Source organism: Nicotiana sylvestris, chromosome 9 (genome assembly GCF_000393655.2).
Source record: "Nicotiana sylvestris chromosome 9, ASM39365v2, whole genome shotgun sequence".
In the NCBI taxonomy this organism is placed as follows: domain Eukaryota; kingdom Viridiplantae; phylum Streptophyta; class Magnoliopsida; order Solanales; family Solanaceae; genus Nicotiana; species Nicotiana sylvestris.
The window spans coordinates 161,133,836-161,205,924 of record NC_091065.1 but is presented as its reverse complement, the minus strand read 5'-3'; the positions used below and the strand labels follow the sequence as shown (position 1 = coordinate 161,205,924).

The 72,089-nt window shown below is 39.5% G+C and overlaps 1 protein-coding gene and 1 long non-coding RNA gene across 2 annotated transcripts; one reads left to right on the top strand and one right to left on the bottom strand.

Moving 5' to 3' along the window:
- The first annotated feature begins 55,867 nt into the window (after nucleotides 1-55,867).
- LOC138878516 (secreted RxLR effector protein 161-like) lies at nucleotides 55,868-56,501 on the top strand. Its single transcript, XM_070158201.1, has 3 exons — nucleotides 55,868-55,915; nucleotides 56,035-56,291; nucleotides 56,348-56,501. Exons 1-3 carry the CDS (start codon nucleotides 55,868-55,870, stop codon nucleotides 56,499-56,501), a joined length of 459 nt encoding a protein of 152 aa, XP_070014302.1.
- Nucleotides 56,502-61,111: 4,610 nt separating this feature from the next.
- Nucleotides 61,112-62,468, bottom strand: LOC138877015 (uncharacterized). The gene is made up of 2 exons (XR_011402329.1): nucleotides 62,036-62,468; nucleotides 61,112-61,285 (listed from the first exon to the last, which is right to left on the bottom strand). It is a non-coding gene; the product is annotated as an uncharacterized lncRNA (long non-coding RNA).
- Nucleotides 62,469-72,089: the final 9,621 nt, after the last annotated feature.

Genomic DNA, 72,089 nt, shown 5'->3' with positions numbered 1-72,089 from the left:
GTAATGTAAAGCCTAAAAACATGATTTCTACCCAGCATTACCCCCACAGTACCATATAGCTACCTTCTTGTTTCACTAGTTAACCCAATATCTATTTACAAATAATTATTACTGACTAGAATTGAATAAATTACATAGATGCAATAGAAATTAAGCTATAGGGAGCCTGATGCAGGCCCAAAGCAAACCTGGGGTTACCAGGCCTTCAGTAGTCTCAAATGCCCAAGATTTCATTACCATATTTGTGTCCAGGTGTGTCACAGTTCCCTAAGGACCTCAAGGATCCCGGGCAGTACTCACACCAAGACTTTCTCAAATAAAGACTGATTATGTGCAGTGTGGAAAAGCCAGTCCAGATATGCCAGAGTTTAGAGAGATCTCAAGGATCTCTAAGTAGTACACATACCAGAGGGGCAGGACTTAATAACCTAAGAGTAAGTGAGAGTGCTTGATATAATTTTGAAAAGGTTTTGGTAAGCAGTATAAAGAGGACTCTTAGGAATGAAAGATTTTCTGAAAACCAGAACTAGTTTGGTGGTAAAACAACTTGAGAAAAGTATGAAAACACTTTGAAATCAGAACACAAATCACAGAACAACCAGATTTAGAAATACTTGGCAAACAGATTCCACATAGGGAGAGAGGGGTTGGGGACACATAGAATACACCTTAGTGTATAGTGGAGCACATAAGCAACCAGATGCATAGAATTCTCAAGAGTTTGTAGAATAAATAAGTTAGTTACAAGGGTAGGTGATTGAGACATGGAGCAGAGATTACAACAAAGACATGTTGAGAACAGATAAACCTTGGACAAGACCAAACACACAACTAGAGTTGCCTTGAGAGACTAGATGACTTAGCATTATCTCATTAGTAAAGAAGAGTAGGAAAGAACCTAAATGAATAGGCTAGGCAAATATCACACAAGTATTCATAGTGTAGACATTCTAATCACATACTAAACAAAACAAGATTTAGACATGCTAGATAAAGCAGTAGACAAGCAAGTATAGTTTAGACATGCTAATCATATATTGAACAAGACAGTGTTAGGCATGCTAAGCAAGACAGTAAACAAGAACAAGAATGGAACTCATAACTGATGAACTAAGGCAGTAGTGAAACACATAGGGTTTAGGTTCTAAAATTTAATTAGAGACATACCAGTTAGGGAAAGAGAACACAAGATGTAAAACAGATGTTGTGCAATATCTAGTCTTAGCTTACAATCAGCAAGAATAATGAATATCATAAGTAGCAGAGAAGAACATAGAGCTTTTTAGAGTGAAAGTGCGTTTTTGAACCAATGTCCGTGTCCAGAAGTGAGAATAGAGGAGAACATATATAGTGGTTAAGAATTGAACAGAATAAGGTAAAAAAATCAATTGTTCAGCAATTAGGGAAATTTACAGAATCAATCATGCATAAAATTAGTAAGGTCTCCCCCAATTAAGAGGTAATCAACCAACGATAAAGGGCAAGATAGTATTTAAGGAAAGAAGAATCGAGTAAAACTTAACCACATAATGGGCAATTAGGGGTAAATAACATGGGTTTAATTAAGGAACCATTTTGAGAAATCTGTAAGTATCATAGTTGATTCTAATAAGGTAAGAAAATAATTAGAAGGTGTAAAAATAGGGAAATAATCAAAACCAACACATAGGTCTTAATAGAGAAAACTAGTGAATCAAAATTCAAACAAATAATACTGATTTAAGGGAGAATAATATAGGTTTCCATGAATAACAAGTAGGCCAAGTATAAACACATAGAAATAGTCGAGAATCGAATCATAAACCCTAATAGAGACATACTAGGGTAGAAATCACAAGATATCGAATTAAGCTAAAGGAAAATCATAAAAATCAAAGCATAGAACGAAAACAGTGCACAAGTAATACGGTCAAACTCAGAATCAAAGGAAAAAATGTCAGAAAATGGGTTTTTAGCATAAACTAGTTAAGGTTGAGGCAAACTCAACATAATCGGTCAAAAGCACATAAGAATAGAGGATCAAACATCCAAAGTCAGAAAAGGTTTTTGGAGAAAAGGATTATTAGGAAACCCTAGTTTGAGAAAATGGAAAGCTACTCGTAAAACCAGAGGATTTTCATAAAAAACAAGTGAAATAAGTTCAATCCATTTTAGATCTGTATAGATCTGAGAAGTTCAAAGGACGAAATTAGGGTTTTAAAAAATAGTACAGAGATGAAGACATGGGCTTAGAACTCCATAGGTTCAAGATGAAAATAAGAAATTCTTACTTGAAATCGAACCGGAATGGCCTGAAATAGGCGAGAAAGAACCAAAGGCATAATCGGACTAATCCCGGTCCCTTGGGGACCTTAGAGATGAAAGTACCCAGCATAAGAGAGGCCATTAGAAGCCCGGGGTGGTGAGAAACCACCATGGATGGCAATGGATGAGTGACGGCGAGGGTGATTTAGGGTTAAGATTAGAGAGAATTTGAGAGGAGGAGAGGTGAGTGACGGCGGGTGAGAGGAGAGAATGAGAGGTTTGGGGGTCGGGGGGTCGGTAGGATTTAATTATGGTAAGGGAAATATAGACCGTTGATCAAAATGATCAACGGCTACGATTGGCTAGGGTATTGGGTCAGGTGAATGCAGATTGGTCCTTGGTTTAATATTAAGGGGGTTTTGGGTTGGTATTAAAAGGGTTAAGTCTGAAATAATAAGGGTTATTTGTTAAATACCCAAATAATTGGTAAAAATATTTTATAAAAATAATTAACAGATTATAAAAATTAATTTTCATGCATAGAAATGCTTTAAAATAATTATTTAATATTTTAAAATGCAACAAGTTATTTTCTAGTAAAATAATATAATAATGCATGCATGGGCAATAATTGCAAAGTTATTGCAATTATAACCAAAAATGTAGATATGGCTACTTATGAAATAATTTAAGCTTAATATGGATAAAATTAAACCATGAAATTGTTATAAAGTCCTTTGTGATGCAATTTGTAATCATTTATATAAATAAAATACTGGGATAAAAAAATTAAAAATCCCTAAAAATGTAGAAATTATGAAAAAATATCAATTGATGCTAATGCATTGTTTTAAAGTTGTATATGTATTTGAAAAATATTATAGGGAAAAATTGGGTATCAACAGATGAGAGGGAGGCCAAGAGGCCTCAAGAATCTGGTAGTTATGGTGGTGCTCCTTCGAAGGGTCAGTTTCAGCACGATAGAGGCCACCCATTCAGACATGCTTAGTCAGCTCGCCCATGTTATCGTGGGGCGTCATCGGGTCATGGTTCTCACAGTTCTCATCAGGGACATTCATCACTTAGTGCCCTTCCAACCCAGAGTTCATCTCGTGCTCTATTAGTTCAGGGTTCTTCTATGCCAGGTGCATCTGCTAGTCATTCCGGTGCTAGGGTTCCCTTCAGTCCCCGTCTCTCGTACCCGGGAGTTGTTATGAATGTGGAGAGTTAGGTCATATGTGGAGGCAGTGTCCTCGTCGTCTTGGGGGTTCGTCTCAGCAGAAGAGTCTGCCATCGGCTTCAGCGCCAATTACTTCACCACCACTCACCCAGCCAGCTAGGGGTGGAGGTCAGTCAGCTAGGGGTCGCCCTAGAGGGGAAGGTCGATCAGGTTGTGGTCAGGACCATTTCTACAAACTTCCAGCTAGACCCGATGTTATTGCTTCAGATGCTGTGATCATAGGTATTGTCTCAGTCTGCCGCAAATATGTCTTTGAGTTATTTGATCCCGATTCCACTTTTTCATATGTGTCATCATATTTTGCTTGTTATTTGGATACGCCCTGTGAGTCTCTTGTTTCATCTATTTGTGTATCTACTTCGGTAGACGACACTAGTATTGTGGACCGTGTGTACCAGTTGTGTGTGGTGACTATTGGGGGTCTGGAGACCCGAGTGGACCTGTTATTGCTTTGTATGGTGGACTTTGATGTGATATTGGGCATGGATTGGCTATCTCCATGTCATGCTATTTTGAACTATTGCTAAGACAATGACATTGGCTATGTCGGATGTGGCACGAATTGAGTGGCGAGGTTAGACTGATTATGTTCCTATTAGGGTAATTTCATTCTTGAAGGCCCAACGTATGGTTGGTAAGGGTTGTCTTTCTTACATAGCCTTTGTGAGGGATGTCGGTGCAGAGGCTCCTAGTATTGATTTTGTTCCTGTTGTGAGGGATTTTTCCGATGTGTTTCTTGCAGACCTATCGGGCATGCCGTCGGACAAGGATATTGATTTTGGTATTGACATGGTGGCAGGCACTTAGCCCATTTCTATTCAACTGTATCGTATGGCACCAGTGGAGTTGAATGAGTTAAAGGAGCAGCTTCAAGGAATTCCTTGATAAAGGAGTTTATTCGGCCTAGTGTGTCGCCTTGGGGTGCGCTTGTTCTATTTGTAAAGAAGAAGGATGGCACGATGAGGATGTGCATTGATTACAGGCAGTTGAACAAAGTAACAATCAAGAACAAGTATTCTTTGCCTCGTATCGATGATTTATTTGACTAGCTTCAGGGGGTGAGAGTGTTCTCCAAGATTTATCTCTATTCAGGTTATCACCAATTGAAGATCATGGACTCTGATATTCTTAAGACAGCTTTCAAGACCCGATATGGTTATTATAAGTTCCTGGTGATGTCTTTAGGGCTGACCAATGCCCCAACAACGTTCATGCATTTGATGAACAACGTGTTTCGGCCTTATCTCGACTCATTTGTCATAGTTTTCATTGATGATATTCTGGTGTACTTGCGCAGTCAGAAGGAGCACCCGGAGCATTTGAGAGTTGTGTTGCAGAGATTGAGGGAGGAGAAACGTTATGCAAAGTTCTCCAAGTGCGAGTTTTGGCTGAGTTCAGTGGCTTTCTTGGGGCACGTCGTGTCCAGTGAGGGTATTCAGGTTGATCCGAAGAAGATAGAGGCGGCTCAGAGTTGGCCCAAACCATCCTCAGCCATAGAGATTCTCAACTTTCTTGGTTTGGTGGGTTATTACCGTCGGTTTGTTCAAGGATTTTCATCTATCGCATCGCCCTTGACCAAGTTGACTCAAAAGGGTGCTCCATTCAGGTGGTCAGATGAGTGTGAGGAGAGCTTTCAGAAGCTCAAGACTGCTTTGACCATAGCTCCAGTGTTAGTTTTGCCATCAGCTTCAAGTTCATATACCATGTATTGTGATGCTTCGAGAGTTGGCATTGGGTGTGTGTTGATGTAGGAGGGTAGAGTTATTATGTGTACTTCTCGTTAGTTGAAGCCCCATGGGAAGAACTACCTTGTGCATGATTTGGAGTTGGCTCCGATTTTTCATGCGTTGAAGATTTGGAGGAATTATTTGTATGGTGTGTCTTGTGAGGTGTTTACTGATCATTGTAGCCTCCAGCACTTGTTCAAATAGAAGGATCTCAATTTGAGGCAGCGGAGATTGTTGGAGCTGCTAAAGGACTATGATATCACTATTTTGTACCATCCGGGGAAGGCCAATATGGTGGTCGATGCCTCGAGTAGGAAGGCGGTGAGTATGGGGAGTTTGGCATATATTCCAGTTAGGGAGAGACCTCTTGCAGTTGATGTTCAAGCCTTGGCCAATCGGTTCGTGAGGTTAGATATTTTGGAGCCCAGTCGGGTATTGGCTTGTGTGATTTCTCGGTCTTCCTTATTTGATCGCATCAAAGAGCGCCAGTATGATGATCCTCATTTGCTTGTCCTTAAGCATATGGTTCAGCACGACGATGCCAGAGATGTGACTATTGGTGATGATGGGGTGTTGAGGATGCAGGGCCGGATATGTGTGACCAATGTAGATGGACTTTGGGAGTTGATTCTAGAAGAAGCCCATAGATCGCGGTATTCCATTCATCCGGGTGCCGCAAAGATGTATCAGGATCTGTGACATCATTATTGGTGGAGGAGAATGAAGAAGGACAATGTGGGATTTGTAGCTCGGTGTCTTAATTGTCAGTAGGTAAAATATGAGCATCAAAGACTGGGTGGCTTGCTTCAGCAGATGGATATTCTAGAGTGGAAGTGGGAGCGTATCACCATGGACTTTGTAGTCGGGCTCCCACGCACTTTGAAGAAGTTCGATGCTATTTGGGTGATTGTGGATTGGCTGACCAAGTCCGTGCACTTTATTCCTGTGTGTACTACCTATTCGTCTAAGCGGTTGGCAGAGATCTATATCTGGGAGATTGTTCGTTTGTATGGTGTCCCAGTTTCCATCATTTCGGATAGGGGAACTCAATTTACTTTGCAGTTTTAGAGGTCTATACAGCGAGAGTTGGGTACCCAGGTTGAGTTGAGCATAGCTTTTCACCCTTAGACGGACGGGCAGTCCGAGCACACTATTCAGATATTAGAGGACATGTTGCGCGCTTGTGTCATTGATTTTGGAGGGTCATGGGATCAGTTTCTACCGCTCGCAGAGTTTGCTTATAACAACAGTTACCAATCGAGTATTCAGATAGCTCCATATGAGGCTTGGTATGAGAGGCAGTGCAGATCCCCAGTTGGTTAGTTTGAGCCGGGTGACGCTAGGCTATTGGGTACAGACTTGGTGCAGGATGATTTAGACAAGGTGAAGGTGATTCAGGAGAGGCTTCATACAGTGCAGTGGAGACAAAAGAGTTGTGATGACAGGAAGGTTCGGGATGTAGCCTACATGGTTGGTGAGAAGGTTTCACCCATGAAGGGTGTTATGAGATTTGGGAAGAAGGGTAAATTGAGTCCTCGGTTCATTGGGCCTTTTGAAGTATTTCGGAGGATTGGGAAGGTGGCATATGAGCTTGCTTTGCCACCCAGCTTGTCGAGTGTGCATCCTGTATTTCATGTTTCTATGCTTCATAAGTACATTGGCGATCCGTCTCATGTTTTGGATCTCAGCACAGTTTAGTTAGGTGATGATTTGACTTATGATGTGGAGCCAGTAGCTATTTTGGAGCGTCAGGTTCGAAAGTTGAGGTCAAAGGATATAGCTTCAGGGAAAATGCAGTGGAGAGGTCGGCTCGTGGAGGAGGCTACCTGGGAGACTGAGCGGAAGATGTAGAGTAGATATCCTCATTTGTTTGAGGCTTCAGGTATGTTTCTTAACTCGTTTGAGGATGAACGTTTGTTTAAGATGGGGAGGATGTAACGATCCGGTCAGTCGTTTCATGAGTTACCACTCTGTTTCCCCCATTTTTACTTCTTATTTTCTTGTTCAGCTGTATTATGTGTTATCGGGTTGGTTGGCTCGGGTTCAGAAAGGTTTTGGTAAGGTTTGAGACACTTAATCTCTTTTGAGTGAGCTTAAGTTGGAAAAGTCAAACGGATATTGACTTATGTGAAAAAGGGCTCGGATGTGAATTCTGATGGTTCGGATAGTTTTGGGAGGTAATTTAGAACTTAGGAGTGTGATCGGAACGTGTTTTGGAGGTTCGTAGTAGATTTAGGCTTGAATTGGCGAAATTAGAATTTTGGCATTTTCCGGTTGATAGGTGAGATTTTGATATAAGGGTTGGAATGGAATTTCGAAAGTTTTTTAGGACCGTTGTATCATTTGGGATGTGTGTGCAAAATTTCAGGTCATTCAGACATGGTTTGATAGACTTTTTGATCAAAAGCAGAATTCGGAAGATTTTTGAAACCTTAGGCTTGAATCTGATGTTATTTGGTTGATTCGATGTTGTTTGAGGTGTTTTAAAGATTGGTATAAGTTTGGATAGTGGTATATGACTTGTTCGTGCTTTTGGTTGAGGTCCAGGGGCCTCAGGGTGATTTCGGGTGGTTAACGGGTGATTTTGAGCTGGGTTTGGCAGTTGAAGATTTCTATTACTGTCATAACCGCACCTGTGGCTTGGGGACCATAGGTGCAGGCTCGTAGAAGCGCCCAGTGGGTCGCATGTGCGGGCTCGCAGAAGCGCCCAGTGGGTCGCAGATGCGGAAATGGCCATGGGGAGCTGGAACCGCAAAAGCAGCTATTTGAGCGCACCTACGGTATCGCAGGTGCGAGTGTTCGATCACAGGAGCGGAATTGGGATTTTAAGTGAAAACCGCAGATGCGGTGCTTTGGACGTAGATTCTGTATCACGGGTGCGGTATTCCTGGGTCAGAAAGTATATAAACCCTCCTTCGTGATTTTTAGCCTTTCTTCACCATTTTAAATCGATTTTGGAGCTTTTTGGGGGATTTTGAAGAGGGAATCAGATGGAACCTCATTGAGGTAAGATTTTTGAACATAAAACTCGTTCATATGGTGTTATTTCATTGATTAGGCCTGAAATTTATGAAAATTTGTGAGCAAATACTGAAGAGACTAGGGCTTGAGATTGAACACCTTTGATTAAGGATTTGAGGGGTCATTTGTGGTCGGATTTTGGTACTTTTGATATGGATGAACTCGTGGGAGGATAAAGAGTTTATTGATATAATTTTTATCGGATTCCGAGACGTGGGCCCGGGGGTTGGGTTTGGTTAATTTCAGGATTTATGTTGTAATTTGATTATTTTTGCATGGGCTTCATTCCTTTATCATATTTTGATGTCATGACTTTTATTTTGGATAGATTCGATGCGAGTTGAGGCCGAGACGAGAGGCAAAGACATCGTGGGCTAGAGTTTGGATCGGATAGAGGTAAGTAATGATTGTAAATGGTGTCCTGAGGGTATGAAACCCCGAATTTCACATCGTTGTGCTACTTCGAGGTGACGCACACGCTAGATGACGAGCGTGGGGCCGTGCACCGTTGGGGATTGTGACCTAGTCCGTTCCGTATAACTATTAAACTGCGTATTTGATTGAAACTGTTTGTTATCATCATGTTTTGAGCTGAATGCTATATTTGGGCCTCGTCCCAACTATTTTGGACCCTTAGGGGATTTTTACTACTATTCCTCACTGTTTAAGTTCATATTTGTACTCAGTCTTGTTGTATTCTACTGTTTTCATAATTCGGCCATATTTACTCTGTTTTGACATCTTAAATGATATTTTGGGCTGAGAATCATATTTTACTGTGCCCAAGTGGCTTTGAGAGATTTCTGACTGAGTAAGGCTGAGGGCCTTTATTGTGAGGTTATTATGGGATCGGGCTGCGCGCCGCAGCGGTATTGTATAGATTCATGATTATGAGGCCGAGGGCCTGATTTGTTACGCCACGAGGTGGCTTGTTATAAGGCTGAGCGCCTATTTGATTATGCCACGAGATGGCTTGTTACGCGCTTGGGCCATAAGGGGCCCCTCCCGGAGTCTGTACTCTCACGGTGAGCGTGAGTACCCAGTGTCAGATATGATATAGCCCAAGGGGCTGCTGTTGTTCCATGTTATTGCCCGAGGGGCTGATACGAGTGATTATGAGATAAACCGAGAGGCTAGTTCTGTTGGTATTTTGCCCGAGGGGCTGATTTATGTTTTCTATCTTTTCTCCCTGATTTCATTTACTCGTTTTAATCTACTAAAAGAGGTTTTAAAGAGGTTTTACCGAACTAAGATATTTCTACGAGCTTTTACTATTTTATTTCATTGTTCTGGTTTTATACAACCTCTTTGTAGCATTTTGATGTGTTTTACGTGTTTTCTTATCGCTCAGCTGCCTTTACTTTTATTACTTACTAAGTTGGCGTACTCACATTACTCCCTGCACCCTATGTGCAGATTCAGGAGCCTTGGGTCACGCTAGTGAGGGCTGATTGCTTCCGGCATGCTGTTCGGAGTTCACTAGGTAGCTGCTCGGCGTTCGCAGCACAGTGCTTCCCCTTCCTATCTTTATTTTCCTTGTACTAACTTTGTACTAGACTGTGTAGCCTTTTCATACTCTTAGACGGATGTTTAGATGCTTATGATTGGTGACACCCCTATGTCGGGCTGTGTTGTTTCCGCGATTGTTCTATTTCACTCTTTATTTTGGAATTTATAGTTTATTTATGACTTAACTATGAATTATTATAACTATTTAATTGATATTGGGAGTTTGTGTCGGCTGGCCTTGTTTCATGATAGATGTCATCACGATCGGGTCCGGTTTAGGATTATGACAATCTCAAGCTAATTCTACTCTTTAAAATTTGCTTTTTAACTCCAAATCCGCCAAACCAGTCCCATCCAGCCCAAAGAATCAGTACTAAAAATTTAACCTACAGCGCTACCAATTTTAGATAACACTTAAAATGTGTTGCCAAAAATATCTATATGAACGTTTTCAAGGAGTGCCCTTTGGTAAGGGTCTACGGCCACGAGATTTAAGGCAACACTTGTAAGCATGCCCTTTAAATGTAAAGATAATATTTTTTAAGTGTTAAGATCAATTAAATATATTAGTTAATTTACCCACGCGTTTCTCGCGATTAGATATATACTTTTGTGACTATTATAGATACAAAAGGGATTAAGAATAAACATATAATGCATGATATACAAAAAAAAATATTAAATGTAAGGATATACTAAAACAATTATTCATGTGAATAACTTTTTTTCGTTTGCCTTTTTACCGTCCAAATAAAAACTATCATAAAATGGGTATATCTAAGTAATACTTTTTGATCCTGCCCTCAACTAACTTCTTTAGATTCTGAATTTTCCTTCTGCTTCGCTGAAATGCCCAAGTATTTGACCTTTCATTTATTTTCAGAAAATTATATATATGATAATTCTTACAGTTTTTTTACAAGTACATGATTGTATCTTGTGTCCGAAATACTTACCAACTGAATGAAAATTTAGTTTTTTCAAGTAACTTATCAGAGTTAACTCTATATTCGCCGTCTCACTGAAAGTTGAAGAAATACTTCATATTGCCTGCAAAATATTAAGGACACAAAAGGTACCCTAAATTATAATGTGAATATTCTTATTGAATATAAATATATCAAATCCTAATAGAGAAATCACCAAAATCCAGATTGTTCTTTTTTTTTTCCAAGCATAACGCATAAAACACTAATATTATGTTCTTTCTCACGAGACATAAAATTCATGATAAAAAGTCACCAAGCTTTAAATAATATTTAAAAATAAATATCATATTTCTTATGATCTCAACAATATTTGTAAATATTAATGTAAGTCTAACTCATGTCTAACATCTTCACAATATATAATATTCAACATATTTATATGTGTATAATTAACCAAGTTCTATATAGGCCAATCAATGAAATTTCATTTGACAACAGAGATAACAACTATAACCACTAACCATATGGCATTACTATTTACTACTCATATATGAAGTTTAAACTATGCAATAGATATCACCACTTTATAAATACCTTTACCCTATTTCTCAAAAAAGTTAAGTCACAATGGGGTAAGATGGGAAAACTTTAACTCTAAATTAGTTGATCAAGGGGATAAAACCTAACATTGATGCCACTAAACTGTTTCAATATCTTCAAGAAATAGTTGATCAACCGCTGCATCACCTGGGGGTTAATTCAATTCATCACCTGATATTGATGCCATCAAACCGTTTTTAATATTTGCCAATTGATCTAATTCGTTTCTTTCATTGTATAAAAACACAAAGCCCATTGGCATTTAGTATAAAATGAGTCTTAAACCAATATAGGGGAAATCTTACCAACCTATAGCCATTAATCATAAACTTACTAAAGCTAGCCAAGCACATATAAAAATTAAAAATTAAATAAATAAGCTTCTTTCTCTCCAAGAATCACACATAAATATCTCATTTCCTATTTTTAAACATGATCAATAACATTAGATGCAAGACGGAAAAGAAATTTCATGGATGAGGTAGCAAATTAAATAAGATGATGAAATACAAGAAAATATATATACAAGATTCCAAAAGTCTTAAGGGAAAAAGGATATTTTTCAATGGATATAGTTGAAATTCATTGAAAACATATATATGAGCCATATACAAATTTCGAGAAAGATTGGAGGTGATTTGGACTGACTTGGTATCAAAATTCGTAGTTAAAATCGAATTCAAAAAATTCTTCTGCGATGCATGTATCAAACATGTATCACATTGTATCATACACAGACGTATACATGGATATACATATGATACAAATATGATACATAAATGATACACAATGTGATACACATTTTTTTTTCTACTTCGAATTTTCAATTCAAACCACTTCAAAACTCCACTAAATCATCTCAAAACTGAGATTCAAACTCTTTAATATGTGCCGAATCTATTCTCATAACCCTCACTCAAAAGAAAACAAAAATTTAAACTTTTGTTTTTGCTACGAATAGCTAATTAGCTAATATTGGTAATATTTGGCTAATATTAATAATATTTAATGAATTGACCAATTTTTATAATAAGCTACTTATAAATGAATATAGCTGGTAATTTCCTAAAATTAATAACTTCCTTCAACACGCATGGATTGGTAAACAAGCGAAAGATGGTAACTATTTTTATTTGCGGCCGACGTAGGAGTGGCAAACGGGCGGGTCGGGTCGGATATGGTTAGGGTTGAAAACGGGTAATGAAAAAACGGATCAATTATCCAACCCGACCCATATTTAATACGGATAGAAAACCGATTAACCGGCGGATAATATGAGTTACCCATATTATCCATGACCTCTTGTATATGATCACTTTTGGGAGAATTTTTAGTCTCTCTAACTTGAGGAACCCCCAATTTGAGGCTTTACAAATGTAAAAATTAGACCCATTGATTATACATTGGTTACTCATTGGTTATCCATTTTCTAAATGGATAATATGGTTCTTATTCATATTTGACCCGTTTTTAAAAAGTTCATTATCCAACGCATTTGTTAGTGGATAATATGGGTGGTTAACTGTTTTCTTTGAACCATTTTGTCACCCCTAGGCCGACGGAACTCCACTGGTTGTATAAAACTAGTGGTTGTGGGTCCGTGCTGAGCTCGGGCCCGAGCTCATTTTTATGACATCTCTAAATGAAAAAATCTTACTAAACACACGGAGAAACATTTAAAAATACATTCATGCCCACTTCGACTTTATTTGATAAAAATGATACTACCATATGAAGAACCAATTCCATACCTAGCAGTATGTTTATCGCGAAAATGATAATAACAATTAAATTTGTTAATGGGCCTCTAAAGATACATGATCTATTTTTATGCTAGTTCTTAAAGCAGTTGATGCTAGATAAGTGAAGATAAAAGATGAAATGCGAGCTAAAATAGAGTTATAATCAAACCAATGGATTAGCTGTCCGGGCCTCGGACTAACCGATGAGGGGCCTCGAGGTCGATGCATGGGCTGGGGCTCGAGCTATTGGGGATAACCGAGAAGGGGCTAACAGTTAGGATATAATTAAAAGAGGCTCTATATGGTCAATAACAAGCAATAAATGAAGAACAAGTACGAAGCCAACAGATAAGAGCAATAATATCGAGAGAATGAATTAGAGATAAAAGAGAGTGTTCTTCTATATTTCTTGCAAAGAAGATGGAACAACAGAGTTTATAAAGTGCCAAGGACCCCCCCTTATATAGGAGGGAAAATCCCAGTATAATACAAAATATATTAATCATAAAGGTAGAGGGATGGGACAACTGCGTGCCTTGGGAACTCCCCTCTCCCTTATTATAACCATTAGTATTCACTGCCCCCCAGGCCGAAACCCGATGGCTCCCAAGGGTGGGTCTCGATCTCGGCTTCAAACCTCGAGAAGCATGTCCGTGAGGCGACCTAATGACGGGAAAATCGGGCCCTTGGTTTTACCGCATACAGATAGTCTCCGCTTTTCTTAGAGTTAAAGTGATAAGAAGCGATAAGAAATGACCTTGAATCTCTTCCTCCTTCGATATTCTTGTAATCGGTAACGGCCACAAGGTGCCAAGATACGACATGCACGCTGCTCCTGCAGGTTCCCGCATTCACTATGCCAGTTGGCTGCCTCTTGGCCTCCTTTAATGCACACATGGTGCTTTTATAAATACTCCCCTTCTTCTTTTCTATAACCCATTGAGTGCCTAAATCCCTGAAAAAGTTTGCTCTTCCTTTGCTTTCGTTCTCTCTTAGGGCAACTCTTTTTCTTCCTCCAGAATCTTTTAAGGATGGCAAAAACTTCCACCTCTGCTTCCTATGAGGTTGCGGGCTCATCCTCTTTGCTTCTTTCTCAAGGTGAAATAGCCACACCTCCTCATACCAAGGAATACGTCCTAGGATCTTTTGCGATGACATCCGATTTCAAGGTCGAGAGACCTTTCTCGAAGCCAGAGCGTTGTGAGCTCGTGACTCTGTATATTAGCTCGGTAACAGACGTCGAGAGAGTGAGGGCTGACTGCCGCTGGGGGATACCATTCTTGTGGAGATTCCTGCTCGGGAATAAGATATTACGGCTCATAAAGTCGGCTTTCTGCGTGTGTACACCTGTCCATTCACCTTGGGGCCGGTGAGGCAATCTTCGCCCCCGATCAACCCCGTGATTCTCGACTTCTGTCGACGTTATCAGGTAACCTTTGGTCAAATTCATCCTTTGTTCTGGCGCGTTGTTTATATGGTCAAGCATTATACAAATATAATAGAGGAGATGCCCTTCACCCTTAACCATCTGATTAGGATGTATAGTCCCCGTCTCCTCCGCGGGGGCCTAATCAAACTCCGTTGTCGAGCCCCGAGTTCCCTTGTTGCCTGTACCAAGGAGCTTGGGAACGAGGGATGGGTAAGCCGATTCTTTCGAGTGAGGACTTCTGACCTGATCCCGACGGAAAAGATGTCGTTCCCCGAGAGGTGGAACGCTGGGCATAAGTAAACGTATTGTCGGTTCTTCCTTCACTTCTCTTTGACGATATTTCTCTAAGAATTTAATTCTGTTTCTCTTGCTTTTTTAGCCGTAGCAACCTACTCCGGTGCGATTTTGGACCTCCAGGATTAGGTCGGATGCTTATACTTGATTTTCCCATATGCCAAATGAGTGTGGCGAGATTTATCCCGAGCCCCGTGGGAAGCCAATGATCATGGTAAGCTCCGAACCTTGCTGCATCTGCACACTTTGATGCAAATCACTATTAGTAGAATTATTCATTCTTTGTGTTTAACTTCTGCATTTGTGTAGGTCTGGGGGAAGTCCCTTTGATGAAGGAGGTACCACCAATTGACGGGGAAGCCCTAGTGCCTGGCGAGAAGAAGAGAAGGCAGGGGAGTCTGTTGTTCGGGTCGCCAAAGTTCAAGAGGGTTAAGGTGGAAGGATCCAAGGTTGACCCGGCAGCTCTGACCTTGGAGACGGTGGGAAACCCTCGAGTTGAAGGTGAGGGGGAAAGCAGCTTTCCAACGGCCCCCGAGGAGTGTATAGGCTCGGCTGATCCTCAGACCGTGGGGACTAAGGCTTCCGAGCCGGAGCCTGATGCCGCTGTGGACCATCTTTGTGGTGGGGAGGAAACAGATGGAGTATCGAGTACTACCCCCGAGTTGGCTAGCGGCCATAATTCCCCCCGAGTTGAGGTGCCTTTGGTAGGCAGTTCGGAGGGGCCCATCTCTAGGGTCCAGGGTGAACAAGGGATGGAGACTTTGATTGATCCTGCCAACTCTGTGATCGTTATTGATTCTCCTCAGGGAGTGGTCCTACCGCCTCATGGATTGCAAGATGCTCCGCGCGAAGTGCCCTCTGATGCAGGAGTACTAGTCAAAGGCGGAGATGCGCTCGAGAGACAGTCAATCGCTCTCGAGGGAATTCCCGAGGTTGACACTTCACTCGTTTTTGGCAAAATGGGCAGACTTTGCAAGCGAGTAATTTTTGCTAACCCTGTCTGCCACTCTAGGTTGCTCCAATCTTTGTTTTTCTAACTTGTCCTTTTTCGTGGCTTCAGTCCAAAGCGTTGTACAACCAGGCTTTCAGTCAATACCAGGATGAGGTAAACTGTCGCGAGCGTGAGAAAGCCTATCTTACCAAGCAGGTTATTTATCCCCCATTTAATATTATCTGAATCTTTGTTAGATTCCAGTGCTTTTAATACCTCGGACATGATCTGTGCAGTTTGAGAAGGAAAACGCCCTGCTAAGAGAGGAGCTCCGGGCCAGAAATGCTAAAATTTTTGAACTCGGCCGGTATTGTAATGACCTGGCTGGTCGTCTTAAGAATTAATGCCTTGATCCCCTATTAACTGCCTTCCCTGTGTATATTTCTGCTATTTTGATTTTCCGGAATATTCGGTTTTGAGTTTCGGAGAGTTTTGGGATACTTAATCCCAAAATGAGAAGTTAAGTTTGGGAAATTTGACCGTAGTCGAAATAGTGTGAAGACAGCCTCGGAATGAAATTCCAATGGTTTCGTTAGCTCCGTTGGGTGATTTTGAACTTAGGAGCGTGATCGGATTATGTTTTGGAGGTCCGTAGCTAATTTAGGCTTGAAATGCCGAAAGGTCGAATTTTGAAGTTTCCGGTTCAATAGTGAGATTTTGATCTGAGGATAAGAATGGAATTCCGGAAGTTGTAGTAGCTTCGTAGTGTTGAATGTGACGTGTGTGCAAAATTTCAGGTCATTCGGACGAGGTTTGATAGACTTTTTGATCAAAAGTGTATTTTTAGAGTTTTGGAATTTTTTGGCTTGAATCTGTGGTTGATTTGTCGTTTCGATGTTGTTTTAGGTGCTTTAAGGATTGGTATAAGTTTCAATAGTGGTATTAGACTTTTTGGTGCCTTTGGTTGATATCCCGGGGGCCTTGGGATGATTTTGAATGCTTGACGGAAGGATTTTGGAGTTTGGAGTTGCAGCTTCAGCTGCTGGTTTTCTGTCATAAATGCATCTGCGAGTGTCGGACCGCAGGTGCGACACCACAGAAGCGGCTATGAGGCCACAGAAGTGACATTGACCCAGGGCTCCAAGATCCGCAGGTGCAGCTAGGTTTTCGCAAATGCGGTGTCGCAGATGCTGCCAAGCAACCGCAGATGCGGACCCAGCCCGTTAAGTGACTTTTCGCACCTGTGATGCATTCTTCCACATGTGCGGGACCACTGGTGCACTCTATTGACCGCAGATGCGGTAATCGCTTGGCAGAAACATATAAATACTTACCTTCGCAAAATTTAGCTATTTTTCACCTCTTTTCAAACGGGAAGGAGCTTGGGAAGCATTTTCCAAGAGGGATTTTCAGAGGAGTTCATTGGGGTAAGGTCTTTGGTCCCTAAGCTCGTTATTGGAGTAATATTTATCATTATAAGCATGACAAATTAAGGAAAAATCAGTGATAATTTGGGGGTTAGGGCTTGATTACTTAGAGACCTTTGAATGATGATTTGAGGGACCATTTGAGGTCCGATTTCGGTACTTTTAGTATGACTGAACTCGTGAGAGTGTGAAGATTTTGAAAATGTAAATTTTACTTGATTTCGAGATGTGGGCCCTAGGGGCATTTTGGTTATTTTACCTAATTTTGCGTACTAGCTTAGAATTTCTTTGTAGAATCAGTTACTTGAAGTGTTACTTACATTATGAAATTGAATTGAATAGATTTGGGACATTTAGAGTCGAGTACTCATGGAAAAAACGTGGTCTCAGGTTGATTTTTGGGCTGGTTCGAGGTAAGTGGCTTGCCTATCCTTGTGTGAGGGACTTTCCCCTTAGGATTTGGTATTATTGTTAATTGAAATGCCTTGTATGTGAGGTGACAAGTGCGTACTTGTGCTAATTGTTGAAAATACGGTTTTCATTAAGTAATTACTAGTATGTTTCTTTCTCTGTTTATATTACTTGCACTTTAAGCCTGTTGTTAGCGTAGGAAAGCATGTCTAAGTGATTTAATTATTTTATTTGCTCAAACTACTTTACCTGAATTCTGTGCAGCATGCTAGACTAGAATTACTTGTTTGCCTTAATATGAAATTGACATTTGCTGAATATTTTCCTGTTACTCTTGTGTATTTACATTGGGACTATGGATGTGAGATTCCGGTAGATCCCCCTTGTCTGATTATTTGGGACTACGAATGTGGGATTCTGGTAGATCCCCTTGTATGTTTAATTGGGACTACGGATGTGGGATTCCGGTAGATCCCCCTGCACAGTTATATGGAACTATGGGAGTGCACTCGGTAGATTCCCCTAGTACTGGGTATTTATATTTGGGACTACCGATCGGGATTCCGGTAGATCCCCGCGCACTAATAGTTGGACTATGGGACGGGATCCTAGGAGATCCTTCGAATATATGTGATGGACTACGGAACGGTATCCCGGGAGATACACTAGATATATGTAATTGGGACTACAGGATGGTATCCTGGAAGGCACCCCAGTTGTTATCTCTGTGTTGAGTTGTATTTTCTTTCCGTGATTATTTTGTCTCAGTTCTAGTTGCTCTTGTTCTTTCTATTCTATGTTATTTATTACTGTTACACTTAATTATATTGTCTTATTCTACACTGTTATACCTTATATTTTATTTAACCTCAATAGGGCCCTGACCTTCCTCGTCACTACCCGACTGAGGTTAGGCTTGGCACTTACTGAGTACCGCTGTGGTGTACTCATGCCCTTTCTGCGCATATTTTTCATGTGCAGATCCAGGTACTTCGACTCAGTCCTATAACCCTTGAGGCGAGGCGACTATTCTAGAGACTTCGTGGTATATCTGCCGTGGCCGCAGACCGAGGAGTCCTTTTCCATTCTATCTTGTAGTGATAGTCCTTCTATTTTCTTCTGTTGATGTAGACATGCCGAAATTAGAGCATTTTATAATATTCATAGCTTGTGATTCATGGGTTTCCATATTTTGGGAAAAATGTATTGGTTTTTAAGAGTTAATATTGCATTTGCCGAGAGGCACTTTTAAACGTTGTTTTATTACTTTATTCTCTTTTTAAATTGTTTTCTTCCGCAAATTTGGTTTATCTTCTGCATTTTAGGCTTACCTAGTCGTGGAGACTAGGTGTCGCCATGATGGTTTATGGAGGGAGAACCGGGGTCGTGACAAGTTGGTATCAGAGCTCTAGGTTCATAGGAGTCATGAATCACAAGCTGGTTTATTAGAGTCTCGCTGATCGATACGGAGACGTCTGTACTTATCTACGAGAGGCTATGTAACCGTTAGGAAAATTTCAACTTCATTTGATTTCCTTATCGTGTGAGATTTTATGTCACAATTCTAAACTTGCATCTTCTATTATCTCACAGATGGTGAGGACACACACTACCCGATATGATCAGGCACCCGCGCCCCTACTACAACCATCAGAGGTCGGGGTAGAGGCCGAGCATGTGCACGTGGTGCAGCCAGAGCACCTATGTGAGCTGCCACCAAGGTACCACCAGTAGTTCCAGCCGGAGTCCAGGCACCTGATACGGCTGCTGCTACTACTACTCCAGCACTTTAGGAGACTCTGGTATAGCTCATGAGCATGCACAGCTCATGAGCATGTACACCACTTCTAGCTTTGGGATTTCTAGATTAGTGTTACCATATTCTCTGTACCATAGGTATATTAGGATCGAGCGGGGTTTCCTTCACTACTATCCAGCTTTGAGGAGACGCCTATGAGTGGTGGTGCACCTATGAGTGGTGGTGCACCTATGAGTTAGACAGTCCGGATGAGGCTGCTTCACTGACTTGGAATCAATTTTCAGATCTGTTCTTGAGATAGTATGTTCCTTAGAGCCTCAGGGATGCATCGAGCGCAGAGTTTGAGCACTTGCACCAGGGTGCCATGACTGTCTCAGAGTATGCTATCCGTTACACTAGCTTACCTAGACATGCCCCAGTCTTGGTTTCTACTGTTCGTGAGAGGGTTCGCCGGTTTATTGAGGGCCTTATTCCCAACATCAGGTCTAGCATGGCTCGTGAGTTGGAGATGGATATTTCTTATCAGAAGGTGGTGAGCATTGCTAGGAGGATTGACGGTATGCATGCTAGGGAGATAGAGGAGAGGGAGGCCAAGAGGTCTCGAGAGTCGGGCCATTATTCTGGTGCCCATGCCCTAGCTGCAGGCCATCATGGTAGGGGTTACATGAGTCGCCCTGTTAATTCAACTCTTCCAGCAGCCAGTGGTATTCCAGCTCCTCCTAGACCTCAGGAGCCTTATTATGCACCTCCGGTATCTAGCGCGCCTCCTGCATGGGGTGCTTTCAGAGGTTAGTCCAACAAACTTGGCCCGAGTCAGTCACAACTACCACATCCTCGCAGAGTTTGTTTTGAGTGTGGTGACACATGCCATGGGGTAAGGGATTGCCCTAGACTTGGGAGGAGTGCGCCTTCATAGACTTCTCAGCCACAACGCGCCCCGCAGAGTTCTCAGGCTATGGTTGCAGCTCCAGTTGCTACCCCACCTACTCAGCCAGCCAGAGGTGGAGGTCGGGGAGGTAGAGGTCGCCCTAGAGGGGGAGGCCAGGCCCGATACTATGCCCTTCCTGCCCATACAGAGGCTGTTGCCTCCGATTCTGTCATCATAGGTATTATACTAGTTTGTCACAGAGATGCATCGGCTCCATTACATCCAAGCTCCACTTGCTCTTATGTGTCTTCTTATTTTGATTCGTATTTGGGTGTACCTCGGGATTCTTTGAGTTCCCCTGTTTATGTTTCTACTCCTGTGGGATATTCTCTAGTTGTAGACCGCATTTATCGGTCGTGTTTGGTTTCTCTTAGTGGTTTTGAGACCAAAGCCGATTTTTGTTGCTCATCATGGTAGATTTTGATATTATCTTAGGCATGGACTGGTTGTCGCCCCATTTTGTTATTCTTGATTGTCACGCCAAAACTGTGATGCTGGCTATGCCACATGTATCGTGTGTTGAGTGGAGGGATACTTTATATCACACTCCTAGTAAAGTTAGTTTTTATCTTAAAGCTCACCATATGGTTGAGAAGGGGTGTGACGCGTATTTAGCTTATGTGAGAGATGTCAGTATTGATACCTTTTCAGTTGATTCAGTCCCACTAGTACGGGATTTTTCCGATGTGTTTCCAACTGATCTTCTGGGCATGCCGCCTGATAGAGATATTGATTTTGACATTGATCTATTGCCGGTAACTCAACCCATTTCTATTCCTCCGTATCGTATGGCTCCTCCTGAGTTGAAGGAATTGAAGGATCAGTTACAGGAATTGCTTGATAAGGGTTTTATTTGGCCCAGTGTATCACCTTGGGGTGCTCCTGTCTTGTTTGTGAAGAAAAATGATGGTTCTATGTGTATGTGTATTGATTATCGTCAGTTGAACAAGGTTACAATGAAGAACTGTTATCTTTGCCTCGTATTGATGATCTGTTTGACCAGCTTCAGGGCGTACAGGTGTTTTCTAAGATTGACTTGCGCACAAGTTACTATCAGTTGAAGATTCGAGATCCAGATATCCTGAAGACTGCTTTCAGGACTCGGTATGGTCATTACAAGTTCCTTGTCATGTCATTTCGGCTAACCAATGCCCCAGCAACCTTTATGCATTTGATGCACAACGTGTTCTGGCTGTATCTTGACTCGTTTATCATTGTCTTTATTGATGATATTCTTGTGTATTCCCGGAGTCGGGAAGATCATGGGCAACACCTAAGGACTGTGCTTCAGACTCTGAGAGAGAAGAATTTATATGCTAAGTTCTCGAAATGTGAGTTTTGGTTGGATTCCGTGGCATTCCTAAGCCACGTGGTATCGAATGAGGGTATTCAGGTGGATCTGAAGAAAATAGAGGTCGTGCAAAGTTGGCCCAGACCATCCTCAGCTACAGAGAACCGTAGTTTCCTTGGCTTGGCGGGTTACTACCATCATTTTGTGGAGGGGTTTTTATCGATTGCAGCCTCTATGACCAGGTTGACCCAGAAGGGTGCTCCGTTCCAATGGATGGAGGAGTGTGAGGAGAGCTTTCAGAAGCTTAAGACAGCTTTGACTACAACCCCAATTTTGATACTGCCTACAGGTTCGGGGTCTTATACGGTCTATTAGATGCCTCACAGATGGCCTAGGAGCGGTGCTGATGCAGGATGGTAGGGTGATTGCCTCTGCGTCCAGACAGTTGAAGTTACATTAGAAGAATTATCTAGTCCATGACCTTGAGTTAGCTGCCATTATTCACGCCTTGAAGATCTGGCGTCAGTATTTGTATGGTGTTCCTTATGAGATTTATACTGACCATCGGAGCTTGCAGCACCTGTTCAAGCAAAAGGATCTGCATTTGTGACAGAGGAGGTGGTTAGAGTTGCTGAAGGACTATGATATCACTATTTTATATCACCAGGGCAAGGCCAATGTGGTGGCCGATGCCTTGAGTCGTCGGGCAAAGAGTCTGGGGAGTTTGGCTTATTTACCAGCATCGGAGAGACCTATGGCGATGGATGTTCAGGCCTTGGCCAGCCAGTTTATGAGATTGGATCTTTCGGAGCCCAGTCGGGTTCTAGCTTGCGTGGTTTCTCGGTCTTCCTTATTTGATCGTATCAGGGAGCGTCAATATGATGACCCTAATTTGCTTGTTCTCAAGGACAAGGTTCAGCACGGTGATGCTAGAGATGTGACTATTGGTGACGATGGGGTATTGAGGATGTAGGGTCGGATGTTTGTACCCAATGTTGATGGGCTTCGGGAGTTTTTTTTGGAGGAGTCCCACAGTTTACAGTATTCCATTCATTCGGGTGCCGCGAAGATGTATCAGGATTTGAGGCAGCACTACTAGTGGAGGCAGATGAAGAAAGATATAGTTAGATTTGTAGCTCGGTGCCTTAACTGTCAGTAGGTGAAGTATGAGCACCAGAGACCGGGTAGGTTGCTTCAGCAGATAGAGATTCCATAGTGGAAGTGGGAGCGGATCACCATGGACTTTGTAGTTGGGCTCCCATGGACTTTGAGAAAGTTCGATGCTAACTGGATGATTGTGGATCGACTGACCAAGTTCGCTCACTTCATTCCTGTGTATATCACTTATTCTTTGGAGGGGTTGGCGGAGATCTATATCCGAGAGATTATTCGTCTGCATGGTATTCCAGTTTCCATCATTTCAGATAGAGGTACTCAGTCACATCACGATTCTAGAGAGTCATTCAGGATGAGTTGGGTACTCAGGTGGAGTTGAGTACAACAATTTACCCTCAGATGGACGGACAGTTTGAGTGCATTATTCAAATTCTTGAGGATATACTTTGTGCGTGTGTGATTGAGTTTGGAGGATCTTGGGATCAGTTCTTTCCATTGGCGGAGTTTGCATACAACAACAACTATCAGTCCAGCATTTAGATGGCACTGTATGAGGCTTTATATGGGAGGCGGTGTAGATCCCCGGTGGGTTGGTTTGAGTCGGGTGAGGCTAGATTGTTGGGCACAGACTTGGTTCAGGATGCTTTGGAGAAGGTTAAGGTGATTGAGGATAGACTCCGTACAGCCCAGTCCAGACAAAAGAGTTACGTGGACTGGAAAGTTCGTGATGTTTCCTACATGGTTGGAGAGCAGGTTCTGCTTCGGGTTTCGCCTATGAAGGGCGTTATGAGATTCGGGAAGAAAGAAAAGTTGAGTTCGAGGTTTATTGTTCCTTTTGAGATACTGCGGCATGTTGTGGAGGTTGCTTATGAGCTTGCCCTACCTCCCAGCTTGGCAGGAGTTCATCCGGTATTTCATGTTTCAATGCTTCGGAGGTATCGCGGTGATCTGTTGCACGTGTTAGATTTCAGTTCAGTCTAGTTGGACAAGGATCTATCTTATGTTGAGGAGCCAGTGGCAACATTGGACAGACAGGTTAGAAAGGTGAGGTCGAAGAACATTGCATAAGTAAAGGTTCAGTAGCGGGGTCAACCGGTCGAGAAGGCGACCTGGGAGACCGAGCAGGATATACGCAGCCATTACCCTCATCTTTTCACTACTTCAGGTATGTCTCTATGCTCGTTTGAGGATGAACGAATGTTTAAGTGTAAGAGGATGTGACGACCCGGCCGATCGTCTTAAGAATTAATGCCTCGATCCCCTATTAACTGCCTTCCCCGTGTTTATTTATGCTATTTTGATTGGCCGGGATGTACGGTTTTGAGTTTCGTAGAGTTTTGGGAAACTTAGTCCCTAAATAAGAGCTTAAGTTTGGAAAATTTGACCGTAGTCGAAACAGTGTGAAGACGGCCTCGGAATGGAATTCTAATGGTTCCGTTAGCTCCATTGGGTAATTTTGGGCTAATTTTTAGAGGAGTTCATTGGGGTAAGGTCTTTGGTCCCTAAACTCATTATTGGAGTAATTTTTATCATTATAAGCATGAAAAATTAAGGAAAATCAATGGTAATTTGGGGGTTAGGGCTTGATTAATTAGAGACATTTGAATGATGATTTGAGGGACCATTTGAGATCCGATTTTGGTAATTTTGGTATGACTGAACTCGTGGGAGTATGAAGATTCTGGAAATGTAAATTTTACTTGATTTCGAGAAGTGGGCCCGAGGGGCGTTTTGGCCATTTTACCTAATTTCTCGTACTAGCTTAGAATTCTTTTGTAGAATCAGTTACTTGAAGTGTTATTTATATTATGAAATTGAATTGAATAGATTTGCGCCATTTGGAGTCGAGTACTCGTGGCAAGAATGTGGTCTCGGGTTGATTTTTGAGTCAGTTCGAGGTAACTGGCTTGCCTAACCTTGTGTGGGGGACCTTCCCCTTAGGATTTGGTATTATTGTTATTTGAAATGCCTTGTACGTGAGGTGACGAGTGCGTACTTGTGCTAATTTTTGCAAATCCGATTTTCATTAAGTAATTACTAGTATGTTTCCTTCCCTGTTTATATTACTTGCACTTTAAGCCTGCTGTTAGCGTAGGAAAGTATGTCTAAGTGATTTAATTGCTTTATTTGCTCAAACTGCTTTACCTGAATTCAGTGCAATATGCTAGACTAGAATTACTTGTTTGCCTTAATATGAAATTGACATTTGCTGAATATTTTACTGTTGCTGTTTATTTGGGACTATGGATGTGGGATTCCAGTAGATCCCCCTTGTTTGATTATTTGGGACTACAGATGTGGGATTCCTGTAGATCCTCGGGCACTGATAGTTGGACTATGGGACGGGATCCCAGGAGATCCTTGGGATATATATGATGGACTACGGGACGGTATCCTGTGAGATCCACTGGATAGATGTAATTGGGACTACAGGACGGTATCCTGGAAGGCACCCCGGTTGTTATCTCTGTGTTGAGTTGTATTTTCTTTCCGTGATTATTTTATCTCTGTTCTAGTTGTTGTTGTTCTTTCTATTCTATGTTATTTATTACTGTTACACTTAATTATATTGTCTTATTCTACACTATTATACCTTATATTTTATTTAACCTTAGTAGGGCCCTAACCTTCCTCGTCACTACCCGACCGCGGTTAGGCTTGGCACTTACTGAGTACCGCTGTGCTGTACTCATGCCCTTTCTACGCATGTTTTTCATGTGCAGATCCAGGTACTTCGACCCAATCCTATCACCCTTGAGGCGAAGAGACTGTTCCAAAGAATTCGAGGTATATCTGTCGCGTCCGCAGACCGAAGAGTCCCTTTCCATTCTATCTTGTAGTGATAGCCCTTCTATTTTCTTCTGTTGATGTAGACATTCCGGAGTTAGAGCACTTTAGTATATTCATAGCTTGTGATTCATGGGTTTCCGGGTTTTGAGAAAAATGTATTGGTTTTTAAGAGTTAATATTGTGTATGCCGAGCGGCACTTTTAAACGTTGTTTTATTAATTTATTCTTGTTTTAAATTGTTTTCTTCCGCAAATTTGGTTTATCTTCCGTATTTTAGGCTTACCTAGTCATAGAGACTAGGTGCCGTCATGATGGTTCACGGAGGGCGAATCGGGGTCATGACAGGTATATAAGGGAAACAATTTCTGAGAGGAACACCCTCCAGGAGAAGGTAACCTCAGTCGAGCGTCAACTCCAAGATGCGAGGAGGACAGTGACAAGTACAGAGGTTTCCATTCTAAGCTGGTAGTTGCACTATCTAGTATCAAAATCAAAGCCGAGGCGCTTGTATCCTAGCATGGGGAGGAAGCTATTCTCACAAGTGCTCACGTTGAGAGGGCGTCTGAGGAGGCTAGCCCGAATTTACCTCGAGCTGCAGATCATGCTTGGTCGAATTCTCAAAAGCAGGTTGTTGGAGGTGTACCGGGTGACAGTTCGGGCGATACTAAAAACAAGGGTGGATCCTCAGGAAGGGAAGATGTTGTTGAGAAGGGGTTGTTGGGGGACTCATAGCTGTCGGGGTGCAACCCTCGGGGGAGCCTTTGAGAATGTAGGCACGTCAATGGATTAGGATCTTGTCGATTTTCCTGTTTGTATATAGTGCTTTCATACTGGCATATGTAAAAAGTAAACCCTGTGGCTTTGCTTCTTCCACTCAAATTTTTGTCCAGAATTCAGCCGGGTGAACCCGTTTTAAAGTTGGAAAGAATCCTTAGATTCGTGATACGGCCCTAGGGCTCATTAGGCAGACTCGGAGTATCTTACGCGCCTAGTCGATGCGACCTTTGGTATAAACTGGCGTTAGGGCTCTTATGCTTTTTCCCGACTGTTTTGGTTTTAGTCTTCGAGTCAAGCTTCGACTCGAGCTCATTTGACCCTCAAGCTTTCACGTCTGCATGGGTTGGCGACAATGGTCTTTACACCTCCGATCGAAGCGATCCCTTATATGCACAGCCTTGAGGCTCGTTAAGTTGGCGACAATGGCTCTTACGCTTTGCCCTGAGGCATTTGTATTTTAACTATTTTTGGTTCAATCTCCAAGTCGGGTTTTGACTCGAGCTCAATCGACCCTCAAGTTTTGCATTTGTGTGGGCTGGCGACAATGGCTCTTACGCCTTCGGCCAAAGCGACAATGTAAGCTGGCAATAATGGCTCTTACGTTTTACCCTTAGGCATATATAGTTAACTATTTTGGGTCCGGTCTCCGAATCGGGTTATGACTTGAGCTTATTTTGACCCTCAAGTTTTCAAATTTTCAGTCGGCGACGATGGCTCTTACGCTTTCAATCGATGCATCATTTTAGTGTGTGGCCCTGAGGCTCGTTAGGCTGGAGACAATGGCTCTTACGCTTTGACCTTAGGCATATGTAGTCTTTGTTTTTCTCTCGTTAAGGACTTTTTGAAATGATTTTGCCTAACCCATCATCGGTTCAGGAAGAACCTCGATTTCAAGTCGTTTGCGGCGATGTTCGAGCACCTTGGAAGGTTTGTCTCGTAGGCTGAGTAGCTCGAAGACTTGTGATTTTGAGCTGACATGGTTGAAGCTCTTTTGCCTGTCGAGGGTATCCTGTTTAACCGGTTCTTTTTGAAGTATATTTGAGGCAATGGCCTATGATTTTGTAGTGATGGTCGGGCGTCCCCGAGTCGCGTTAATTCGGCTGGTACAGCCGTATGACCGTAGTCATTTGTGTTTGGCCGGAGCCATGTTTGATCCCGAGTGTAGTAGTTTAGGCGTCCATATCGAGGGTATGCCCTTTCGGGAGTTTTACAAATGCGACATACAGCCTAAACTTCGGGATTGAATTTATGCATGTAGTAAGGTCTTACAAAATTTTCATGTGGAAGGAAAAGGTGTTGCCATATAGGTGTTGTATTCCCCTTAGATACCATATAGGTGTTGCCTCGTTAAAAACCTTGCCATTAAAACCCTCCTTGGGACAAAACACGGTTGAAGGAAAAGAGTGCAACGCTTGCTCGAGGGTATTTACGATATTTTTCGATCGGATGCCCTAGCAGTAATACCGTTTTAGCATCGATATATTCCAGTTGTTAGGAAGCGGTTTGCCCTCCACGGTGCCGAGCTTATAATATCCCTTGTCGACTACTCCGAGGACACGATACGGTCCTTCCCAGTTTTGGCCCAGCTTCCCTTCATTAGGGTTTCGGGTGTTGAGAGTGACCTTCCTTAGACTAAGTCCCCGATCCCGAAATACCGGAGATTTGTTCTCCTATTATAATATCTTTCGATTCTCTACTTCTAGGCGGCCATCCGGATCAGCGAGGCTTCTCGGTTTTCGTCCAGTAGTTCGAGGGTCGTTGTTATGGCCTCGTTGTTCGAGCCCTCATTAGTGTGTTGGAATATTTCGCTCGGCTCCCCGACTTCCACTGGTATCAAAGCCTCGGCGCCGTATACTAGAGAGAAAGGTGTTTCCCCGGTGCTTGATTTTAGTGTTGTTCGATATGCCCAAAGCACTTTGGGTAGCGTTTCTCTCCATTTTCCCTTGGCGCTCTCTAGCTTCTTTTTTAAGTTCTGAATGATGGTTTTATTTGTGGACTCGGCCTGGCCGTTTGCACATGGATGGTAAGGCGTCGACAGGATTCTCTTGATTTTGTGATCTTCAAGGAACTCTGTTACCTTGCTCCCAATGAACTGCCTCCCATTATCGCACGTTATTTTGGATGAGATTCCGAATCGGCATATGATGCGATCCCATATGAAATTGATGACTTCCTTTTCTCTTATTTTTTTGAAGGCCTACTCTTCCACCTATTTTGAAAAGTAGTCAGTCCTAAATAAAATGAATCTAGCTTTACCTGGTGCCGTCGGCAAAAGGGCCGACGATGTCCATTCCCCATTTCATGAATGGCCATGCTGATAAAATGGAATGTAGTTGCTCGCCGGGTTGGTGAATCATAGGAGCAAATCTCTGTCATTTGTCGCACTTTCGGACGAATTATTTGGTGTCGTTTTCCATGTTGTCCCAATAGTAGCATGCTCTAATCACCTTCCAAACTAAGGAGTCGGCACCAAAATGATTTCCACAAGTACCCTTGTGAATTTCTTATAGTACATAATCTGTGTCACCTGGCCCTAGGCATACCGCCAGGGCCATTGAATGTTCTCCTGTACAGAGTCTTATTTTCGTCGAGCGAGAACCGGGCTACTTTGGTTCGCAGGGCCCTCGATTCTTTTGGATCCGCGGGAAACTTCCCGTCTTTTAAATAATCAATATACTTATTTCTCCAATCCCATGTTAGGCTGGTGGAATTAATCTTTGTGTGACCTTCCTCGACCACTGATTTAAACAATTGGACAATAGACCCGAGGAGTAGGTCCTCTTCTTCAACAGAAGATCCTAGATTCGCGAGGGCATCAGCCTCGCTATTCTACTCTCCAGGTACATGGACTAAGGTCCATTCTTTGAAGCGACGCAGTGCGATTTGGATTTTGTCCAAGTACCTCTGCATCCTGTCTTCTCGAGCTTCGTAGCTCCCATTCATCTGGCTTACTACGAGGAGCGAATCGCATTCGCCTCGATGGTCTCGGCTCCCAAGCTTTTGGCCAGTTCTAAACCTGCAATCATAGCCTCGTACTCGACTTCATTGTCAGTCAATTTTGTGGTTTTTATGGATTGTCTGATTACGCCGCCAACGGGTGGCTTTAGGACTATACCGATCCCGAACCCTCTTATGTTTGTGGTGCCATCTGAGAATAGGGTCCATACCCCGAGAGATATGCTTGATTTTAATAAAAGCTCCCTCTCTACCTCAGGTACGAGGGAGGGCGAGAAATCGGCCACGAAGTCCGCCAAAATTTGGGACTTGATGGTCGTTCGAGGTTGATAATCGATATCGTACCCTTCGAGTTCGATGTCCCATTTGGCCAATCAGCCTGATAGCTCGGGTTTATGCAGTATGCTCTGGAGGGGATACATCGACAGAACGCAGTTACAGTGACATTGAAAATATGGCTTCAGCTTTCGTGAGGCGCTTATTAGCGCAAGAGCCAATATTTCTAGATGGGGATACCGGGTAGTGTTTCATCCTCCTTTGGCGTGTGCAGCAAAGGTGGACTAGTCAGGTATCATTTTAGTTCCTCTAAGGCGTGTTGGTATTCTGGAGTCCATTCGAAGTTTGTTCTTTCTTTTGAGTAAAGAGAAGAAATGATGGCTTTTGTTTGATGACCTTGATATGAATTTTTCCAGGGCTGCTATTCGCCTTGTTAGCCGTTGTACGGCCTTTACATTGTTCACCATCGTGATTTTTTCGATGTCCTTTATTTTGTTGGGATTAATCTCGATCCCCTTGTTTAATACCATGAAACCCAAGAATTTTCCCGAACCCACTCCCAAGGCACACTTCTCGGTGTTGAGCTTCATGTTGTAACTTCTGAGGATGTCAAAAGTTTTCTGCAAATGAGTCAAATGGTCCTCTGCGCGTAGGGACTTATCTAGCATATTATCAATATATGCCTCCATTGATTTACCTGCTTGATGCTCGAACATTTTATTAACTAGGCGCTGGTATGCTGCCCCTGCATTTTTTAGCCTGAAGGGCATTACATTGTAGCAGTAGGTAACATACTTTGTGATGAACGAGGTTTTTTCCCTATCCTCGGGGTTCATCTGGATTTGATTATACCCCGAGTAGGTATTGAGAAAGGTGAGGGTCCTGTGGCTGGCCGTAGCATCGATCAGATGATCGATATTAGGCAATGGGAAGGAATCTTTGGGGCACGCCTTATTCAAGTCTTTATAATCTACACACATTCTTAGCTTGTTTCCTTTTTAGGCACTACTACTACGTTGGCCAGCCATTCAGGGTATTTGACCTCTCTGATGGATCCTATTTTAAGAAGTTTTGTTACCTCTTCTTTGATGAAGACATGTTTTACCTCGGACTACGGTCTTCTCTTCTACTTTACAGGTTTAAATTTGGGATCGACCCTCAACCTTTGGGAGGTTATTTCTGGCAAAATTCTTGTTATATCTAAGTGGGACCAAGTGAAACAGTCGATATTATTACTAAGAAATTGAATGAACCCTTTCCTGTGTTTGGGGGTTAACCCCGTTCCCAGGTATACCTTACGATCCGGGAGGTGTTCTATTAAAATGGTCTGCTCCAGCTCTTCGACTGTCGATTTAGTTTTATCCGATTCTTCGGGAGCGACGAATGTCCGAGGAGCGAAGAAATCTTCTTCGTCGTCCTCGGGAATCTATGTGTTCCTAACCTCGTTGGAGATCGGGTGCGTGGGGATTAGCACCTTATGGTGAACTGCGAACATCTCTTTAGCTGCCCGCTGTTCTCCAAGTATGGTCGTTATGCCGTCCTTTGTGGGAAATTTTATCACCTGGTGTAAGGTTGACGGTATTACCCTTATGCTATGTATCTAAGGCCTGCCGAGCAATGCATTGTATCTCATGTTGCCATCGATGACTTGGAATTCGGTGTTCTGAATTGCGCCGGACGTGTCGATCGGGAGGGTGATCTCTCCTTTCGTTACTTCGCCTATCATGTTGAAGCCGTGGAGGACTCGAGGGATGGGGGCGACTCGATTGAGCAATCCCAGTTGTCCTACTACCTCTGATCTGATTATGTTGGCCGAGTTGCATGGATCCACGAGCACGCGTTTTATCCTGACATTGCTTAAAAGAAACCAGATTACCAGCGCGTCGTTGTGTGGTTCTATCATGGCCTCGAGGTCCTCCTCGCTGAACACGAGGGTGTCTTCGGGCACGCGGTTTTGGGTCGGTCCCTCTTCTATGGTGGACGTTCTCGTCCGTTTAAACATGGGTCCTTGGGGGACGTCGGTTCCTCCAATAATCATATAGACGTCGTGTCGGAGAGTCTCCCCCTCCGCCCGGGTTGAATTTTGCGGTGGTGTACCAACATCTGTTGTAGTCATGTCCTTTTCTTTGTTGTTTTCGATGTTGTTGTTCTCAGCTCTGTTCACCGAGCCAAGCATTTTGTCCTGAAATCGAAGATTTGCACAGGAAAAAGTGTGAAAGGCAACTTGATTTGTGTATTGAAACCAGCAAGAAAATAATCACTATTATTTTTAGCCCTACGGTTGGTGCCAAACTGTTTACCACGAAAATGGTAATAACAATTAAATTTGTTAATGGGACTCTAAAAATACGTGATCTATTTTTATGCTAGTTGTTAAATCAGTTAATGCTAGATATGTGAAGATAAAAGATGAAATGCGAGCTAAAATATAGTTATAATCAAACCAAGGGGTTAGCTGTCCGGGCCTCGGACTAACCGATGAGAGGCCTCGAGGATGATGCCTGGGCTCGGACTCGAGCTATCGGGGATAACCGAGAAGGGGCTAACAGTTAGGATATAATTAAAGGAGGCTTTATATGGTCAATAACAAGCAATAAATGAAGAACAAGTACGAAGCCAACAGATAAGAGCAATAATATTGAGAGAATAAATTAGAGAGAAAAGAGAGTGTTCTTCTATATTTCTAGTGGAGCGGATGGAACAATAGAGTTTACAAAGTGCCAAGGACCCCCCTTATATAGGAGGGAAAATCCCAGCATGGTACAAAATGCATTTATCATAAAGGTAGAGGGATAGGACAACTAGATAGCATAATCGTTAGTACGCACTGCCCCCCGGAGTCGGAACCCGACGACTCCCGAGGGTGAGTCTCGATCTCGGCTTCAAACCTCGAGAAGCATGTCCGTGAGGCGACCTAATGACGGGGAAATCGGGCCCTCGGTTTTACCGCATACATAGTTGTTGAAGAAGCTAAAGACATGCCCTGCATTTCCCTTAGCCTTAGGTGGATCTTTGCTTTCTATTCTCGCCCCTTTATTCGGGAAACTATATAATCTTGGATTTGGTATCTAACACCTAAAATATGGCTCACTGGAAAAAACAGAACAAAAAATCAAGGCTATATCGATTAAATACTTGTGTGTTTAAGTATAAATGATGGGAAAAAAATGCACTTTAGAGTACAAAGAAACCTAATATTTCAATCTCCACTACATAAAGCCTGATCGGTACGATGATGGAGATGGAAAGAAAAAGAGAAGCATGATTTTTAACAATCTACAGGAATGCATCTACATCAGTACAAATTCAAGTGGGACTTGAGAGAGAGAGACACATACTGCACTCTTATGTTGGAATATAAGTTCAATATCATACAGGCACAATCGGTAAGCATAAACACCAAGACCAATAGCTGTAGAAAAAAGCACACCTAATAGCTGTCTAAACTAAAAAGAAAGAACTTACTGCATTTTTCCGCACTTGCAGCGGATAAGAACTAGATGATTTCTGACATCTAGATATAATAAGAAATAAAGAAAATAAAGTCAGTATCATTCATTGTGACTATTAGCCTAAAACGTGACAGCGAGAATGATAGAGATTGTACACCTATTAGTACTTTCAAAGCCCCTGTTATAGCACACCTGGACATAGCTGATTTTTCCTGAAAACAAAAAATGTTAAAATTTTCGGTCCTTGAGATAGAAAAAGAAATTATCATGAGGCTAATCTTGTTGCTAGATACTTTTCTTGGAACATTAGCTGACTTTAATACAATCTAAACTTTGAGCTTGGTAGCTTGTTCTAATGTGGAACATATACTGACTATTCAGTTTTGACATATAAACAAAAGAAATAAAACATGGGTGTCCTATATTGCAACTCTTTTGGGAACAAAATAGACCTCCTAGGTAATTAAGGTATACCTTTTCATTTCTTCACCATAATTTTTTCCATTCTACATCATATCGTAAACGATTTACAAAAGAAATCACAATATGGGACACCAAAACAAAGGCATAATTACGAAGAAACCATATTTTTCATTTCCTAGGAGAGGGTTTTAAGTTATTATGACCTACTGTGTGTGTCATTCACAATGACCTAAATCAAGAAATTTTTTTCCAGTAATCACTACAAATTTCAACGTACTCACATTCGTGTGTAACAAGTACTAGAAAGTTAACCTTGAGATATGGAGCCGGAACACAATTGTGGTTCTTTTGGATTCAAATTATGTAAATAAATATATAACAAAAAGTTACCTTGCTATATATAACGCCAAAATATACCACGTTATACCTTATCGGTAACTTTTGCTGTTAGGTATAGCGTGTCGTATTTTGGCACTATATATACTGACGATTTGACTGACAGGTATAGCGTGCTGTATTTTTACGCTATATATATATATCGTAAAAATACAGTACGCTATACCCCTGATTAAATAATTCCCTTCGTCTTCTTTCCCGACTAGAACGAGTCGTCCCCATTTTTTTACTTCAACCTGTTTCTGGTCCCCCACCCCATCGTCTTCTTTGGAAAAAAAATTATGGGTCTCACCCGTCACACAAAACGTTAAGAACATAGGTCCCACAATAGTAGAGCATCGTATTATTGTGGTTTCACTCTTTCGGACTCAAATTTTCATACAAAATACTACATCGAGGTATTTTGATTTATTTTATGTCGAAACTTGTATAATAATGCATTAGTTGATTGAATGTGTTCCCGTGTCGTTTTGTGTTTTATTTGCGAAACTAGTATGTTATATTTATCCGGACTTAGATATTAGTGTTCTAAAAAAATGTAAAATTGAGAAATAATTTTTTCTGTTAATATCAGGATTTAGATATCAGTGTTTCCATGTCGTTTTGTGTTTTATTTGCGAAACTAGTATGTTATATGTATTTTTCCAAATGTTATGTGATTAAAATGTATTTGTTGTTTATATTTAGTTTAAATTATTTATTAGCTAGTAAAATATAGAACCTTTTAGCGTAGTAAACTGTAGAATATTTTAGCATAGAATCCCTGTAGTTTAAGTATTTGTTATACTGGTAGATGAAAATATATACTTTATACAATTAAATAATTAAAAATTAAGAATGTAAATTATAAAACAAACACACACAAAATTATCAAATATTGAATTTGATACACATAATTATTCATGATAGTTTGGTGCTACTGGGCCTCAAATATCGAGCCTGGAACCGAATAAGTATATATACTTTGTACAATTAAATAATTAAAAATTAAGAATATAAAACAAACACACACAAAATTATCAAACTATTGAATTTGACACACATAATTACTCATGATAGTTTGGTGTTACTGGGCCTTAAATATCGAGTCTTGAACCCAATATGTATATATACTTTGTACAATTAAATAATTAAAAATTAAGAATTTAAATTATAAAACAAACACACACAAAATTATCAAAATATTGAATTTGACACACATAATTATTCATGATAGTTTGGTGCTACTGGGCCTCAAATATCGAGCCTGGAACACAATAGGTATATATACTTTGTACAATTACATATTAAACATACAATTAATGTTGTTTAATTTACAGTAAACCACATGGACGCGCCGCCTATACACCCTGACCCTTACTCTCATGAGCTATTAGTGCTATAGGGCGATCATAGGTCCGCGCATATATGGGACGGAGAGTTACTGTCCCAGACTCTCCGCGCTAGGAGAGTGGACAACCTATGGGATTTTTTGAGGCCCAGAGATCTCCATGCCCGTCCAGCGCCTAGAGGATACGGGATTTTATAGGATTATTAATATCGGGCGGATGCACCTCGACTGGGCTTTGATCATGGTGTTGATTGAGCGGTGGTGACCGGAGACGCACACATCTCACCTGCCCATTGACGAGGCTACCATCACGCTGCAAGACGTGGAGGTTTTATATGGCCTGCCCGTTGATGGCATGGCCGTTTCACTGCCTATTGCTATGCATGCAAGTTCTCCACAGAACTTAAGATACCACCGTGCCGATCAGATATTAGACAAATACCGCAACGTTGTTTGACAATGTGCTCTTTCAAGTGGTTCAAAAATAGCGTCCACGTCTTTTGGTTTTCATTGGCACAAATAGCAAAAGCTAGAGGAAATATCTGTCCATTAGCATCTACTGCCACGGCTATCAACAACTTGATATTGTACTTTCCATAAACATGAGTGCCGTCTATGGATATTACGGGTCGGCAATGCGAAAAACCATTAATTGATGGTTTTAATGCCCAGAACACGTAATTGAATATATATTCTAGTTTACCTGGACTCCGCTCAAGCTTCCATTTAACAACCGTCCCGGGGTTAAACTGCTGCAGTGCGGCCATGTACCTGGGCAGAGCTGCAAATGACTTATCCCAGTTGCCATAGACTATTTCAAACGCTCGTTTGCGCCCGAGATATGCCTTTCTTTTGGTAATGGTATGGCCATGTTCCTGGTGGACTGATGTAATGCACTCTTTGATTTTATACCTTATGGATGCTTTGATATGTAGGATAAGGACAAGAGAAATCAAGTCAATATCCAAGTTGAAGCGATTCCCGTTGAATGTGTCCATTTCACATGTGTGAGTGGGAATGTATTTACCCACATTCCACAGACCTGTCTTCTTCTTTCTCGCATGCAACACCTAATGACATGGCCAAAACCACCAGCGACAAACAACCTTTTATCCAACCGGACTTGACTCCCATACCGTCATCTCACGATACTCTTTTACGCTGTGCATTTTACAAGCCCTACTTACGCGCGCTTTATCAGGAAAAAACATGCCCTTTGCCAACACCGTTGGTCTAGACTCATCCCACATTGTTGTCTGAATTTCCTCAAAATCCCTTGTGAGAGCTTCCACATCCAGCATGCTTGGCAAGTTATCAAGGTAAGGAATCTCCCTTGAATAAAACAACACTTGGGACTCGTACACACTTCATCTAGGGGGGTGTAGCATACTCTCTCGTCGAATCAGGTCCTTCCTTCTCATCCTCCTCATCACCGTCCTCACGAGGAAAGGGCGTCTCGTCTCCATATTCATCAACATTATTGTCGTAATCACTGTTCTCTTCCTCACTCTGTGCATCTGCTAGATCCCGATTTAATACGTCGTCTTCGGGCAATTGAGTGAGTACATGTGGTTCAACTTGCTCGTTTTCACTGCACAATCAACAAAATAATAAGCTACTGAAATTAATAAATACTTTCCATATAGCTGTATCACTTCACTTACAAGTCGTAATATGATGAAATTCCATGATGGACAATTTCATTTAGGTGATGACTACCGGATGGACCACGATGATCCAACACACCAAAACTATGCTTGGGTTCATAATTTGTAAAATTCATATCCGGTCGGTACCCCCTGTTAAATGTATGAGCATTAATACAAATTCAATACAACAAAAATGTACATCGTAACACAAAGAAAAATTAAGGTTTACCACTCGTCTTGTGAATTATGAAAAGCAGACGGTGATAAGTTTAAATCAAGGAAATTTCTTTCATCCGGAACATGTCCGGTAAAAACTGCTCCAAAATAACCACCCGATGACTGGGGGTTATCCGGAACCTATATGACAACCTCATTGTTGGGAACGTCTTCGACCTTGACGTACATATCCAACATTTTGATTACAAGAAATTCCCGGTATTCATCCGGAGTCCTCAGAAAATCCCTCAAAGTTTCATCATCGTAGATGTTTAACTCCGAGTAAAAAGCAGCCCCTTGCGGAGTGACAAAATACAGATATCTTTCGGTTACTTTAAGTATCAATCGGTGTTTCCTCACACTCATTTTTTTGCATAATAACGAAATCAATTTATCGTACTCCATTGTAAGGGTAATTTAACATGACTCCGTGGAGATAAACTATACCTCACAGAGTTATCCTCCATCACAACCCCACCTCCCCCCATCCAATATAATGAAACTCTTATTCTACACTCTTCAGACATTACGAAAAAATGCTTGAGAATTTAACTAGAAGAAAAGATTGAATGGGAGTTAGAATTTTTTGTGAATAGATTTTCCTCAAATCCTAACCCCTTTATATAGGAAATGGCTAGCCCGGGGGTTTGAAATTTTTGATGTATAGAGCTCTTTGAATATACGCTATACATATTTGAATTATTGTTATGTCAGTTAACTTATTGGTGGACCCATAATCAGGGGTATAGCGTGCAGTATTTTTACGCTATATATATACCGTAAAAATACAACACGCTATACCTGTTAGTCAAATCGTCAGTATATATAGCACCAAAATATGTCACGCTATACCTTAACGGCAAAAGTTACCGTTAAAGTATAGTGAGGCGTATTTTGGCGTAATATATAAAAACGTAACTATTTTTAAAATTTATTTACGTAATTTGAGTCCAAAAGAACCACAATTGGGTTACGGACTCCTGAGATATGTCTTCTGAGACATAGTACACGATTGCACGTTAAACCACCAAAACTGGACACTGCTGAATTATCGACAAAGCCTGTTAAAATTCTCCTTGCGTCCTTGCGTTTAAAAGTTGGGCGTACAGTTCTTTTGTTCTTCTTCAACACTCTCTTTCCACCTCTTAAGCCTGACCCGTGCGATCTCCATCTACTCTGACCGGCACATGCGCTCTTTCTCTGACAGAATCGAGAAAGTGGAGTTCGAGATTACCGAGGACAGTTAAGAGTGCCTAGGAAAGTACCTCTTCAATCAAAATCACAGTCACACTACCATAATTAGATGGTGGTTTAGAGTTCTAAGGCATCTCAAAAAGAAGGAAATATTTGGGACTGATTATACATAAGGTTATTGCCGTACAATCAAATTGGAGGAAAATCATCAAACTAATTTTTCTAATTAAAAAATCATCAACCATCCAATACCCCACCCATCTTCGGCATCATAATACCAATTTTTTGACGAGGCAAACACACAAGGGAGGTAGCTGATCAGTTTACCAGCTATCATACTCTTTTTTATGATACGGAGTTTATTAGCTATCATACTACACAAAAAGTTTATTACTTTCAACCCCTTACTACTCGGCCTTCTAAGGATCCATACGAACTACTTCCGCAAGACCCTCAAGTGCTGCCTCCGGCTTTGTTTCAACCAAAGCCTTGAATTACATAATAACGATTAATCAAAGATAAGTAGCCCAAGATGCATAAATAGAGTATGCACAGAGCAGTCTGAACATCATTACATGGGATATATCATGGCTTACTTCTATTTTTCGACCAAGAAGCAATTTTCGAGGACTCGGAAAGCCTCTATTTTTTTGACTAAGGAGTAATTTTTAGGGACTCGGAAAGCCTCTAGTTTTTGACCAAGGAGTAACATACATAATAATGTGACAACAAATCTAACTTACTTGCAGTTTACCAAGAGAAAATCCCAAGGAAGTGGAGATTTTTTATCACATTATTCTATTGCTAATTGATGTTGTTAAGTAGAACTACCATTACTTAACTATGTTGTTAGTTTCTTCAAACGTAGAAAGTAATGGTCGGATTTTTCTTTATTTTGACTCCCTCTTGTACTAATTATCATCTCTTTTAGAAGTATCTTCCAAAATCATAGCCACAGAAGAATATGTAATCACTGCAATACATAGTGGAAACTGCAGCCAAAATACAACAATTAACTTTGGATTATTTCTTTTAGGAGTTATTTCTGTTTCCCTTTACATTTAAGAAAATGAACTTTGAAAGTTACCTGGTAGAAGCTTTCGATATAAACCCTAAAGGATATTTTATCAAGCAGCTTCTATGCATTCACTAACAACTCGATAAACGTTCTCATCTCATTCAAAATACTCGAGGGACAAAATAATTAGACCTCCATTAACTATGGCTTCATTCACAGCAGATTACAGGATTTCTCAGACGGAAAGGAAATTAGCAGAAAGATTTACTCAAATCGACACGAAATTCCAAAGTTTAAAATTTAAATAAAAATGCATTTTAATCCTTTCTATCCAAAAACACAAAAGAAACAGAAATATAATTGCACGAAATGCTAAATAGAGATATGAAACAATAAATTTTTATTTTTGGATATTCTAATAATCGGCTCCAAACAGCTCCTTGGCCAACCTCCAGCCGAAATAAAAGCTGAAAATAATGGATAAAGGGGCAAACATGTCACTCGTTATGCATAGGTGATATATCTTAATCCAAATGTATATTTCAAATTTATATGTTCTTCCTTAACTCTTGAGAAAGGGGTACCCGGTGAAGTGCAAACTGCAAATTGAGTGGTATCACCTGCTCTCGTCACTCCATGTGCTTTTCTAATGGCATACATCATTAAGAATAAAATTCTCAGTGACTGACTACACTCTAAGTCCCCAGCGAGAAGAAATCAAAATCCAAGTATTGTGTCACGACTCAAACTGGAGGGCCATGACTAGCACCCGGTCATACTTGCCGAACACCAACGTACATTTTATCTAACCTTCTTTATTATCTTTTAGGGCCGATGAGATCAATATAAATGGTAGACATGGATCATGGACGACCAACAATAAAAGATAATGGCATGAACATACAAAACATGGGATGACCAGACAATCAAGAGACTATATATAAGGTACAAGCTACCATGAAAGACTATACAACAAAATCAGCCGACAAGACATACCAAACTATACATGAGTCGACACCTGTCTATGAGCCTCTAAAGGAACATAAGTGTTGCAACATTACCGGAACAGGGCCTCGACATACCCATAATGTCTATAACAAAAATGCATACCAAGACCTCGACAAGTCCGAAGAAGGGATCTCGCCAATAACCGCCGAACTGGACAACCTACTGTGGTGGGGGAGCTACGCATGCCTGTCTATCAGGACCTGCAACACGACATACAACATCTACAAATAAAAGGATGTCAGTACGAATAAAGTACTGAGTATGTAAGGCAGGGAACCATAAGTACAAACAGTAATGTAAGCAGGGATAGAGAATATACAGCTTGTAACATCTGCGTAACTCTGAGGGCTACTGACATGAAATGCATGATACATATGTATATATACATAAACTTTGAAAACATACGCCTCTTTGGGCATCATCATTATTATATCGTACCCGACCGTAATAGGCTCGGTAAACATGTACCCAACCATCATAAGGCTCGGTAGAATCGTACCCGACCACATGGAGCTCGATAAAACCCAACTGATTAGTGGTTGCATAATAGGTGTCATACCTGGCCGACTATAGCGCGGCTCAGTAGAGTAAAATAGATACATATATATAATGCATGCTCAACTCATGGAATCAAGTTCTAAATCTTTCGGAGTGATGTAAGGTCGGTATCCTTTGTACACGTTATTAGGACTAGCTTTTCACTATGAACCTTATAAGAATCAGGAAGTACCAACAATGTTGATAACATAAGAATAAGAGAAGCAACATCAACATCAATCGTTCTATTAGAGGGGAAACAATGTAAGTACTATTAGCTTCTAAGAGTAGAGTATCTTTGGAAGCTTGTTCATTACATTATGTAAAATCGGAGTCATGCAAAAGAAGGAAAGGGATAGCCTCACATACCTGGTATATTCTTCCCAACCTCAAGCTATACAATTTCACAACTTCTTAGTCTATAATAAAAGAAATGACACTATCGTTATCGTTTAGGCATTGTAACTATTATGTATCGAACATAACCTATTTTACGAGGAAACAAACAGAACCTCCCCTATATATATGACTAAACACAAGTCAAAACAATCACCAAATAGGCCAACATTCCCTATCACTTCATACACAAAACGACAACCATAATAGTGTCAAACAATCCGAAGATGTTACAACGAACGACAAGCAAACCACCCCACCATTATGTGGTGTTTCTCTACACCCTTTCTCTTTTCAACTCCATAAAAACAGTAGCAAAAGAGACAATCCAATAGCAACACGAAACAACCAACAAAAAAGCCCCACAAGTTCCGCAACTCAAAATTTATTTTTCGGTTTATTTAAATATGTTTCAACTTGTCTTTTCTTTAAAATTGAGAAACACAACCAAAAGTACATAATTAAGCCTCTTATCTAATAAACTAGCAGGACCTCACTGGTTCAGAACTCAAGTCATGGAAAATAACTCATGTTGCCATGCCCTAAGTCATCACTTACAAACACATAGGGGTAATGGGGTAGGGAGCAAAGATTCACAGTAGAAACATGCAGTAGAACATAGGCATATTAAGTTAAATATTGAACTCTACATAAGCAGTAAGGTAGCCATAGATATAAAAACTTTAAGTAAACACATTGGGGTGATGCTGAAACTTAAATTAAGACATACCAGTTTCAGAGAAAACAAACAAAGAGAAAGCATTAGTCTTGTAAAGCCAAAGTGCAAACGAGCAATCAGAATGCTATGAGTTTAGAAGAGAATTGTGAAGTCTGAAGTGTAGAAGTATTGAATTGAAGGTGTCCTAAAGTGCAGAAGGGTTGTGCCCTTAAAAATAAATTCACAGATAGCCAACCATGAAGCAAGAACAAACAATATACCACTCTTTCAAAACTCACTAGGTCTAGTCTTTACGATCGAGTTACAACTCGTAAACGTATAGATAATGGAAGGAGGAGCATAATCTTACCTTGTACTGAATATAACCCACGAAACCTGGTCCTTCTTAATCAAAAACCAGTTCCTCAATGCAGCTACAAGAATGAGAAAGAGAAACTAGCAAGTTGTCCGAACTTCTAGGCACTAGAATCACGTCGTAACACTTGAAATACCCTAGGGTTTGTGTGGGAATTTTGGGGAGGAGTTGCAAGGGTTAAATTTGGTTTTAAAGGTCTGATATATGGGTGAAATAACTGAGTTGATAATCCCTTAAAAGTCCCTTTTTGGCCGACTTTGGGGCTTTTAATTTTGTCCTCTTATTTTGGCAAGTAGGTGATGCACCTACTTGTCACCTACCAATCTGCGTAGGCTTGCGAAAATATGAATATCTCTATACTCCGAGAACGTATTGACAAACTGTTTAATGCATTAGAAGCTAGACTCATAGATCTTTAATTTGGTTGGTAGGTCACCCCATAATTCCTAGTAAATTGGGAGAAAAGCTTAGTACCATTTGACCTAATGTTTAAGTAAAATTATGAACCTAAGTTGCAACAACTTTTGTCGACTTTTGTTTCATAGCTCGTTTGACTTCAAGACTTATGATACGGATATTATATGATTCAAATACCTTAAAACACGGCCTCTTGAGTGTATTAAACACATCTAAATTTACCTGAAAATATGGTTGACAACATCCTTATTTCGTTTAACTTCTAATACTCGTTAACCACCCTTATACACCTTTGTATAATTTAAGACCAATAGGATTAACTTCTTATCATCTTAAAGAAAATCTCTTCATGGATTTACATCGACTACTTTATGGCATGAACTAACGTATGTGAATAAGGGTTGTAACATATTGAACCCTTCAATGGTATGAGAACCCTATGGACTATAGCTGTTGCTAGTGCTAAAAAACTAAATATGTTTTTCTTTTAAAAAAATTATTAATCAACAAACAGGAAAAATAGCAGAAAAGATTTAAGAAAAAACTAAATATGCAGCCTTAAAAAGTTCCTAATTTCAATTCCAAAGCTAATAAGGAAGAGAGTATATCCCGGGTGGTAAGGGACAGAGAGCTCTATTGAACTTAAATGTTAGATTCATTGGAGAAGAAAGTTTCAGTCCGAAGAAGAGTGAAAGTATGAAGAGCCTTAGATTTTTAGAAGTCCACGTATCGTCGTCAATGTGATGGGTCCCACTATGCCTCCTTTTCAGGCCTAGTGTTGCCCTTGATTTTGCTATTATTTATGCAAAAGTCAGGGAAAGATTTAAGTCATGAGAACTATCACAAAGGTCATAATAGACATTCAAATATCATGACAGAAGAAACGCGAATGAAATTACCAAAATACCCCTCAAAGGACAACGAAGAGTTGCTAACTCCCGCATCTAAATAAGTAGAATATACATATTTTACGTGTTGATGTATAAATTGATTAAATCATTTGTTAAGAGTTTAAATTGGTATTATATATTGAGTATGTATCAAATTTTCACTATATATTATGGTACATAAAAAGCACATTACAGGTTACATTCTATAGAAAATGGCAACTTGAATTGGAAGGTGCATTTTTGTATAACAAACTTGTTAGTTTGAGTGACCTCATGAATTATTAAAGAACTTGGTTCTTTACCTTACTCCATGAAGTAAAATAAGTAATAAAGTAAAAGACAATAATTTTACGTAAAAAATCACCAGGCTCGACAAAGGTGTAAAAACCACGACCTACTGTATAAAATTTTCAACTTCAACCCCACTAGAACAATGAGCCAAAATGTATTGATTACAAGACTGTACTTCAATACTCTCCAGAACTCTTACTACAACTATTTGATTTACAAGTTACTCTAACTTGTAAAGCAAACACTCACTCCAACTCACCAATTATTTGTGACACTTTGATTATAATTCGATTTCCTAAAACACATTCACTAGACTGACTCAAGAAGAGAATAACAGTGGCACTAGACTAGAGTGTGAAAAATGTAGTTCTTTTGTTGATATGCAAAAGGATATGTACAACAGTCCAGATGGATAGTATTTAAATTCATGGACTCCAAGATCTTCTAGGAGTCTTATGTGTAGTCAGCTTCTTGTTTGATATGACTCCTACTGTTCTAAGGACTCCACAAGTCTTGGGACTCTTGTCTCTCACTTATTTATTCGTATCTTCAAACCTTATTATGCATAGCATCCTTCTTCCACCAAACCCGGACATGAGTAACTTTGAAATAAAGTTATTGTTATGCAAAGACGTTCAATCATCAACCATGAAGAGTTGGTCCTTTACCATGAGGAGCTAGTTCTTAGAGCAGTTAAGCAGCTACATTGAGGACATGGTTCTTCGAATATTTGCATCTGAACAAACTTTGTTAATCATCAAAATCTCAATACTCAACAAATTCTCCCTTTTTATGATGACAAACTTTGTACATACTAGAACCAGGTAATCACAACAAATCATGATCAACAAGCACATCACACCACCGACAGACATATTCACCCCAACATATATACAACACCCCCAACTCTATCTTCCCTCTTTTGGCATCATCGAAAAATAACAAAAAGATATTAGACATATTAAGCACAGTTAATGTAAGATTCAAGGCTATACAAGCTACAACACAAGCTCAAGAATTATCAAAGCAAACAAACTAAGCTGATAATCTAACACTGTACGAAGCATGAAAATATTATAAGAGAAGTCATTTAGCAGTACCACATTAAGCTTAGGGCCTTGTTTTCAACCATTAGAACAAAATAAATTAAACATGCTGCAACCCACTCAGACTAGAACAGAAAAAGATAAAAATTAAAGTATCGCTGGGATAACAAAAGAAACTAAGGACACTGGGGAATGAACAAGTTCATGGGTGAGAGGTAGAGGGGGTAAATGCTTTCACAAGGGTGACAATCTGTTGGGCATGAGCTTTCCTATCCCTTCTGAGCTCTTTCCTAAGATGTCTGGTTTCTTTTCTCAACTCATCATTTTCTTCTCGAAGCTTGGCATTCTCTTCAACAGCCAACTCTAACCTCTTAGTGAGCTCTCCTGCCCCTGCCAGCTAGAATAGTAGATCATGTTGGTTCTCTAGTCTTGATCCCATCATAGCCGCACTGCTTGAGAGTAACAACATCCAAAACATCATTGTGATTTTCATACTTAAGCTCAGGCAAGGAAATGTTGAGCTTGTCAAATAGCTCAGTCAATATGAAGCCATAAGGCATAGCATGATTAGGCTTAGAAGTGTCTGCAGCTCTTGCCATATGCTAAATCATCACACTAGGGAGATTGATAGGTTTACCAATGTCAAGCAGTTCCATTACATCCACATCCAATAGGGTAGCCTCATGCCTTCTCTAAGACTTCTGCAAAATGCAGGAATTGACACAGTGAAACAACAGCTTGTCGAAGGGGGTCATATCAGTCTTGTACACCTTCTGGGGAGCATCCACTTCAAACTTTTGAGAGAACTTTCTTGTGATTACAATTCCTGTGTCCATATCATTGTCTATAACTTGCCACTTTTTCTTCAGGTAATTGTCAAAACCTAAAGAAGAAATATTCAGAAGCATTCCCAGCTCCTCAACATCAAATTCCATCTCAAACCCCCTTACCTTACTCTTGACCACCTTTCCATCAAACTGGAAGTTTGTATAGAACTCCACCACAACAGGAACACACACAGGAGGGAAAGTTTTAACAAACATGTGTTTCCATCCCTATAGCTAAAAAATTTCAACCAGTTGAGCCATCCTTTTTTATGAGTATTTGCAAGAATCTTCCCATTAAGCACTTTTCTGTTCTTGAACTCTATGAGTCTATCAACCGCAACTGGTACACTATTTCTCTTCTTTCCTCTATTGGCCCTTGTAGATAAGGTAGAAATTTTTATAGCTTTGACAATATTTCCCTTTTGTGTTGATGACATTTCTGGAAAAGCAGAATCAGACTCATCTTCTCCATCCAACTGAACATAGGTTCCATAACTGAAACTTGCCTTCTTGGCTTCTTGGCCCCTCTAGACTCCTTAATAATTTGTTCATAAACGACCTTTCTTTTACTCCTTGTGAGAGGAGTCCTGGCAGGAGAAGCCACTTCTTTTCTTGCAGGGACTATAGACTTTGTTGCTTTCATAGGAGTCTTCCTAGGTTTCTTCCCTACTTTAGACAAGGACAAGTTATCTTCATCTTGCTGACCTCTTCTTCTTTAGTGAAAGGAGTTAACAAGGGCCCAGGTTCTTCAATCATTTTCTCTCCACTTGCTTCTTCTGAAGGGGCTATGACAATGTTCTCAATAGTCATAGAGCCTTCGGATCCTCCACTCGTAGTCTCATTCTCTTCCTCACTTTCTTTATCCTTACATTCACTCTCACTTGTCTTTTCTGATCCTCGCCTTCACTCTCAAAATCGCCCTCTTCTTCAATGTTCTTTCTTCTTCTACAGAGTCATCCACTTATTTATCTATCCTATCTTCTATCTCACTCTCTTTCTCTTCACCAGAATCTCCCTCATTCTCACTCATTTTCTCTTCATTAGCAATGTCCTGAGTAGTATGTCCCTCATGACTACCCACAACTTTTCTTCTTTTTTACCCCTATTATAATCTTCATCCTCCGTCCAACTGAAAGAAAGAAAATTAGATGCCTCCTTTTGTGCTGGTTCTTTACTGCCTTCCCCCTCAACCATAGGCATCACTGTAGTGTATCTGCCCCTTTCTCTAGAGTTGCTGCATTCTTTTCTATAGTGGGTTGCTCCACTTGTGGGTGAGACAGTATCTAATAGGTGCAACATCTATAGTGGATACTAGAACATCTAATTTCGAGGAAGGGAGTTTTACCTGACCTGTAGTAACTGAAACTAATTCCCCCTGAACCACAACTTCCTTAACCATTGTGTCTACTTTAGCAGCAGCATCAGGCACTGCCATGTCACTCTTGACTGATTTTCTTGGAGTAGCCTTGATCTTGGTTGACTTAGAGGTATTTTTTGAAGTAGACATTGATAGATAGGTGGTTGGCTTTGGAAGTGAAGGCCCAGTGGAGGTGGTGATGGTGAAAGCAATAAGAACATGGGATGATGGTGTAGGTATAGTAGAGGATATCGATGAAGAGGGAGCAGGTGTGGGTGTAGGTCCGCTTGATGGCTTGACACTTTTCTTTAATTTGGGTTTCATGTTCTTGGATGATGACTTAGCTTTAGAAGAGGTTTGGCTGGATTTAGGCATAGTGATAAGAAAGAAAAATTGATGAAGGGAAAGGGAGAATTATTTCTTGATTCTTGCTTAGGGTTTGAGAGAAACAGTAAGGCCTAAGAAAGTGATCATAAGGGGCTTTTAAAGATGTTACTCTTGATTTGACTGGAAGAGAAAGAGAGGGACCAAAATTTGAGCTTTAACGGGACTCTAATAACGATTACTTTGACTGTTAGGATTTCAGGAGTAATTAAACTCTAATTTCTCTATGATTTCCCCTTACTCTTTAACTAGTTTACAACTAGGAATGATGCTAACAGGATTAGAAAGTCTGAGCATATCAGTAATTTAGGATATTAAGCCCCAGTGAATTAAGACAAGATGGCACGTACCTGAGTCAAAGAACCAACTCCTTAGTAACTCCTTACTCATTTATGCAATAAAGCTTCAGCACCACATGTTAGTATTATACAACATAGTTATCGGCTAAATTTTTCTAGGCAAGTGTGCGTGCTTAATACAAGCATGAGATTGATTCAAACACACTGTACTTGATTATCTACATCTAATTATACTTTTTTCTAGCCAATCATTAGGGTTCAACTTGTTGGAAGTATTGATTAGACCTAGTTCCAGTCTATTCCTTTCAAAGTGATTCCTACTCAGAGCTTTTGTAAAACTATCTGCAATTTGGTCTTTAATTTTATAGAAGTTAATTGAGATATGTCCCTTTTTAGCATGTTCTTTGAGAAAGTGATTTCTAATGTCAATGTGCTTGGTTCTCGTGCGCTGACATGCATTTTTAGCAATATTTATGGCACTAGTGTTGTCATAGAAAATAGGAACACAATCAACAAAAATACCATAGTCCCTTAGATGTTGTTTTATACACAGCAACTTAGCACAACAAGATGTTGTTGTCACATATTCAGCCTCAGCTTTGGATAAAGCCATTGAGTTCTACTTCTTTGTTTCCCAAGACACCAGATAAGAACCTAGAAAATATGTTGTTTCTGAAGTGCCTTTCCTATCAACATGATAACATGTATAGTCAGCATCAGCATAACCAATTAGATCAAAGTTATACCCTTTTGGATACCATAAGCATAGATTAGGAGCCCCTTTAAGATATCTGAGTATCCTCTTGACAGCCTTCAGATGAGACTCTTTTGGATTTTCCTGAAATCTTGCACACAGTCCCACACTGAATACAATATTAGGTCTGCTTGCGGTGAGATACAACCGCGACCCAATCATTCCTCAATATAGCTTATGTTCAATATTTTTCTCTTCTTTATCAAGGTCCAGCTTTGTTGCAATGGCAATGGGAGTGTCAGTGGACTTAGAGAAGTCCATGTTGAATTTCTTCAGCAGCTCCTTGATGTATTTTTGCTGATGTATCATGGTTCTAGTAGGTTTTTGCTTGATTTGCAACCCTAGAAAAAAGTGCAATTCACCCATCATGCTCATTTCTAACTTATTCCCCATCATCTGAGCAAATTCCTTGCACATTTGTTGGCCCAAGTAAAGGTTAAGTTTTGAAGATTGACAAAGGAACTTAGACATGAACCAGGTCCATCCCAGTGGTCCATCCCTCAGGTTCATAAAAACGGGCAGAATCGAGCATATGGGATGCACGTGAAGGAGATAAGCTTAACTTGGTGTATTTAATATCTCCTGATCGAAAAGGTTGCATAATTGATAAGGAGAAGGACTCTTTAATCAATGAGAACACTATCCAACATATGAAGGAGTTAGAAGTTGAAATCAACTAGAACTCTTCCACCAAGAAAGAGTTGCATCAGAACTCTAGTTATTTCTTCATCTACTAACTCTATAAATTGTAGGATGTTCTCACATTACAGCGGTTGCACAAAAATGCAGAAGTTAAACGTGAATTGAGAGCAAAATAGCAAGTCTTTTTGCAAGCAGTTCGTGTGTGATTCAAGTGTGCAAACCTGAAGCTACATGAACCAGATTGAAGAACCAGCTCCATAAAGAGTTTTATCTGTCTTTTTTTTTATTTCTAGTTCAATTGTAGTTGGTGTTTTATATTGTACCTTTCAGCATTATATAAAGGCAATTGTAATAGGTACTCAGAGTATTCAAGTTAGAGTTAACTTGAAGTTGTCACAACAGTTAGAGTATGTTTGCTACAATGGGATTAGAGGTAATCTTTAGGTTTACAAAGAGTTTCGTAAATGCTGTTTTGGCTCAGTGATTTAGTGAAGTGCTGGGGAAAATTCTACTGAGTAGTAGGTCATGGTTTTTTCACCTTTTGATCTAGGTGTTTTCCTCGTAAAATTTTTGTGTTCTTTAATTTCTGAACTTATCATTCCGCAACAATAGTAGTTGGAACACATATAAAAACCAAGTCCTTCCATAATCAGTTTAAGCAAAAAATTGGTCACCACGCAAATCACATCCCCTCTTGTGTGTATTTAAGTCTAAAACATCAATTGGTATCAGAGCAGGTTATCCTCGAAAAGGCTAACACCTTAGGAATAGATCAACATGAGTGCATCACCTGGAAACTGGGAAGGACAATCCACTGATAGGCCTCCACTCTTTAATGGCCACTACTACTCTTGGTGGAAAAACAAGATGAGAGATCAAATCATCGGAGAAGACTATCAGTTATGGGACATTGTCACTGATGGTCCCCTGGCTACCATGACGAAGAATATTCAAGGAGTAGATGTGCCAAAAACAAGAGCTGACTGCAATGCTGAGGACTTGAGGAAGTGGAAAAAAGAATGCTAAGTCCAAAAAATGGCTTGTGTGTGGACTTGGTCCAGACGAGTACAGTAGAATTCAAAGTTGTACCACTGCTACGGAAATTTGGGACACATTGCAAGTGGCTCATGAAGGAACACCTCAAGTGAAGAGGTCCAGAGGAACACTGTTGTATTCTCAATATGAGAATTTCACCATGAAGGAAGGGGAAACCATCCAAGAGATGTATAAAAGATTCACCACACTAACAAATGAACTTAAGTCTCTTGGAAGGGTTATTCTTGAAGAGGACAAAGTTGAGAAAATTTTGACGGAAAGCAAAATCACTGCCATTCAGGAATCAAAGAACATTGTCACTCTTAAGTTGGACGAGCTAATTGGAAATCTCACAGCCTATGAACTTAGAAGGTAAACCATGAAGATGGATGAACCTAAGAATGAAAGGAGCCTGGCATTCAGAATCACTAAAGGTGCTGATATAGAGGAGGATGAAATAACCATGATCACAAAGGACTTCAAAAAGTACCTAATGAGAGGAAAGAGTCCTTCAAGAAGTGGAAGCTACAGCAAACCAAGGGTTCCTGAAAAACAAACCAATGAGGGGTGTTACAAATGTGGGAAGACTGATCACCACATCAAAAATTGCCCTCAATGGGAAATTAAATGGAAGAAGGAAAGAGCTTAATGAAGGAACAGGAAGAAGGAAAAAATTCAACCCAAGAAGAACAAAGGATCAACAAAGGCTATGGTTGCTGCCTGGGGAGAAAGCTCAGATGAGGACTCAATGGGTGAAGATGGAGATGAACAAGCACTTATGGCAATTGGAGAATCCGATGAGGAATCTAAGGTAAGTATAATTCATCTCAAAGACAAGATTATTTTTTGTCTAAAGAAAGGTTATCTGATTTACTCCTAGATTTCATTGATGAATGTGAGGATCTAAACAATGAAAAGGAACAGTTGTCTAAGCAGTGTGTGGTTTTGAAAGCTAAGTGCAAACATCTAGAACTTAGGGCTAGTGAAAGTGAAAATAAAAAGTCTGAGTTAAAGAACCAGGTTCATGAATTTGACACCACTATCCTAGAGCTTAGATCTGAAAATTTAAAATTGAAATTAGGAACTGGTAAAAAGAAAGTTGATCACACACAACTCACTTTAGAAGAAAATGTAGGAAAAATGAAAGATGAGTTGTACAAAAGAGATGAGTAGATAAGAGTCCTTAAGGAGGATCTAAACAAGGTTAAGCACGAGCTAGACAGAACCTGTAAATGGAATAGGTCCTCCAATGCACTTTCATGGCTATATGAACACCATAATAGTAATAAGAGAGGACTTGGCTACGGGACCCCAGCACGTAAGCGGGATCCCAAAAGCAAGTACCTCACATTTCTTGAGAACATAATTTCCACACACTATGGTAAAACTGGTCACTATAAATCTGAATGTATTGCAAAAGAAAAGGCTAGTCAAAAGAATAAAGAATTTTTTCAAGGAAAAAATAGACTGCCAGGTTGGGCTAAAAATAATCTGATTCACCCTTTTGCCTATATAAAGGGACCCAAACTAGTTTGAGTTCCTAAGACTAACCCCTGATTTTCTTTTGCGGGTCCAAGTGAAGGGGAGCAGCCAAATATAGTACATGGATAGTGGCTGCTCAACGCATATGACAGGAAGTAAGAACCAGTTCCTTTCAATTGAGGACCTCAAAGGAGGTAATGTCTCCTTTGGAAATGGGAATAACGGTGAGATCATTGGGGCTGGAAAGGTAGGTAAGACTGATTCTCACTCTATTGAGAATATCTACTTGATAGATGTCCTAAAATACAGCCTAATAAGACAATCACAATTGTGTGATAGAGGTAACTTGGTAGCATTCACCTCTACCAAATGTTTTGTGATTAATCTTACCACTGACAAGATTGTTTTGCGGGAAAAAGGAGTAAACAATATATACATTGTAGATTTGTCCACACTTTTAGAAAATGAACTCACTTGCTTAAGTGTGTTGGACAATGATCCCCTCTTTTTGCACAAGAGACTTGGACATGACAGTCTAAGCCAACTCAACAAACTAGTTTTCAAGGACTTGGTGATAGGAGTACCTAAAATTAAGTTCAAGGAAGACAAAATTTGTGAGGCTTGTGCAAGGGGGAAGCAGGTAAGATCCTCTTTCAAAAGCAAGAAAATGGTAAGCACCACCAGAACGATGGAACAGGTCCATATAGATCTCTATGGTCCAATGAGAACATTAAGCAGGGGTGGTAAAAGATATGTGATAGTGCTTGTTGATGATTACTCTAGGTTTACTTGGACATTGTTTTTAACATCTAAAGATGAAACATTTGTCATATTTACTTCTCAGAAATAGCTAGGTAATCAACTTGTATCAATTAGGTCTGATCATGGAACTGAATTTGAAAATGCTAAGTTTGCTGAATTTTTACATGCTACATCATAAATAGTTGCATGACTAGACCTCTTGTTAAAAAGATTCCCTATGAGTCACTTAAAGGGAGAAAGCTAAATATATCCCATCTTAGGGAAATTAGATGCAAGTGCTTTGTGCATAATATTGACAAATAATACCTAGGTAAGTATGATCCCAGAAGTGATGAGGGAGTATTCTTGGGATATTCTTCACACAGTAAAGCTTATAAGATATACAGTAAAAGAACTATGTGTGTAGAAAAAATATATATGTTATTTTTTAAAAAACTAACATTCTTTCTGAGAGGAAGGAACAAGATAATGAAGAGATTGGGCTGATATGAAATTCAAATGGTGAAATCATAGTCCATTCTGAAGATGCATCACAGGAAGGAACATGTGATAGAACAGATCCTTCCACCCGGGGCAACATGACAGGGGGAACTGACTAGAAAGGAACGGATCCTCAAACCTCGAGGGAACCTGTCCATGAACCTATTCCTTAGTAACAAAACCAGGAAGGAACATCCATAAAAATTGACATTCCTATTCCAACATCCACGAAATTGGATATAGATGAACCTGGCTCATCTATTGATCAGAAATTGTATAGGGAAATGATTGATTCTCTTTTGTATCTTACTACTAGCAGACCTGACATTGTTTTCAGTATAGGTCTTTGCACTCGATTTCAGGCAAATCCAAAGAAGTCCCACTTGACTGATGTCAAGAGAATAATGAGATACTTGAAAGGCACTACTGACCTTTGCCTTTGGTATCCATAAGGTAGTAATTTTAACCTAGTGGGATATGCTGACGCTGATTATACAGGTTCCTTGTGGATAGGAAGAGCACCTCAGGTTTGACACACTTCCTTAGTTCATGTCTTGTGTCATGGGCTATTAAAAAACAAAATTCAGTGGTCTTATCTACTGTTGAAGCTGAGTATGTTGTTGTTGCTTCATGTTGTGCTCAATTGATGTGAATCAAATAGCAATTAATGGATTTTGGAATTGATGTGGGTTGCATCCCTAATTTTTGTGATAACACTAGTGTCACACCCCTTTTCTACCCCTCAAAATAATAATAAAAATATGTGTATGGGCCAAAGAGTTTTTCCAATTAAAGTGACAAAATTTGAATAGGGAATATTTTATTGTTCAGAGTCGCCACTTAGAATTGATTTTTTCGGTGTTCCAAGTCACCATTTATTTGAATCCCTAGTCAAAGGAAGGTTTGACTCTATTTTAATCGGTCCACGAAAATAAAGTTTGGGTAAGGAATTCTGTTGACCGGGGAGAAGGTATAAGGCATTTCCCGAGTCACGTGGTTCTAGCACGGTCGCTTTTTTGACTTAAACTTGGCTTGAATTAATTTTGGACAAACTGTGATTTATATTATTTTCATGTTTTACCTATCCTCTTTTATCTCATGATTATTAGAAAAAATTAAAGAATATTTTTGAATAATAAGATGTCATAACCACACTACGCAAGCGAATGCGTGATCAACGAAATTTATTATTTAGTCATAACGGCGCTACGCAAGCGAATCCGCAGTCATGACAGACGATTGTTAGCACGTTATTTACTTTTGAAAAATTGTTGCAATTGTGTTGGAGGAAACATTAACCCTCTTTTTTCAGAAAATTTATTAAATGTCACTACCATGCTACGAAAGCGAATCCGTGATTATGACAAAAGATTTATAAATTAATTAAAACTATTGAATATGGCATGAAATTGATGAATTAACTTATTAAAAGTTAAGCGTCACGCTACACAAGTGAGTCCGTGAAGTTAAAGCGCACCTACTATTTGCCTAACGTTTAAATTAATTAAAGGGAAACTAGTTAATTAAAATAGTAGAAAAATCTGATATTATTATTATTATTATTTTGAGCTTTATAGTTGGGAAAAATTATGCAAATAAATGTTGGACCAACTTTATCTATTTCAAAAGAAATGAGCCAACTTCTTGTTAAATTATCCAATGCACTTTCATGGCTATATGAACACCATAATAGTAATAAGAGAGGACTTGGCTACGGGACCCCAGCACGTAAGCGGGATCCCAAAAGCAAGTACCTCACATTTCTTGAGAACATAATTTCCACACACTATGGTAAAACTGGTCACTATAAATCTGAATGTATTGCAAAAGAAAAGGCTAGTCAAAAGAATAAAGAATTTTTTCAAGGAAAAAATAGACTGCCAGGTTGGGCTAAAAATAATCTGATTCACCCTTTTGCCTATATAAAGGGACCCAAACTAGTTTGAGTTCCTAAGACTAACCCCTGATTTTCTTTTGCGGGTCCAAGTGAAGGGGAGCAGCCAAATATAGTACATGGATAGTGGCTGCTCAACGCATATGACAGGAAGTAAGAACCAGTTCCTTTCAATTGAGGACCTCAAAGGAGGTAATGTCTCCTTTGGAAATGGGAATAACGGTGAGATCATTGGGGCTGGAAAGGTAGGTAAGACTGATTCTCACTCTATTGAGAATATCTACTTGATAGATGTCCTAAAATACAGCCTAATAAGACAATCACAATTGTGTGATAGAGGTAACTTGGTAGCATTCACCTCTACCAAATGTTTTGTGATTAATCTTACCACTGACAAGATTGTTTTGCGGGAAAAAGGAGTAAACAATATATACATTGTAGATTTGTCCACACTTTTAGAAAATGAACTCACTTGCTTAAGTGTGTTGGACAATGATCCCCTCTTTTTGCACAAGAGACTTGGACATGACAGTCTAAGCCAACTCAACAAACTTGTTTTCAAGGACTTGGTGATAGGACTACCTAAAATTAAGTTCAAGGAAGACAAAATTTGTGAGGCTTGTGCAAGGGGGAAGCAGGTAAGATCCTCTTTCAAAAGCAAGAAAATGGTAAGCACCACCAGAACGATGGAACAGGTCCATATAGATCTCTATGGTCCAATGAGAACATTAAGCAGAGGTGGTAAAAGATATGTGATAGTGCTTGTTGATGATTACTCTAGGTTTACTTGGACATTGTTTTTAACATCTAAAGATGAAACATTTGTCATATTTACTTCTCAGAAATAGCTAGGTAATCAACTTGTATCAATTAGGTCTGATCATGGAACTGAATTTGAAAATGCTAAGTTTGCTGAATTTTTACATGCTACATCATAAATAGTTGCATGACTAGACCTCTTGTTAAAAAGATTCCCTATGAGTCACTTAAAGGGAGAAAGCTAAATATATCCCATCTTAGGGAAATTAGATGCAAGTGCTTTGTGCATAATATTAACAAATAATACCTAGGTAAGTATGATCCCAGAAGTGATGAGGGAGTATTCTTGGGATATTCTTCACACAGTAAAGCTTATAAGATATACAGTAAAAGAACTATGTGTGTAGAAAAAATATATATGTTATTTTTTAAAAAACTAACATTCTTTCTGAGAGGAAGGAACAAGATAATGAAGAGATTGGGCTGATATGAAATTCAAATGGTGAAACCACAGTCCAGTCTGAAGATGCATCACAGGAAGGAACAGGTGATAGAACAGATCCTTCCACCCGGGGCAACATGACAGGGGGAACTGACTAGAGAGGAACGAATCCTCAAACCTCGAGGGAACCTGTCCATGAACCTATTCCTTAGTAACAAAACCAGGAAGGAACATCCAAAAAAATTGACACTCCTATTCCAACATCCACGAAATTGGATATAGATGAACCTGGCTCATCTATTGATCAGAAGTTGTATAGGGAAATGATTGATTCTCTTTTGTATCTTACTACTAGAAGACCTGACATTATTTTCAGTATAGGTCTTTGCACTCGATTTCAGGAAAATCCAAAGAAGTCCCACTTGACTGATGTCAAGAGAATAATGAGATACTTGAAAGGCACTACTGACCTTTGCCTTTGGTATCCATAAGGTAGTAATTTTAACCTAGTGGGATATGCTGACGCTGATTATACAGGTTCCTTGTGGATAGGAAGAGCACCTCAGGTTTGACACACTTCCTTAGTTCATGTCTTGTGTCATGGGCTATTAAAAAACAAAATTCAGTGGCCTTATCTACTGCTGAAGCTGAGTATGTTGTTGTTGCTTCATGTTGTGCTCAATTGATGTGAATCAAATAGCAATTAATGGATTTTGGAATTGATGTGGGTTGCATCCCTAATTTTTGTGATAACACTAGTGTCACACCCCTTTTCTACCCCTCAAAATAATAATAAAAATATGTGTATGGGCCAAAGAGTTTTTCCAACTAAAGTGACAAAATTTGAATAGGGATTATTTTATTGTTCAGAGTCGCCACTTAGAATTGATTTTTTCGGTGTTCCAAGTCACCATTTATTTGAATCCCTAGTCAAAGGAAGGTTTGACTCTATTTTAATCGGTCCGCGAAAATAAAGTTTGGGTAAGGAATTCTGTTGACCGGGGAGAAGGTATAAGGCATTCCCCGAGTCACGTGGTTCTAGCACGGTCGCTTTTTTGACTTAAACTTGGCTTGAATTAATTTTGGACAAACTGTGATTTATATTATTTTCATGTTTTACCTATCCTCTTTTATCTCATGATTATTAGAAAAAATTAAAGAATATTTTTGAATAATAAGATGTCACAACCACACTACGCAAGCGAATGCGTGATCAACGAAATTTATTATTTAGTCATAACGGCGCTACGCAAGCGAATCCGCAGTCATGACAGACGATTGTTAGCACGTTATTTACTTTTGAAAAATTGTTGCAATTGTGTTGGAGGAAACATTAACCCTCTTTTTTCAGAAAATTTATTAAATGTCACTACCATGCTACGCAAGCGAATCCGTGATTATGACAAAAGATTTATAAATTAATTAAAACTATTGAATATGGCATGAAATTGATGAATTAACTTATTAAAAGTTAAGCGTCACGCTACACAAGTGAGTCCGTGAAGTTAAAGTGCACCTACTATTTGCCTAACGTTTAAATTAATTAAAGGGAAACTAGTTAATTAAAATAGTAGAAAAATCTGATATTATTATTATTTTTTTGAGCTTTATAGTTGGGAAAAATTATGCAAATAAATGTTGGACCAACTTTACCTATTTCAAAAGAAATGAGCCAACTTCTTGTTAAATTATCCAATGCACTTTCATGGCTATATGAACACCATAATAGTAGTAATAAGAGAGGACTTGGCTACGGGACCCCAGCACGTAAGCGGGATCCCAAAAGCAAGTACCTCACATTTCTTGAGAACATAATTTCCACACACTATGGTAAAACTGGTCACTATAAATCTGAATGTATTGCAAAAGAAAAGGCTAGTCAAAAGAATAAAGAATTTTTTCAAGGAAAAAATAGACTGCCAGGTTGGGCTAAAAAGAATCTGATTCACCCTTTTGCCTATATAAAGGGACCCAAACTAGTTTGAGTTCCTAAGACTAACCCCTGATTTTCTTTTGCGGGTCCAAGTGAAGGGGAGCAGCCAAATATAGTACATGGATAGTGGCTGCTCAACGCATATGACAGGAAGTAAGAACCAGTTCCTTTCACTTGAGGACCTCAAAGGAGGTAATGTCTTCTTTGGAAATGGGAATAACGGTGAGATCATTGGGGCTGGAAAGGTAGGTAAGACTGATTCTCACTCTATTGAGAATATCTACTTGATAGATGTCCTAAAATACAGCCTAATAAGACAATCACAATTGTGTGATAGAGGTAACTTGGTAGCATTCACCTCTACCAAATGTTTTGTGATTAATCTTACCACTGACAAGATTGTTTTGCGGGAAAAAGGAGTAAACAATATATACATTGTAGATTTGTCCACACTTTTAGAAAATGAACTCACTTGCTTAAGTGTGTTGGACAATGATCCCCTCTTTTTGCACAAGAGACTTGGACATGACAGTCTAAGCCAACTCAACAAACTATTTTTCAAGGACTTGGTGATAAGACTACCTAAAATTAAGTTCAAGGAAGACAAAATTTGTGAGGCTTGTGCAAGGGGGAAGCAGGTAAGATCCTCTTTCAAAAGCAAGAAAATGGTAAGCACCACCAGAACGATGGAACAGGTCCATATAGATCTCTATGGTCCAATGAGAACATTAAGCAGAGGTGGTAAAAGATATGTGATAGTGCTTGTTGATGATTACTCTAGGTTTACTTGGACATTATTTTTAACATCTAAAGATGAAACATTTGTCATATTTACTTCTCAGAAATAGCTAGGTAATCAACTTGTATCAATTAGGTCTGATCATGGAACTGAATTTGAAAATGCTAAGTTTGCTGAATTTTTACATGCTACATCATAAATAGTTGCATGACTAGACCTCTTGTTAAAAAGATTCCCTATGAGTCACTTAAAGGGAGAAAGCTAAATATATCCCATCTTAGGGAAATTAGATGCAAGTGCTTTGTGCATAATATTAACAAATAATACCTAGGTAAGTATGATCCCAGAAGTGATGAGGGAGTATTCTTGGGATATTCTTCACACAGTAAAGCTTATAAGATATACAGTAAAAGAACTATGTGTGTAGAAAAAATATATATGTTATTTTTTAAAAAACTAACATTCTTTCTGAGAGGAAGGAACAAGATAATGAAGAGATTGGGCTGATATGAAATTCAAATGGTGACTAGATGCATCACAGGAAGGAACAGGTGATAGAACAGATCCTTCCACCCGGGGCAACATGACAGGGGGAACTGACTAGAGAGGAACGGATCCTCAAACCTCGAGGGAACCTGTCCATGAACCTATTCCTTAGTAACAAAACCAGGAAGGAACATCCAAAAAAATTGACACTCCTATTCCAACATCCACGAAATTGGATATAGATGAACCTGGCTCATCTATTGATCAGAAGTTGTATAGGGAAATGATTGATTCTCTTTTGTATCTTACTACTAGAAGACCTGACATTATTTTCAGTATAGGTCTTTGCACTCGATTTCAGGAAAATCCAAAGAAGTCCCACTTGACTGATGTCAAGAGAATAATGAGATACTTGAAAGGCACTACTGACCTTTGCCTTTGGTATCCATAAGGTAGTAATTTTAACCTAGTGGGATATGCTGACGCTGATTATACAGGTTCCTTGTGGATAGGAAGAGCACCTCAGGTTTGACACACTTCCTTAGTTCATGTCTTGTGTCATGGGCTATTAAAAAACAAAATTCAGTGGCCTTATCTACTGCTGAAGCTGAGTATGTTGTTGTTGCTTCATGTTGTGCTCAATTGATGTGAATCAAATAGCAATTAATGGATTTTGGAATTGATGTGGGTTGCATCCCTAATTTTTGTGATAACACTAGTGTCACACCCCTTTTCTACCCCTCAAAATAATAATAAAAATATGTGTATGGGCCAAAGAGTTTTTCCAACTAAAGTGACAAAATTTGAATAGGGATTATTTTATTGTTCAGAGTCGCCACTTAGAATTGATTTTTTCGGTGTTCCAAGTCACCATTTATTTGAATCCCTAGTCAAAGGAAGGTTTGACTCTATTTTAATCGGTCCGCGAAAATAAAGTTTGGGTAAGGAATTCTGTTGACCGGGGAGAAGGTATAAGGCATTCCCCGAGTCACGTGGTTCTAGCACGGTCGCTTTTTTGACTTAAACTTGGCTTGAATTAATTTTGGACAAACTGTGATTTATATTATTTTCATGTTTTACCTATCCTCTTTTATCTCATGATTATTAGAAAAAATTAAAGAATATTTTTGAATAATAAGATGTCATAACCACACTACGCAAGCGAATGCATGATCAACGAAATTTATTATTTAGTCATAACGGCGCTACGCAAGCGAATCCGCAGTCATGACAGACGATTGTTAGCACGTTATTTACTTTTGAAAAATTGTTGCAATTGTGTTGGAGGAAACATTAACCCTCTTTTTTCAGAAAATTTATTAAATGTCACTACCATGCTACGCAAGCGAATCCGTGATTATGACAAAAGATTTATAAATTAATTAAAACTATTGAATATGGCATGAAATTGATGAATTAACTTATTAAAAGTTAAGCGTCACGCTACACAAGTGAGTCCGTGAATTTAAAGCGCACCTACTATTTGCCTAACGTTTAAATTAATTAAAGGGAAACTAGTTAATTAAAATAGTGGAAAAATCTGATATTATTATTATTTTTTTGAGCTTTATAGTTGGGAAAAATTATGCAAATAAATGTTGGACCAACTTTATCTATTTCAAAAGAAATGAGCCAACTTCTTGTTAAAAAAAAATGGGCCAGCTTGTTTGGAGCTTTTGGGCTGCTGGAATTTATTATTAAATGGGCCAAGAAATGAATTTCAATTGGCCCAATGCTATATAGAAGAAAAGGGGTAATTTTGTTGTTTAAAGGTAATTGAGCCAACTTTTATCTTTGATTCAATAAGGCCCAAAGTTGATACAATCTTAGCTCTTTACTTAGTTTGAGTTCATGACCATTAACTACATAGTCACAATTGTATAAACTCCCACTTTACAAAAATAGCCATTTTTTCAAATCTGGCAAAATGGCCAGATTCACAAAGATATTATCACAGCATTCCTAGAAGCATATGTTGGTAGTGAAATTTCAGCAACTAAAACGAACTCATGCTATGTGTTATACACCTAAAGTCTTTCATGGCATACTTAGCATTGTTACTCGGATATAATAGCTTGAAAACGTGCTTAAAAAAAATCTATAAACGACTTACATATCCCATTCAAAAACTTACAACTCAATATTCAAGTATTATGAAGGACTATATTCACATTATCACATGCTTGATACATAACAATAACATACAAGCTCTTTTGTTGTCAAACTATTCATCACATCAAACACATTTAAATGGTGCAACATGTTCAAGTTGTTCCCATTGCTGAAAATACGTACATTACGAGTCTTAAAGGATTACCTGGTAGCAAAAGAATAAACAGTAGTTCAGCAACTAAAGCAGCATAAAAACAGTAGCAAAACCAGTAGCAAATCCGTGTTAAAACAACCTAAAAACTTAGAGAGGGAACCTAGAAACGAACTCTAAAGAGGACTTATACTTTTCTAAAAGCTTGCACTCTAAGATTCACTCCCAAAGCTCATCATTTCAGCTTATTTTTCATGTGTTCAACTGCTGATTTTTTTTTGTTTTTGTGACAAAGCAATTATAAAAAATACCCCCTGGAAGTGTGATGGAGTCCCCCCTATATATCAAAACAACCAGTTATTTCAAAAAAATAAAAATCAATCTTTTTGACAGATTTTTCTACAAAATCTGCTCTTAAATTCAAAAGGCCAGACTTTTTGGTTCAAATCTTGTCAAGTATTTCAAACAAATCTGCTCTCCACTATTCAAAGACGGACTTTTATTCAAACACTGTCCAAAGATCTACATTTTCTTACCAAACAATTTGACTTTTGAGTGTTGTACTCAAAGAGTCTTCAGCAACAAATAAACAACCCAACAAGTACCATATACTCTTAAGTATTTTTCACTACCTCACTTTTATTAATACAAAACTATTTTACTACTTCAACAAGTGCAAAAACAGAAAATTTAACATTTCAAACTTCAAAAACTAATGCTAAAATAATTAATAATAGACAAAATAAAATCTGAAAAATAAAAATAAAAATAAAAAATCAGCCATGAAAAAGAATAGGATTTTACCATTTTACAATTCAAGTGGCCGAAAAAATGGTGGTATGCCAAAAGAGGGTGTTCGAGGAGGTCGCCGAAATTTGGCCGGATTTTCAGGGTGAAATTGGCATCAATAGCTAGGTCTTGAGGAGCTCTATCCATTGATGTAGGTATTGTGGGGGTGGTAGTGGTTGGAGCTTCAATAATTTGGGCAAAAAAGTGACGGAAAAGTTTCCTAGATCTAAGATTCAAGGAGTTTGAGGGATTTTTGAAGGATTTAGTTTGGAGATATGGAAAGAGGAAGTTGTGGAGATTACATGGTGTGAATTTGGAGGTGTTTGGAGGTAGTCCGCCGGTGGCGGCGATTTACGGCCGGCGGCGGTGGGCGGAGCTGGGGCAGCGTAGAGAGAGTGAAGATAGAGTGGAGAGAAGAAGGAGAAAAGAATTATGGATGAAAATGAAGACAATTTTCAGATTTTTTAGGCTTTAAATACCTAAGACAAGAGTGAATGAGATCCATTGGATCAAGATGGAATGGATGAGTATGATTTGATCTTGTTTTATTTAGTGAAACGACGTAGTTTTGAGGCAAAACTACGTAGTTTCAAACCCTTTCAATGGCAGCCCTTTATCTTGCACTCTTGGACACTTTTTCTTTCAAATTTGGCCAAATTTCTTCCTTAATCCTACTTATTAAACTAATTTTACACAAATAAATTAATTAAATAACTTATTCTAATGATCAATTAACTAGATTAATTCACCAATTGGACAGCTAGTTAATTCTTAAAATGCACAAATGAAGAAAGAACTATTTTTTTAGTATTTTATGATAGGAAATATGCAATTAAAGTCACAAAAATTGAGAAAAATAATTAAAATAACAAAACACTAATAACTTTAGGAGGTATTAAAATAGTGCAAAAGTTAGGTGTTCACAACTGCCCCTCTTTGCTCGAGAACATGAAGAGTTTTCGTGCAAAGAAAAGTGAATGCCATAGCTAATTTTTGCTCACATGTCACTCCAATGGAAGCAATTTTTTTTTTGAAAAAAAGGTGACCGAACCTTGCTTCCGAGGCTGCCTACATATCCTTGGCTATAAAGGAATCAGGTCAGTGTAGTTCTGGAAAAATTTGGTAGATGGGACTACTGGACGCTAGAGTTAAGACTGTTGCTGTTGTTGTTGTCGCTGTTGCTATTGCTGGTACTCGCTTCTTACATCAAAAATGAAAAGGAGAAGAGTATTATATATGTCTGCAAACTAAGAGTACAAAATTCCTATCTATGCGTCTTCTGGAGTCAAATCTTGATTCTTGACCTGCTCGCTTGCGTTGACCTTAGATTGGATTTTGATACTCTTTGAAGAAACGATTATGACTCAATTTCAGTTGCTTGCTTTCCTGATTTGAAATTGAGAAGATGAATCTTGAGAAGCTGGGTTACTGACACATTATCAAAGTTAACTCCAACTATCCTGTGATCGAAAGACTTCTTCCTTCTTATGAGAAACTGAAACTGCAAGCTTTAATCTTCACTTGTGCTATACGACCGAGCCTGTAAAACCATAAAAGACAAACAAAAAAGAACAAAAAAATTTCTGCCCCAGTCTGGCACTAGAAAAATTTTGTGAGTTATTAGCGAAATCTGTAAATTATCTAATTTATTGAAAAGGCAGACAGAAATAGTAGTATAAACTAGCTAAAAGAGATAAAATTTGGTAATGAATGATTGTGTAACCAGAGATCGATATCCCGTACTACTAAAAGGAAATGTAACCAGGGGCCGGTACCCTATCTTACTGGAAGGAAATAGAATCAGGTGTTAGCACCATGTATTATTGATAAAGTGTTGAATCCCTCTAGGTGAAAAAGGTTCTACTTGAGTTAAACTGTATGAAACAACCTGAGAGAAGATTACTTCTAAACGAAACTATGAGCTGGATCCCTCCAGGCGAAATAGTTCTACCTGAGTTAGGCTACATAAAACACCCTGAGCGAAGAGTACTTCTACTCGGAACTATGAGTTGGATCCCTCCAGGCGAAATAGTTCTACGTGAGTTAGGCTACATAAAACACCCTGAGCAAAGAGTATTTCTACCCGGAACTATGAGCAGGATCCCCCTAGGCAAAACGGTTCTACCTAGGTTAAGCTACATAAAACACCCTGAGTGAAGAGTAATTCTACCCGGAAACTATGAACTAGATCCCCCTAAGCGAAATGGTTCTACCTGGGTTAAGCTACGTAAAATACCCTGAGCGAAGAATACTTCTACCCGGAAACTATGAGTTGGATCCCCCTAGGCAAAACGGTTCTACCTGGGTTAAGCTACATAAAATATCTTGAGCGAAGAGTGCTTCTACCCAGAAACTATGAGTTGGATCCCTCTAGGCGAAACGGTTCTACCTGGGTTAAGCTACGTAAAACACCTTGAGTGAAGAGTACTTCTACCCGGAAACTATGAGCTGGATCTCCCTAGGCGAAACGGTTCTACCTGGGTTAAGCTACGTAAAACACCCTGAGCAAAGAGTACTTCTACCCGGAAACTATGAGCTGAATCCCCCTAGGCGAAATGGTTCTACCTGGGTTAAGCTACGTAAAACACCCTGAGCGAAGAGTACTTCTACTTGAAAACTATGAGCTGGATCCCCCTAGGTAAAATGGTTCTACCTGGGTTAAGCTACGTAAAACACCCTGAGCGAAGAGTACTTCTACCCTGAGACTATGGAGTTGGATCCCCCTAGGCGAAAAGGTTCTATCTGGGTTAAGCTGCGTAAAAACAACCTGAGAGAAGAGTACTTCTACCCGGAACTATGAGCCGAATCCCCCTACGCAAAAAGGTTCTACCTGGGTTAAGCTATGTAAAACTAAGCCTAGGCGAAAAGTACTTCTACCCGGAACTATGAACTGGATCCCCTAGGCAAAAAGGTTCTACCTGGGTTAAGCTGCGTAAAAACAACCTGAGCGAAAAGTACTTCTACCCGAAAATATGAACTGAATCCCCCTAGGCGAAAAAGTTCTACCTGGGTTAAGCTGCGTAAAAAAACCCTGAGCGAAGAGTACTTCTACCCAGAACTATGAGCTGGACCCCCCTAGGTGAAAAGGTTCTACCTGGGTTAAGCTATGTAAACCAACCTGAGCGAAGAGTACTTCTACATGGAAATATGGAGCTGGATCCCCCTAGGCGAAAAGGTTGTACCTGGGTTAAGCTATGTAAAACTAAGCCTAGGCAAAGAGTACTTCTACCCGGAAATATGAGCTGGATCCCCCTACGCGAAAAGGTTCTACCTGGGTTAAGCTGCATAAAAACAACCTGAGCGAAGAGTACTTCTACCCGGAACTATGAGCTGGATCCCCCTAGGTGAAAAGGTTCTACCTAGGTTAAGCTATGTAAAACAACCTGAGAGAATAGTACTTCTACCCGAAAATATGGAGCTGGATCCCCCTAGGTGAAAAGGTTCTACCTGGGTTAAGCTGCGTAAAAACAACCTGAGTGAAGAGTACTTCTACCCGGAAATATGAGTTGGATCCCCCTAGGTGAAAACGGTTCTACCTGGGTTAAGCTAATGTAAAACAACCTGAGCGAAGAGTACTTCTACCCGGAAATATGAGCTGGATCCCCCTAGGCGAAAAGGTTCTACCTGGGTTAAGCTACGTAAAAACAACCTGAGTGAAGAGTACTTCTACCCGGAACTATGAGCTAGATCCCCCTAGGCAAAAAGGTTCTACCTGGGTTAAGCTGCGTAAAAACAACCTGAGCGAAGAGTACTTCTACCCGGAACAATGAGCTGGATCCCCCAGGTGAAAATGTTCTACCTAGGTTAAGCTACGTATAAATAGGAGGTGTGAACAATAGTGATGTATGCCGAAAGTAAAAGAAAAATGGAGATTTTAAGGAGCTTACGTTTGGTGACATTCGTTCTTTTAGAATCACCATTCTGCATGTTGTGTTCCTGCTTCAAACAAAGAAATATTTGTGAGTTTTCAAAGTGGTGGTTGGTTTTGTGGCCTTGATTGTTTTGATCACTTGATCTCGGCCCTTTCAACTGAAACTGGTTGCTTCCTGAATACCGATTGCCTTTCTGACTCTGGAGAAACTCTAGCTTATCTAGACTTTGTCATGATGATTGGTTGGTGGAACTCAACCTTTTAGACTTTATCTTGCCTTCGTAGGCCTTTTCCTTCTGATTTCTCTTTTTTTATTTTTTTTATATTCTTTTTCTTATCATTTTTTTCTTTTCTTTTCTTCGGATCATTGGGGAACTTTCTTCTCCTCAAACTTTGCTGCAACGGCTAGTCGCGTGGGACTTAACCTTTTCCAATTTTATTTCACCTTCGTTGGCCTTTCTTTTCTGGCTTCTTTCTCCCAACTTCAAATTCAGAGCATTTGGGATGCCTTGGCTTTTTTCAACTCTTTGCCGAGACGGTTAGCCACGTGGGACTTAACTTTTTCGACTTCATTTGCCTTTATAGGCACTCCATTTGATTTTCTCTTTCCAACAGTTTTGATTTCGAAGCATCGGCCACCATGTCTAGTCGGGGTCGACTTGATGCCCGTACGAGGCTGGGTGCCTTTCTGCACATTAGCTCGCGCCAAATGAGAACCCTATAAAACAGTCATGTCATCCTTTATTTGTCTTAGTTTAGGAACAGTGTTAGACCGAAAGGGGTTCTCACCGATTGATCGTAAAACCTGATTTTTTTTTGTTTTTGTGACAAAGCAATTATAAAAAATGCCCCCTGGAAGTGTGATGGAGTCCCCCATATATATTAAAACAACCAGCTATTTCAAAAAATTAAAAATCAATCTTTTTGACAGATTTTTCTACAAAATCTGCTCTTAAATTCAAATGGCCAGAATTTTTGGTTCAAATCTTGTCAAGTATTTCAAACAAATCTGCTCTCCACTATTCAAAGACAGGCTTTTATTCAAACACTGTCCAAAGATCTACATTTTCTTACCAAACAATTTGACTTTTGAGTTTTGTACTCAAAGAGTCTTCAGCAGCAAATTAATAACCTAACAAGTACCATATACTCTTAAGTATTTTACACTACCTCACTTTTATCAATACAAAACTATTTTACTACTTCAACAAGTGCAAAAACAGAAAATTTAACATTTCAAACTTCAAAAACTAATGCTAAAATAATTAATAATAGACAAAATAAAATCTGAAAAATAAAAATAAAAATAAAAAATCAGCCATGAAAAAGAATAGGATTTTACCATTTTACAATTCATGTGGCCGAAAAAATGGTGGTATGCCAAAAGAGGGTGTTCGGGGAGGTCGCCGAAATGTGGCCGGATTTTGGTCGCCGGATTTTCAGGGTGAAATTGACATCAATAGCCAGGTCTTGATGAGCTCTATCCATTGATGTAGGTATTGTGGAATGGTAGTGGTTGGAGCTTCGATAATTTGGGCAAAAAAGTGACGGAAAAGTTTCCTAAATCTAAGATTCAAGGAGTTTGAGGGATTTATGAAGGATTTGGTTTGGAGATATGGAAAGAGGAAGTTGTGGAGATTACATGGTGTGAATTTGGAGGTGTTTGGAGGTGGTCCGCCGGCGGCGGCGATTTCTGGCCGGCGGCGGTGGGCGGAGCTGGGGCGGCGTAGAGAGAGAGAAGAAGGAGAAAAGAATTATGAGTGAAAATGAAGACAATTTTCAGATTTTTGAGGCTTTAAATACCTAAGCCAAGAGTGAATGAGATCCATTGGATCAAGATAGAATGGATGGGTATGATTTGATCTTGTTTCATTTAGTGAAACAACGTAGTTTTGAGGCAAAACTACGTAGTTTCAGACCCTTTCAATGACAGCCCTTTATCTTGCACTCTTGGACACTTTTTCTTTCAAATTTGGCCAAATTTCTTCCTTAATCCTACTTATTAAACTAATTTTACACAAATAAATTAATTAAATAGTTTATTCTAATGATCAACTAACTAGATTAATTCACCAACTGAACAGTTAGTTAATTCTTAAAATGCACAAATGAAGAGAGAACTATTTTTTTTAGTATTTTATGATAGGAAATATGCAATTAAAGTCACAAAAAATGAGAAAAATAATTAAAATAACAAAACACTAATAACTTTAGGAGATGTTAAAATAGTGCAAAAGTTAGGTGTTCACAACTAGTGCTATTAGTATGACAAAGAATCCGGTTCATCATAAGCGAACTAAGCACGTAGTTGTTAGGCACCACTTTTTTGGGACAACTATGAGAAAGGCTTGATCACTGTGGAGTTTTGTGCTACTAACAAGCAAATTGTTGACATCTTCACAAAAGCATTCATAGAGATCACTTTGAGAGGAACAGGTTGGAATTAGGGATGATTAAGATCACCTAAAAGGACCAGTTCAAGGTTAAACGGAAAAAAATGAAAAAAAATTGAAAAAAAAATATATTCGTTTAGATAGTCTGTAAATTGTGTATAGCTAGATTAAATCTTGCTCACTCTCACACATTCCATAGTATACTCTTGTGCCATGTGTTAAAATGACTCATTAATCTCTAATTATATTTTCTCTATTTTGGCAAATTTAGACTTACACAAGAGAATTATCAGTGAAGAACCTGGTTCATCAAGATAGCACAGTATGTTTTCTACACTCTACATAATTTGAAATAACTATATTTGGATCATGAGCAGATTCCTACCAAATACCAAAGTTCTTTTGAACTAATCCGTTACAAGTGAACCAGTTATGTTCAAGACTCCTGACCGAATTAAACTACCTTGACTCTTTTAAGTCTGCTACTCAGGGGGAAGAAAGTGGTTCTTCTAAAATTGAACATGTATCTTCTGATTCTAAAGTTTCTCTTGAGATTATTTCTAAAGTTGCTGCAAATTTGGAGAATAGATTTGTAGGATCTATAGCAGGTGTTGAGACTACAGAATCTGGAGAAGTTGGTGGTAAAAATGAAAAAAAAAAGGAGAAGGGTGCTAGGAGTATTGTGAGGGGAAAGGGGGCAAGTGTGGTTGATTCTTCACCCGCTCCTGTGAGTTTAACCAAAGATGCAGGTGCAATGATTTTTTGGGGAGATGAACCTGGTTCATCTATAGAGGAAACACTCGTAGACCTGCTGAAGAAAGTGACTGAAAGCTATAATCCAGCTTCTTGATCGAGTTATCAATGGCATCAAAACTCATACCATCTATGGCTTCATTCTCACAACTGTGCTTGTACATTTCAATGTACCTATGAAAAAGTGGGAGGTTAGTACAAGCATGGATCATTTTTGGATTAATACTCTGCTTGCTTGTGATTATGAAGTCAATGTCACGCCTAAAGAACCTAGTTCATCAAAAGTACCAGTGAATAGCATGGTCAGAGCTTTGGTGAAAGAAGGTGGGGCTAAGGATGCTGAGATTGAAAGCTTGAAGAAGAGGTTGGTTGAGGTGGAGACTAAGAGAGATGCTCTCAGAATTGAGCTGGTAATAGAAAAAGAGAAAAATGATGGCATTCTTCAAGGTATGCTGAAACTCCTCCAAGTCAAAAACCAAGCACCTAGTTCTTCCCAGCCTTAATCCTCATAGCCTAGTGTAGATCAAATAGTGATCAAGCTCGGGATGTTTTGTTTCTTTTGCTCATGTTTTTAGTATTTTTATTTCTTTTTATGCTTTGTGGTAGAATCTTATCAATCATCAATGAAATTCACTGTCTTTTGCTCTAATTGTTTGTCTATATTTCTTTGATGGTTAAAAATTCTTAGCTTTATCTATGATGATTAATTCATGATTGCATTTGAAGTAGCCCCAATGAACATGAATAAGTTTTAAAATCTGGTTACCTCACATTTTATGCAACTTTTCGATGATTTCAAAAGGGGGAAAAAGGTTGTGCTTTACACTTTGAACAACAATGTTTATAACCTAATGTACCTGGTCCTTGATGATAAGTGAAAAATTTCTAACTTTGCATTGATGTTGAGTTGAGTTCTGGCAGGGCCTAAGTGTATGAAAAGCATAGAGTTTGTCATCATCAAAAAGGAGGAATTTGTTGGCCCAAGTAAAGGTTAAGTTTTGAAGATTGACAAAGGAACTCAGACATGAACCAAGTCCATCCCAGTGGTCCATCCCTGAGGTTCATAAAAACGGGAAGATTCTAGCATGTGGGATGCACGTAAAGGAGATAAGCTTAACTTGGTGTATAGAGAACGCTATCCAAGATAGGGAAGGATTTAGAAGTTGAAATCAACTAGAACTCTTCCACCAAGGAAGAGTTGCATCAGAACTCTAGTTATTTCTTCATCTACTAACTTTATAAATTGTAGGATGTTCTCACATTACAGTGGTTGCACAAAAACACAGAAGTTAAACGTGAATTGAGAGCAAAATAGCATGGCTTTTTGCAAGCAGTTCGTATGTGATTCAAGTGTGTAAACCTGAAGCTACATGAACCAGATTGAAGAACCATCTCCATAAAGAGTTTAATGTGTCTTTTTTTATTTCTAGTTCAATTGTAGTAGGTGTTTTATATTGTATTTTTCAGCTTTATCTAGAGGCAATTTTAATAGGTACTCAGAGTATTCAAGTTAGAGTTAACTTGAAGTTGTCGTAACAGTTAGAGGCTATGTGATACAACGTGATTAGAGGTAATCCTTAGGTTTACAAAGAATTTTGTAAATGCTATTTTGGCTCAATGATTTAGTGAAGTGTTGGGTAAAAATCCTACTGAGTAGTAGATCGTGATTTTTTTTACCTTTTAAGCCAGGTGTTTTTCACGTAAAATCTTTGTGTTCTTTTATTTCTGTACTTATTGTTCTGCAACAATAGTAGTTGGAACAAATAGAAGAACCAGGTTCTTCCATAATTAGTTTAAGCAAAAAATTGGTCACCACACAAATCAACTTCCCTCTTGTGTGGTATTAAAGTCTAAAACATCAACATTGCTTCATTAGTACCTCCAAAGATAATGTCATCCACATATACTTGCATAATCAGAATATTCTTGCCTTTGGTCCTAAGAAATAGAGTGTTGTCCACCTTTCCTCTTACAAAGTTGTTAGTTAAGATGAATTTTGAGTGTCCTTCATACCAAGCTCTTGGAGCCTGTTCTAGTCCATGCAGGACTTTGTCTAACTTGAACACACTCAGGAAATTCTTCACTCTCAAACCTAGAAGGTTGTTTAACAAATACTTCCTTCTTCAAATAAATGTTCAGGAATGCACCCTTTACATCCATATGATACAAGGTGAACTCCATGTGTGCAGCAAAAGCTATTAGCATTCTTATAGCTTCCGTTCTAGCTACAGGTGCAAACTTCTCATCATAGTCAATGCTTTCCTCTTGATTGTAACCCTGAACCATTAGTCTAGCCTTGTTCCTTGTGATATCTCCTTGTTTATCCAACTTATTTCTGAACACCCATCTGTTACCTATATCAGTTCTGTTTTTGGGTCTTTGTACCAAGTGTCGGACCTTGCTTCTTTCAAAGTAATTTAGCTCCTCTTGCATGTCTATAATCCAATTTGGATCCTTTAGAGCTTCCTTGATGTTCTTAGGTTCGACTTGTGAGAGGAATGTTGTGAGTGCACATAGATTTCTTAGAGATAACCTGGTTTGTACTCCTGTATTAGGATCAGAGATTATGTTCTCAAAAAGATGTGACTTTTGATGTTTCCATGGCCTAATCTACATTCCTAGAGATAGTTCACCCAAGAAGAGAACAAAAGGAACATGTTCAGTAGGTATAGATTCATTAGTCTGGTTAGCAGTCAGAGTGGTTCTCTCTTCTTCTCGTTCCTCATGATCACTGTCAACTTCCTTGTGATCTATGGATCCATCTTTAGGTTGAGGTTCAGGTTCCTTAGGAGCTTCTTCACCAATGAGTTCTATGTCATAATCTTCATCTTGAAGACCTTTCTCAGCCAATTTGTTAGATTCATCAAAAATAACATGAATATTTTCTTTAGCACACATAGTTCTTTTATTAAAAATTTTGTAGGCCTTACTATGTAGAGAGTAACCCAAGAAAATTTCTTCATCACTTCTGTCATCAAACTTACCTAGAGCATCTTTGTCATTATTGTGTGTAAAACATTTGCACCCAAATGATATCAAGTGAGTGATGTTA

Excerpts from the sequence above, each read along its gene's own strand:
- LOC138878516 (XM_070158201.1), top strand. The coding sequence starts at position 55,868 with ATGGTGAAACCACAGTCCAGTCTGAAGATGCATCACAGGAAGGAACAG. Across the intron at positions 55,916-56,034 it reads TGCATCACAGGAAGGAACAG|GAAGGAACATCCAAAAAAAT; the intron begins GTGATAGAACAG and ends TAACAAAACCAG. Across the intron at positions 56,292-56,347 it reads ACTACTGACCTTTGCCTTTG|GTTCCTTGTGGATAGGAAGA; the intron begins GTATCCATAAGG and ends CTGATTATACAG.